Source organism: Nicotiana attenuata, chromosome 6, assembly GCF_001879085.1.
Source record: "Nicotiana attenuata strain UT chromosome 6, NIATTr2, whole genome shotgun sequence".
Lineage (NCBI taxonomy): Eukaryota > Viridiplantae > Streptophyta > Magnoliopsida > Solanales > Solanaceae > Nicotiana > Nicotiana attenuata.
Window position 1 is genome coordinate 93,762,907 of NC_031994.1, and position 71,215 is coordinate 93,834,121.

At 38.6% G+C, this 71,215-nt stretch overlaps 5 protein-coding genes across 9 annotated transcripts; 1 reads left to right on the forward strand and 4 right to left on the reverse strand.

Annotated features, from left to right (window-relative positions):
* Window positions 6,739-10,061, forward strand: LOC109227493 (codeine O-demethylase-like). Its single transcript, XM_019392683.1, has 4 exons — window positions 6,739-7,001; window positions 8,570-8,817; window positions 9,050-9,377; window positions 9,462-10,061. Exons 1-4 carry the CDS (start codon window positions 6,756-6,758, stop codon window positions 9,714-9,716), a joined length of 1,077 nt encoding a protein of 358 aa, XP_019248228.1. The 5' UTR covers window positions 6,739-6,755; the 3' UTR covers window positions 9,717-10,061.
* LOC109227492 (probable serine/threonine-protein kinase WNK4) lies at window positions 10,425-15,189 on the reverse strand. 4 transcript variants are annotated; one of them, XM_019392678.1, is made up of 7 exons: window positions 14,732-15,189; window positions 13,926-14,191; window positions 12,879-13,102; window positions 12,368-12,525; window positions 11,961-12,273; window positions 11,439-11,777; window positions 10,425-11,138 (listed from the first exon to the last, which is right to left on the reverse strand). In XM_019392678.1, exons 1-7 carry the CDS (start codon window positions 14,819-14,821, stop codon window positions 10,627-10,629), a joined length of 1,902 nt encoding a protein of 633 aa, XP_019248223.1. In that variant the 5' UTR covers window positions 14,822-15,189; the 3' UTR covers window positions 10,425-10,626. The 4 variants fall into 4 exon arrangements, with proteins under 4 accessions (XP_019248223.1, XP_019248224.1, XP_019248226.1 ...); XM_019392679.1 differs by having other exon boundaries at window positions 11,496-11,777; window positions 14,732-15,187; XM_019392681.1 differs by having other exon boundaries at window positions 11,496-11,777; window positions 13,926-14,073; window positions 14,732-14,821.
* Window positions 31,499-32,601, reverse strand: LOC109228114. Its single transcript, XM_019393290.1, has 3 exons — window positions 32,305-32,601; window positions 32,153-32,211; window positions 31,499-31,694 (listed from the first exon to the last, which is right to left on the reverse strand). Exons 1-3 carry the CDS (start codon window positions 32,599-32,601, stop codon window positions 31,499-31,501), a joined length of 552 nt encoding a protein of 183 aa, XP_019248835.1.
* LOC109228115 lies at window positions 34,559-35,400 on the reverse strand. Its single transcript, XM_019393291.1, has 2 exons — window positions 35,124-35,400; window positions 34,559-35,052 (listed from the first exon to the last, which is right to left on the reverse strand). Exons 1-2 carry the CDS (start codon window positions 35,398-35,400, stop codon window positions 34,559-34,561), a joined length of 771 nt encoding a protein of 256 aa, XP_019248836.1.
* LOC109227495 lies at window positions 55,521-63,047 on the reverse strand. Of its 2 annotated transcripts, XM_019392684.1 has the most exons (9): window positions 62,301-63,047; window positions 60,147-60,332; window positions 59,683-59,775; window positions 59,014-59,196; window positions 58,827-58,926; window positions 58,317-58,502; window positions 56,663-57,786; window positions 56,069-56,463; window positions 55,521-55,967 (listed from the first exon to the last, which is right to left on the reverse strand). In XM_019392684.1, exons 1-9 carry the CDS (start codon window positions 62,517-62,519, stop codon window positions 55,898-55,900), a joined length of 2,556 nt encoding a protein of 851 aa, XP_019248229.1. In that variant the 5' UTR covers window positions 62,520-63,047; the 3' UTR covers window positions 55,521-55,897. The 2 variants fall into 2 exon arrangements, with proteins under 2 accessions (XP_019248229.1, XP_019248230.1); XM_019392685.1 differs by lacking the exon at window positions 62,301-63,047 and having other exon boundaries at window positions 60,075-60,166.

The following is a 71,215-nucleotide window of genomic DNA, read 5'->3' on the forward strand; positions in this document are numbered from 1 at the left end:
TCTCAAGTTGGATGAGCTAATTGGAAATCTCACTGCCTATGAACTTAGAAGGCAAACCATGAAGATGGATGCACCTAAGAAGGAAAGGAGCCTGGCATTCAGAATCACTGAAGGTGCTGATCTAGATGAGGATGAAATGACCATGATCACAAAGGATTTTAAGAAGTACCTAATAAGAGAAAATGGTCCTTCAAGAAATGGAAGCTACAACAAACCAAGGGTTCCTGAAAAACAAACCAATGAGGGGTGCTACAAGTGTGGGAAGACTGATCACCACATCAAAAATTGCCCTCAATGGGAAATTGAATGGAAGAAGGAAAGAGCTGAACGAAGGAACAGGAAGAAGGAACAGGTTCATCCCAAGAAGAACAAAGGATCAACAAAGGCTATGGTTGCTGCTTGGGGTGAAAGCTCAGATGATGACTCAGAAGACGAAGATGGAGATGAACAAGCACTTATGGCAATTGGGAAATCCGATGAGGAATCTGAGGTAAGTATAATTCATCTCAAAGACAAGATTAAGTTTTTGTCTAAAGAAAGTCTATCTGAATTACTTCTAGATTTCATTGATGAATTTGAAGTTATAAACAATGAAAAGGAACAGCTGTCTAAGGAGTGTGTGATTCTGAAAGCTAAGTGCAAAAACCTGGAACTTAGGGCTAGTGAAAGTGATAGTAAAAATGCTGAGTTGAAGAACCAGGTTCATGAACTTGACACCACAGTCCTAGAGCTTAAATCTGAAAATCTAAAATTGAAATTAGGAACTGGTAAAAAGAAATCTGATCACACACAACTCACTTTAGAAGAAAATGTAGGAAAAATGAAAGATGAGTTGTACAAAAGAGATGAGCAGATAAGAGTCCTTAAGGAGGATCTAAGCAAGGTTAAGCACGAGCTAGACAGAACCTGTAAATGGAATAGGTCCTCCGATGCACTTTCATGGCTACATGAACACCATAGTAGCAATAAGAGAGGACTTGGCTACGGGACCCCTGCACCTAAGTGGGATCCCAAAAGCAAGTACCTCACACTTCCTGAGAACAAAATTTGCACACATTATGGTAAAACTGGTCACTATAAAAGTGAATGTATTGCAAAAGAAAAGGCTAGTCAAAAGAATAAAGAATTTGTTCAAGGGAAAAATAGGCTGCCAGGTTGGGCTAAAAAGAATTTGATTCACCCTTTTGCCTATAGAAAGGGACCCAAACTAGTTTGGGTTCCTAAGACTAACCCCTGATTTCCTTTTGCGGGTCCAAGTGAAGGGGAGCAGCCAAATATGGTACATGGATAGTGGCTGCTCAAAGCATATGACAAGAAGCAAGAACCAGTTCCTTTCACTTGAGGACCTCAAAGGAGGTAATGTCTCCTTTGGAAATTGGAAGAAAGGTGAGATCATTGGGGATAGAAAGGTAGGTAAGACTGATCTCACTCTATTGAGAATGTCTACTTGATAGATGGCCTAAAATACAGCCTAGTCAGTGTATCACAATTGTATGATAGAGGTAACTTGGTAGCATTCACCTCTACCAAATGTTTTGTGATAAATCTTACCACTGACAAGATTGTTTTGCAGGAAAAAGAGTAAACAATATTTACATTGTAGATCTGTCCACACTTTCAGAAAATGAAATCACTTGCTTAAGTGGGTTGGATAATGATCCTCTCCTTTGGCACAAAAGACTTGGACATGCCAGTCTAAGTCAACTCAACAAACTAGTCTCCAAGGACTTGGTGATAGGATTGCCTAACATTAAGTTCAAGGAAGATAAAATTTGTGAGGCTTGTGCAAGGGGGAAGCAGGTAAGATCCTCTTTCAAAAGCAAGAAAATGGTAAGTACCACCAGAACGATGGAACTGGTCAATATGGATCTTTATGGACCAATGAGAACTCTGAGCAGAGGTGGTAAGAGATATGTTATAGTGCTTGTTGATGATTACTCTAGGGTTACTTGGACACTATTTCTGACATCTAAAAATGAAGCATTCGACATGTTCACTTCCTTTGTTAGAAAAACTCAAAAACAACTAGGTAATCAACTTGCATCAAATAGGTCTGATCATGGTACTAAATTGAAAATGCTAAATTTGATGAATTTTGTGATGTGCATGCCATAGATCATAACTTTTCTGCAGCTAGGACTTCACAACAAAATGGTATAGTTGAAAGAAAGAATAGGACATTGGAAGAAATGTCTAGGACTATGCTTCTTTCTAGTAAACTACCTTATAGTTTCTGGGCAGAAGCTGTGAATACTGCATGTTACATCATAAATAGGTGCATGACCAGACCTCTTATTGAGAAGACTCCCTATGAGTTGCTTAAAGGGAGAAATCCAAATATATCACATCTTAGGGCATTTGGATGCAAGTGCTTTGTGCACAATAATGGCAAAGACTCCCTAGGTAAGTTTGATCCCAGAAGTGATGATGGAGTATTCTTGGGATATTCTTCACATACTAAAGCTTATAAGATCTATAACAAAAGAACTATGTGTGTAGAAGAAAGTGTACATGTGGTTTTTGATGAAACTAACATTCCTTCTGAGAGATAGGAACATGAAGATGAAGCAATTGGGCTGGTAAGAAATTTAAATGAAATCACAGGCCAGACTGAAGCTGCACCAGAAGAAGGAACATGTGATGGAACAGGTTCTTCTATTCAGGGCAACCTAACAGGGGGAACTGAACAAAGAGGAACCAAATCTCAAACCTCGATGGAACTTGTCCATGAACCTGTTCCACAGCAACAAAGCATTGAAAGAACATTAAGGGGAAACCAATTGGTTGTGAAATCTTACAAGTATCAAAGTTCTCATCCAATTGGGAATATAATCACTGACCCAACCTTTGGAATCAAAATCAGATCTTTATTAAAGAATCTTTGTGCTTTTGATGCTTTCTTATCTCTTATTCAACCTAAAAATATTGCTGAGGCTTTGCAGGATGCAGACTGGCTAAATGCAATGCAAGATGTACTCAACCAATTCGAAAGGAGTCGAGTTTGACATCTAGTACCAGACCAAGATATATCAGTAATTTGCACAAAATGGGTCTTCTAAAACAAAAAGCTTAAGTAGAGATCACTTTGAGAGGAACAGGTTGAAATTAGGATATTAAGATCACCTAAAAGGACCAGTTCAAAGTTAAACGGAACAATGATAAAAAAAAAATTATTGGTTAGAAAGTCTGTAAATTTTGTATATAATTAGATTAAATCTTGCTCAGTCTCATACTTTCAACAGTATAGTGCCATGTGCTAAAATAACTCATTAATCTCTAATGATATTTTCTCTATTTTGGCAAATTTTGACTTACACAAGAGAATTTCAATGAAGAACCTGGTTCATCAAGATATATAGGTATGTTTTCTACACTCTGCATAAATTGAAATAATTATATTTGGATCATGAGCAGAGTCCTGCCTAATTCCAAACTCCTTTTGGACTTATCCGTTACAAGTGAACCAGTCCCGTTCAAAAGAGTCCCAAACCGAATGGAAGTATCTAAATTCTAGGGATACACTCCAACGTCTCTTCAAAACTGAATTTCAGTTTGATTAGACTTCTAAGAGTCTAAAAAGTTGTAGTTACCCCATCAATATATTCCTCTGTATATTGATCATCTTTAGTGTATTCCTTACTTCATCTCTCTCAAGCCGTCAAAAAATCTCATTCTTCTTTCATCTTCCAAACACAATCTAATTCTGTTCTCTTCCATACCCTAGACCAGATATGTCGAACACCTCTAAAAATCCTTCATCACCATCACAGGAAACCACTTCCATATCTTCTACCACTCCTTCAACCACACCAATCTCTAAGTAGAGTAAATATGATGGCTCGTATGATTGTCGCTGAAGGAGAGCAGATCAAGAAAATAAACAAGCAATTGAAAGCAAGTAGGGAGGAAGAATCCCAGAAATCTGAAGATTCATTTAAGTCTACTACTAAGGGGGAAGAAAGTACTTCTTCCGAAACTGAACATGTATCTTCTGATTCTAAAGCTACTCCTAAGACAATTTTGAAGTTGCTGCAAATTTAGAGAATAGATTTGTACTGGTAGGATCTATAGCAATTGTTGAGACTACAGAATCTGGAGAAGTTAGTGGTAAAAATAAAAAGGAAAAAGAAAAAGAGAGCAAGGTTCTAGGAGTGTGTGGAGGGGAAAGGGTAAAAGAGTGATTGATTCTTCAGCCACTCCTGTTGGTCTAACAAAAGAAACTGGTGCAATGGTTGTTTGGGGAGAGGAATTTACTGAAATAGAAGAAGTGTAAGCAAAACAGGGGGAAGTGGGTCGGGTAAACCTGCTGAGGGGTTGGTTCAACTTGGGAAAAATATAAATAAACCTGTTCCATCTGAACAGGAAACCCTTGCGGACCTACTGATAGGGTTAAAACTCATGTCATTCCCTATGGCTTCATTCTCACAACTGTACTTGCACATTTCAAGGTACCAATGAATAAGTGGGAGATTAGTACAAGCTAGGATAATTTTGGGGTTAATACTCCGCTTGCTTGCTATTATGAAGTCAATGCCACTCCTAAAGAAACTGGTTCATCCAAGAAGGTACCAGTGAATACCAAGGTCAAAGCCTTGGTGCAAGAAAGTGGGCTAAGGATGCTGAGATTGAAAGGTTGAAGAAGAGGTTGGTTGAGGTGAAAACTGAGAGAGATGCTCTCAGAACTGAGCTGGCAAGAGAAAAAGAAAAGAATGATGGCATTCTTTAGGATATGCTAAAACTCCTCCAAGCCAAAAACCAAGCACCTAGTTCTTCCCAGCCTTAAGCCTCCTAGCCTAGTGTAGATCAAACTAGTGAGCCAGCTCGGGACTTTTTGTTTCTTTGCTCATGTTTTCAGTTTTTATTTCTTCTTATGCTTTGTGGTAGAATCTTATCAATCATCAATGAAATTCAATGTTTTTTGCTCTAACTATTTGTTTATATTCTTTGATTTAAAATTCTTAGCTTGATCTATGATGATTAATCCATGATTGCATTTGAAGTAGCCCCAGTGGACATGAGTAAGTTTTAAAATCTGGTTATCTCATATTTATGCAACTTTCGATGATGACCTAAGGGGAAAAAAAGTTGTGCTTTACACGCTTTATACTTTGAACAGTGATGTTTATAACCTAATGAACATAGGTCCTTGATGATAAGTAGATAAAAGAAAAATAGTTTCTAACATTGTGTTGGTGTTGAGCTGAGTTGAAACAGGGCCTAAGCTTATGAAAAAACACAAAGTTTGTCATCATCAAAAAGGGGAAATTTTTTGGCCCAAGTAAAGGTTTGTTTTGAAGATTGACAAAGGAAGCTCAGGCATGAACCAGGTCCATTCCTCCAGGTCCATCCCTCCAGGTCCATCCCTTGTGTGCATAGAAACGGGCAGATTCGGGCATGTGGGATGCACGTGAAGGAGATAAGCTTAACTTGGTATTCTTGATATCTCCTGATCGAAAAAGTTGCATAATTGATAAGGATAAGGACTCCTTAATCAAAGAGAACACTATCCAGGAGTTAGAAGTTGAAATCAACTAGAACTCTTCCACCAAGGAAGAATAGCATTAGAACTCTAGTTATGTCTTCATCTACTAACTCTATAAATTGCAGGATGTTCGCACATTACAGTTGTTACACAAACGCAGAAGTTAAACGTGAATTGAGAGCAAAATAGCAAGGCAATTTTGCAAGCAGTTCGTGTGTGATTCTAGTGTGCAAACCTGAAGCTACATGAACCAGATAGAAGAACCAGTGCTAAGTGTCTGTCTTTTATTCTAGTTCAATTGTAGTAGGTGTTTTCATATTGTACCTTTCAGCTTTATCTAGAGGCAATTGTAATATGTACTCAGAGTATTCAAGTTAGAGTTAACTTGAAGTTGTCGTAACAGTTAGAGGTTGTGTGCTACAACGGGATTCGAGTTAATCCTAGGTTTACAAAAGAGTTTTTGTAAATGCAGTTTTTGGCTCAGTAATTTTAGTGGAGAGTTTGGAAAAATCCTACTGGAAAGTAGGTCGTGGTTTTTTTCACCTTTTGAGCCAGGTATTTTCCACGTAAAATACTTGTGTTCTTTACTTTTCGCATTTACTATTTCTGTAATAGTAGGTTAAGGAACACTTAAAAGAACCAGGTCCTTCCAGAATCAGGTTAAGCGAAAAATCGGTCACTACACAAATCATCCCCCTCCCCTCTTGTGTGGTATTGAAATATAAAACATCAAAAACCAAGATGAAGGAATTTGATTTCTTTTGTTTTTATGACGTATTTTGAATATTTATTGAGTATCTGCTACCTCCTATCACAACAAGTACGAGTGAATCTATCCACCAAAGTTTAGGTAGTTAAAAAAAAATCACCTACTAATATTTTTTTATATTCGCCGCGGGAGATGAAGGAATAAAACTTCTATCCCTTATATTTGTACGGGGGAGGGAGGGGGGAGGGGGAACCAATTGTATTTTCTAACAATATTTCGGGTGTATGAATATAAAAATTGTATTTTCCCTATCAGGAGGATCGCTAGGTCAAATTCACTAGTATCAATATTAATATGGAAACCAAGAAAATAGTGCAGTATCCCATTAAAAAATCCATTTTATGACTAATCGATGACTGTATTTTTCCAGCTACTAAAAAAGTCAAACCACCTCTTCTAGTTCATGTGGTTTTTTCTTGGGAATTACATCAACTGTTAAAAACGAAAAAAAGAAGCAAACAACAAGATCTGCAACTAACCTAGATTTTACTTCTTACAGAAACCATGGCTGAAACTCTTCCTCCTGTTGCAAAGGTAGAAACAGTTTTCAAGTCAGTTCAAGAACTGGCAAACAGCAATCAAATTCCAGAAAAGTATATTCATACACAAGGCTCAATCAATACATTTCCTCCACTGCTGGATGTACCAGAAGTTGATCTTAGTCTTATCATTTCATCATCCCATTCCCCCGCCCGCGAACAAGAGCTCAACAAACTTCAATCCGGTCTCAAGTCTTGTGGCTGTTTCCAGGTCTGACTTTGAGTACTTAAGTATTTATTATTTGATCTATATCCCGACATAAGAAGTCCAACACGAGCATTCCTTGAAATGGCAATCCATTAAAAAAATACTAATATTAAGATCGGCTAGAACAAGGTGATTATCTTGACGTAGGTTTGTCTCTGGTCTAGATCAACTTAGGCTAGAACAAGGTGATTATCTTAACGTAGGTCTGTCTCTGGCTTATATCGACCTAAGTTAAGTGACTGTATCGTTCGGCTTACAAAGTCATTATTTGGGAGTATTACCAAAATGTTCCAAAGGTGGGATTATCTTGACATAGGACTGTCTCTTGCCTGAAATGTGGAACCATATATCAAAATCAAGTGTTTTTTAAGTTCAACTAATTTCATTGTTAGCAGTGTTGTCACAGTTGACCACAATAATTTTTTTTAGGGGTAAGGCTGCATACATCTTACCCTTCCCAGACCCCACTTGTGGGAAACTACTGGGTTTGTTGTTATTGTTGTTTAAGAGCATTTTGTAATCTTGGAAATGTTTTTCTTTCCAATTTTTTTTTCCAAATTTGATAAGATTAGGAATAAAGTTATTCAGGAAAAGGCGAGAGTGGCCTCCGTAGATGATAAGATGCGGGAGGCGAGGCTGAAATGGTTCAGGCATGTGAAGAGGAGAAGCATTGATGCCCCAGTTAGGAGGTGTGAGAGGTTAGCCACAATGGGTATGAGGAGGGGTAGAGGTAGGTCGAATAAGTATTAAGGAGAAGTGATTAGGCAGTACTTGACGCAGCTGGAGCTTAGCGTGACATGTCCCTTATAGGAGGGTGTGGAGGGCGAGGATTAAGGTAGAAGGCTAGTAGGTAGTCGAGCGTGGTGCTCTTTTCTTTCTCAGACCTATAGCATTAGTATTAGTATGATATCCTTTTTACTCGTACACTGCTATCTTTACTTGTTGTTTGATTGGTAGCTTTCGCTTTGGTTTTTTTAGAACAACAACAACAACAACATACCCAGTATTATCTCACAGTATTATCCCACACTGTGAGGTCTGGGAAGGTAGTGTGTACGTAGACCTTTCGCTTTGGTTTTTTTAATATACTTATGTTGTTAGTACTTGTGGCCTATGCTTCTGTTCATCTAATCCTTTGCCGAGGGTCTATCGAAAACAACCTCTCTGTCTTCCCGGGTAGGGGTAAGGTCTGTCTACACACTACCCTCCCCAAACCCCACTTGTGGGAGCTCACTGGGTTTGTTGTTGTTGGAAATGTTTTTTTTTTCCTTGGCTTGTGATTGACAGAAAAGGAAAGTAGAACTCAAACTTCAGAGGATCCCAATAAAAGAAGTGAGTGAAAATGTGGAAAACAAAATTATAGTAAACGTTACTGCATCTAAGATAGTAAAAGAAAAAGATTGTCACAAGGGGATGATATCAAAGTAGTAAAAAGAAGAAGATATGAAAGTGAATGAAAAGAGGGGGTACTTAAATCATTCTATTTGTAAGCTATCTATTTGCTCTCTGCACTATTAGTTGCAATATCCATTTAAGAGTAACATATGTATGGGGTAATATTTGAAATTCAGGTCATAAATCATGGAATAGCAGATTCATTTCTTGACAAAGTGCGTGATATTAGCAAACAGTTCTTTGCACTTCCAACTGAAGAGAAGCTTAAATATGCCAGAACAGTCGATGACATTGAAGGATACGGAAATGATTCAGTTCTTTCAGAAAAGCAAACACTTGATTGGACCGACAGATTGTATCTAAATGTGATGCCTAAAGACATAAGGAAACTCCAATTCTGGCCCCAAAAACCTGAATGTTTTAGGTATGTGTTCTCTCCTTATGGTAAAGTTGTTGCCATGTAATCAGGAGGTCACGGGTTCAAGCCGTGGAAATAGTCTCTTGGAGAAATGCAGGGCTGCATATAATAGACCCTTGTAGTCCGGCCCTTTCCCGGACCCCGCGCATAGCGGGAGCTTAGTGCACTGGGCTGCCCTTTTTACTCTGAAATGAAGAAATTAGAAGCATAGGGCTAATAAGATTACCTTACTTGGCAGGGAAGTTTTTGAAGAATATATCAAGAATATGAAGCTGTTGAGTGAGTCCCTCCTAAAGGCCATAGCTACGTCATTGAACTTGGAGGAGAACTGCTTTCTGGACCAGTGTGGAGAACGAGGAATGATGGTTGCACGATTCAACTTCTATCCTCCATGCCCAAGGCCTGATGTTGTACTCGGAGTCAAACCACATGCTGATGGATCAGCCATTACTCTCCTGTTGCAAGACAAAGAAGTTGAAGGGCTTCAAGTTCTAAAAGATGATCAATGGTTTAGAGTGCCCGTTGTCCCATATGGTATCCTCATTAATGTTGGAGATCAAGTTGAGGTATATCGATCTTTAGGACAGAGTTGTTAAATCTCAAATATTGTACAGCATGTAAAATTCTCAGAATTGTTGTGTTTCTTGCAGATTATGAGCAATGGCATTTTTAAGAGCCCCGTGCACAGGGTGGTGACGAACACAGAAAGAGAAAGAAACACTCTTGCTGTTTTCATTATGCCAGATGTAGATGTTGAGATTGGACCAGTGGAAAAACTTATCAATGAGGAAACGCCGAGAGTGTACAAGAACATTAAGAATTATGGTGAACTCTTCTTCCAAAACTATCAGCGCGGGAGAAGACCTATAGAAGCAGCAATGATATGCAAAGAACTCGATAGCTGATAACAAAAAGCTAAGAGAGCATCAATTTCAGTTCCTTCTTTCTCGATTTGTATTTTAATTCGTAATTTTTTCAACACTGTCTAATTTTTCTTCTGTTTAGTACCACTTTCTTTCAATAATAGAAGTATGAGTTTAAGTTACATACACCTGCAGTATAAAGAAATTTTGCACTATCAGGTCACCGAAAGGATATTTACACGTAAGTCTCCTTAAAATATGGGATTTGTAATCTTGAAAACAAGATAGGTTATTTGCTATAGCATGTAAGGTGACCTGATGGTGTAAAATGTTCTTACACTGACGGTGTATATAACTTAAACTCTAGAAGTATATATTTCTCTCTAAGTCCAACCTGTAGTAGCTCGTTAAAGTAGTTGAATCTTGTTCACCCTGGAAAGTGGAGACACTGCAACTTCCTTTGCCTGAATAGAAGTATCTATTTCTCTCCAACTTCAACCTGCACTGAAATGAAAATAAGAGGAGTTAGAGTAGTTGAATCTTGTTCACCATGGAAATTGGAGAAAGTATGAGTATTTTTCCCTGAATTTAGATACATTACAGACCGAAAGTTTCTGTCCACTTGCTCCCGCAATTTACCTAGAAATTGTGGAATAGCCGAAAGAATCTTGCATAAGGTATAGGTGATGATATCGTACCATGATACCAATAATAATACATACATAAAGCAATTAGATGTAGCACTTCATCTGCTAGGTACCTTTGGAATTCTATTAATGAAACCATATAAGCGCAAGAGGTTGTTTATTCTTACATTGCTATAAGATACAAATGTACAAAATTTGAACAAACACTTTTATTGTCATTTACACCTGCCTAATTCAAAACTCGGATCTGCTTAAAACTAGCATATGTATATATCCTCGTACATTTAAGTACTCAGGAGAAGAAATCAATGTCTTCTTGGTTTGTGACCTTGTCCCTTACTATCACTCAATAATCTCATGGAATAAGTACAATTCATCGATCGAAGACTCCTTGAATCCTCATAAGGTTGTTGAAACCCAATATTTTCCACAGCACCAACCGTCTTGAACAATCGTCTCTTGTGCACTTCCTCCACCAATGTCTTGTGCAGCAACTGGCTGCGCATATCCACTAAGGACTTGTTCCTTGTTAGTCTACGGGCATCAACTTTGCCCTTCTCTTTAGAAGTGGAAGAAGTTCCTTTTAATTCTAGCATATCTTTGCACTGCTTGTAGCACATTCTTGCTAAAGACTGCCCGGTGCTTGAGTTTTCCCCGGGACAAAACCGGGAAGTATGGTGGTTAATTGCAGTAGCTGGCTGACTTTGTTTTGTAGAGGTGGTCACAGGATCATTCTCATCATCAGAGAAGTAATTGAAGTTGGAATAATTTGCAGAGTGCGATGAGCTTTGAGAGCTGGTGCCATCAAACATATCACCTGCAAGAGTAGGCGATGACTTGATCAGATGTAAATCAAACAGTTAAACATTCAATACAAAGAAATAGTTAAACATTCAGTCAAAATAATAAGGCCAAATAAAAGCGATAAACATATAAACAATCACCTCATGGTATTTTAATCAGATCGGAAAATGCAGAAATGCTGCTGGTTCTTTATTATAACTCAACTAAGATAAGTGGTTTATTCAAGTTCATCAAACAAAATCTGCTAACAATAGAGCAAAGACGACGTACGTGGAATTGGTAATATTACACTAGATTAGATAAATCATAATACCATGAAGCCAATGAGGACCATTGGTGTTTGTGTCAATCACTTGAGAGGAGAGCAGACCTGACAATGACACTTGGGAAGATGAGCAAGATGAGAAACCTTGGAACGGGTTATGGTGATCATTATCGTCGTCTTTATAGCTTAGCACATGGTAATCAGCGGATTCAAACTGATTCCATTTCTTCCACTGAGGTACCAGGCCAGATATCTCTCCATCGATCATATTAGCTATTTCATGTGGCTTCCAGTCTGTTATATCTAATTCCTTCACCATTTCATTTGCAACCTCCGTGGGGGTGTCAGTCACAATGTCGAATGGGAAATAAACATTCCTAACATCACCTGCATGGACAGATTGGTTTAAGTTTAGCCTCATTTGTAGCATTAATACTTCAGCTTCATGCATTTGTGTAGAAACTGGACTAATAATATTCGTTTTTCTTTTATAATCCGTCCTAATTCTTCAAGAACAAAGCTGAAGTCATAGGAAACAGAAATTTGTTTAAGATGAAGAGCAGCAAATACCTTCTTTATCCGCAATCTGCACTTTAATTAAAATGGTATCGTCTTCAGGGTTCAGTTTCCCCGTGATGGTCATATTAGTCCTTGGAGCGTCGTCATTCAAGTGGAGGTCCTCGATAGCAATTTTATCATTCAAGAAAGGCTTTGGAAGTTGCATCATTGTTACCGACTTACCATCCACATTATCAAATACAAGGAACGGATCAACCATTAGTTCTTTAGCTGATAATCTTTTTGATGCTGGCTCCAAGCATTTCCTAATAAACCTTTGTGCATCCAAATCTTGGACTTTATAAAATGCCCTAGGCCTCTTACCCTGAGTGAGGCAAAAAAGATAATTATGTAAATTTCTGATTGACTGACAAAAACTTCCGAAAAGATCTTATTAAAAGAGAGAGACAGCATCTTACAGAGGTCACTTTTTTGTATATTTGTGCGGGGTTAACACATTCACTGTATGGATATTCACCAGTAAGCATCTCTAACATGCACATGCCAAATGAATATACATCAACTAGCTCATTGTAGTTCTCCTCGTATAGTTCTGGTGCCATGAACTCAGGTGTCCCTATTGCACATGAACAGAAACAATAAACAGTCAGTAGTAAACGTGGAATGTTTTACAAAACACTAATGCATCTCAGATTTGATTGAATTTTATATAGAGAAAAGTCTCAAAATCAAGGCCAGTCTAGATAAAAATTGACTTTGGAAGACCACAGAGCTTAAGGGTAGCCCGATGCACTAAGCTCCAGCTATGCGCAGGGTCGGGAGAAGGGCCGGACCACAGAGCTTGATTCACCAAAATTCATTTCCATCTACATATTAAGGCGTGATGAGATATTTGGCTACACAGGAGATGAATAACAGATTGACCACAAAGGTTCCAGCAAGGAAAAAGGGAATTGGGAGATGAAGTACCTATAACACTGTGCGCTCGCTGTGATCCACGAAGAATTGCAGCTAAGCCCAGGTCCCCAATCTTCACTTGTCCAAGATGACCATTAACAAATATGTTATCACACTTTAGGTCTCGATGGATAACTGGTGGATCATGTTCGTGTAAATAAACAAGGCCTTCCAGTATTTGGCGTGCCCAATTCTTTATAGCTCGAATGTCTACTTGCTGATACTTCTTTCTGTATCTGCATTCAATGAAATGATCAGTGATTTTCTTATCTTGTAATAGTTTTACCAATAAATCAGAATCAACCAGCAGAAATGGGACATCCATGTATCCCCGTCAGCGAATCCGCCACAGATATTTAGGTCGTGTTAATTAATTTCAATGCTCACCAGAAACTCAAATCTCAAATTCTTTGTTTATTTTTTTCATAAGACATTACAGAAGCAAGGTATCAGATCCTTTGTAGGATTCCCTTAATTCTTTTATTTTCTCTTTCCCTAGCATCTATGCTACAACCTAAAGAGAAAAAAAATCAATTAGTATTTCAACAACTAACCGTACTCGAAATTGGGACCTTTAAGTCCAAGGCCCTCACATGCGGCCTCAAGCCCGCTTTAACAAAATCCCACTAGGTTGCAAATTAGGTGCAACACTAACCAGTAATGGATCTACACTAGACGCAGCGTATTCGACATAACTCAATGCGTCTAGCTTGAACTATATATGTGTGTATGTAAAAAAAAGAAAATTGGCACATATATACAGAGTAGAACCCAAGGGCAGCTCGGTGCACTAAGCTCCCACTATGCGCGGGAATGGACCACAATGGTCTATTGTACACCGCCTTACCCTGCATTTCAACAAGAGGCTGTTTCCACCGCTCGAACCCGTGACCTCCTGGTCACATGGCACTAACTTTACCAATTACGCCAAGGCTCCCCTCCAAAAAGTAGAACCCACATACTCTAAATTTCGTAGTCGTCACTGCATTTAACTTGCCAGATACAGAGCATAAATTTTAACCATTCTTGACAAAACCAGAACAAGGAAGAGAGCATTACCCTCGGAGAGTACCGGAAGTGAACATTTCGGTAATGAAATTGAAGGTCCTGTGTTCAACATCAATCCAAGAAGTATAGAATCTCATGATAGAATGATGATTGAGGGTACTAAGCAGATGAACTTCAGAATAAAGCCTCTCCATATCCTCTGGTGAATGAAGCAAATCATTTAGTTTAATTTGGTTCCATGCCATTTCCATACCTAGCAACTCATCAATTGCTCTATACACTGTTTTCATTGCCCCTTTTCCCAAAACTTCCTCGAACTGTCCGCCCATGCATTAAAACCCAAACATCAAACATAATCAAGAATCACACATAATTTACTCTACTCACACAAAAATAGTAACTTTCTCTGTTCCCATTTATGGAACTCAACAAATCAAGAATTGTACATGCGTAATTGATCAACCAAATCAACAACAACAACAACAACAACAACAAATTCAGTAAGTTCCCACAAGTGGAGTCTGGGAGCAGACCTTACCCCTGCCGGGAGGACAGAGAGGCTGTTTCCGATAGACCCTAGGCTAGAGAAGGCTAGAGAGTAGACGAAAAACCAAATTACTATCATCAAAAGCATTTTAAGGATTATAACATGCAACTAAAAGGCAAAAAGTTTGAAGCTTTAAAGAAAAAATTGAATCAACTTACAATAAATTACAACAAAGATAGTAACTTTAATTGTACATGCATAATTGATCAACCAAATACTGTCATAAAACCAGTTTAAGTTTTATAACATGCAATAAGAAACCAAAAAGATTGAAGCTTTAAAAGAAAAACTAAGGTTAAAAATTACTTACACGTCCATAACGACAAGTAGGATCAATTTCAACATATCTAAGATCATCCTCTGATTCTTTACAATTTTCTGAAAATCTTCCCTTATACATATTGAATTGATTCTTACAAGAATTTCAGTTAATCAAGAAAGTTGGTATAAGTTGAAACTTGAAAAGGGTAGTTAATTACTCTTTCCTTTTTTTTTTTTTTTTTTTTTTTGTGATCTACTTATAAAAGAGTTACGTGGGTAGCTAAAAGTTTTGTAGTTTATGACTAAGTAAAAGAGGTGTTTTGTATTCTGTATATAGTAATTAAATCCCAGGATGTTTCAGAGAAGAAACCAAAGAGAAGACAAAATAGTTTTGAGAAGTAGTAATTGTTGGCAAACATTTGATTGAGAAATGAGACAAATTAATGTGATGAATGAGTGTATTCTGATTTGACAGCAAGAATAGCACAAGTGAAAATGCTGGTACATAAGTTAGAACCAGTAGGGTCAGATTATTTTCTTCTTTTTTTTTTTTGGTTGGAAAATGATAAAAAGGTGAGATTTTTTTGGCCAAGAATTGGAGTTTCTTGAGGAAAAATAGGAAGAAAAAGCATATAATTTAATTAGAGGACAAATTTGGTGACTCTAGGGACCTGGTGAGAGAGAAAAAAGAGTGACAAAAAGGAATATAGGAAAGGCCAAATCTTTAGGTTAGATTTTTATTTTATTTTATTTATGTAATGATAAAATGACTAAGGTGATATTTCAAAAAGATGAAATGACTAAGGTGGTGGACACAAGCCTGAGATAGGTACATTTAAGGATGAGAAAATTAGAGGCAACTGTGAATATGGGAGAAAAAAAGTAGAAGAATTTTAAAATTTATGGGTTACCAAATATTATAAAAAACTTAGAATTGTCGATCTATACTGATATGAGTTATTGCCTTTTGCGTCTTAGAATGGAGAGGAAGCTTCAACCAAGCAGAAGTACACTCGAAATATAAATTGATTCAAGTACTATTTTAATGGCTTTTTTATAATCTTTTCTTTAGGTAAAAGTACTGTGAGCGCTATAATTTTTTTTAAAATGGCTTTCACTTATATGAATACAAGTACACAACATTCATTTTATGGAGTTGGGGCAGGGGAAGTTGGCACTTGACAACTTAACTTCACTAATGTGTTGTTTTATGCATAAGTTGAATAGACTAGTTTTGAAAACATTACTCCAATTTGTAGTAATTAAGAAGACAATTATGAAATTATCAATAAAATGAGATGCAGAAGTAGGTGAGATTGAGGTACACCTTCATTTATTTAATACTCGTGTGGCATCATAGACCAATTAATTGTCAAACTAGATACACTGCATTATGAAATTGCAAAATGCACCAATAAGAGTTGTGGTGGACGGGTAAATACTCCTTCATTCTTAATCAAAAATTTTAGATTCGAGCTCTAGGTATGAAGTTACCTTTGTTAGGGAGCATTTTATCCCCCCCCCCAATATGGAACTTTCCGCCGCTGTACGGGTAAAACCAGGGGAAAAAATTTCTCCGATTCCCCGATGAGAGAACGAAGGGAAAGCCCAGATCGACGTGATTATAATCGAGGCCAGAAACCCCTCATATCGAGACCTAGGCAAAATGAACGATATATCCGACATCGGATATGGTAAAACGACGCATCTTAGACCGAGAGTAACTTCTAGACCTCGGGAGACGCAGTAAACGGTTATGCATGACAGATAGGGGGGTGTAATATTCTCCCTCAATCGGATATTACTGCACGAATCTCGTTCAGTATCGGTTATGGATCAATAATTATTGAAAGAAGAAGATTTTATTTTATTTTTTATAACCGTGGTGTCCAGGCCAGTTTGCGACACACCTCGACTAATTCCATGGGATACCTGCCACCTCGCACCAACAACAAGTACTAGATAAATCTATCTACCAAGGCATGGATAGATGAACGGCACAATATTAAACTATGCCAATTCGAAAAAATAGACAAATCTTTAAGTTAGATTTTTATTTATTTTATGAAGTGATAAAATGACTAAGGTGGTATTTTGAAAAGATGAAATGACTAAGGTGGTGGACTCAACTCAAGCCTGAGATAGGTACATTTAAGGATGAAAAGATTAGAAGCAATTATGAATATGGGAGAAAAAAATACAAGATTTTAAAATTTATGCGTACCAAGTATTATAAAGAACTTAGAATTGTCGATCTCTATTGATATGAGTTATCGCCTTTTGCGTCTTAGAATGGAGAGGAAGCCTCAACCAAGCAAAAGTGCGATATGTCTGGACACTAAAATTATAAATTGATTGAAGTACCATTCTAATGACTTTTTCATAATCTTTTCTTTAAGTAAAATTACTGTGAGCGATATAAACTTAAACTTCATTTTTTTAAATGACTTTCACTTATTGTTACGATACAAAATCTCTCCAAAGTAATTGTAATAGCACCTAGTCTCTAGAACTAGGTAAGCCTAACACATCCTGAAAGGTGAAAGGTAACGATTCTACTAGCAACTATGGAACATGAACCAGAAACTTCTAATAAAACCAATAGTCTCAACATGATACAATATCCCAAAATCGGCAGTACAAGTTATAAGCCCTTTCTAGGAGTAATTGTACATAACAAATACATCACTTCCGGATTAATAGGAAACAATAGAAATAATTACAATAGAATGTGACTTCGGAGCTTGTGAACGTCCAGCAGGTGTACCTTTAAGTCTCCAGCCGCACAAGCATGAATCTCAAAACCAACTAGATCCGAAATACCAGGTTCTGCACAAAAATGTATAGAAGCGTACCATGAGTACACCATAGTGGTACCCAGTAAGTGTCAAGCCTAATATTAGTAGAGTAGTGACGAGGACAGGTCAAGACACCTACCGAACATGTAAACTTGCGCAGAGTATGACATAAAACTAACAAGGAAGGAATATCACGATAACGCCAATAGCAGAAAGAATTCAGGTTACAAACAGTAGTAAAGATGAAGGGAACCCGAATGACAACGAGAGATAACCAAGTAATTCAGCAGCAACATGGTCGGGGTACGGATGTAGTGTAAATGTACTCAAGTAGGAAAACCGATGCCAACTCAACCAATCAAATTATTTCTAATACACAATTTCAACAATCCCACTTCTAGTAATCTCATATCATAAAACACAATTTCCAATCCTTTAACACTCACGGCACCTTGTGCCCACATTTTTCATCTCACTTCGCACAGCAAAATCCACGTGCTACTCGGTACATAATATCCGTGTCAAACACTAATTAGGATGTTCAAGAGATTTTATTTATATATCGTAAAGTAAAATTATAGTTTCTGAAGCAAGTAGAAAATCAATGAGAAAGATGAGTTTATTTTAGAAATCATTTGAGTGAAGAAAAATAATATTTTTAAATAAAATACAGCATCGAATAAGCTACTGAATTTAACATAGAATTTATTAAATTAAAACATAATAACAATCCCTTTCTAAGTAAAGTAAAAACACCAGACAGGGTAAGGAGATTAAGTTGATAAATCAATTAAAGTGAAACATGACAACTATTAGAAATAGTAAGTACCGAATTAAACGGCAAATTATAACTTAAAAGTCACATAAGGTAAGCATGTTATTAATTCTTTTATATAAAATCGCTATATTACTAACAACTCAACAGGATATGAGGTAATGACTCAACGTAGTACATTCATCTTGAAAATTAATTCACCAGGATAATAGTATTAGGAACAGAATTCAGGAAATGATGGCAAGGCGATAAGTCAATGACAATAACTCAATCCTCGGAAACCAAAACAAGAAATACAAATTCTCAGAGTCTCGTACGAAAGAACCGAAGCCAACACAATATAACAGGGAATACAAAACACATAACTGTTACGGCGTGCAACCCGATCCCACCGTGCAATACTATTCACCCTTATTCCACCATGTGAATATCAAAAGTAATAAACAAATATATGTTACGACGTGTAACCCGATTCCACCATATAATCAGAGTCAATATCATAGTTCACCCTTATTCCACCATATCAATTCACCCTTATTTCACCTGATGCGTAGTACAACCCGATCTCACCGTATCAATATCATAATAATAAACAAAATATTTTAATATCAATATCATAATTCGCCCTTATTTCACCATGTCAGTTCACCCTTATTTCACTTGTTGCGGCGCACAACCCGATCCCACCATATTAATATCATAATAATAAACAAAACAATTCAATAACTTGATTTATAATAATGTCTACAATCAAGGTTACGAGTACACGGCAACCAAAGGACCACGTAAAATCAAAAGAATACAACAAGCTTTACCAAAATGACAGGGCAAGTAAGGCACGCGATAACTAAATATGCAATCACAACAATTAGGACATGTAGCAGATAAGCACAGAGTCATAGAAGAAATTCAACAATTAAGGGATAACAAGACAATAAAGAAGACAATAACTTTAGCTAAGGCATATAAGGGCCAATAACGAGTAAGAGATACAATAAGTGCTAACAGCGTCAAATACAACATGTAAGAGTATATTAACAACGAGAAATCACATGTTATGACAATTCAATTAAAGGCATGTGAAGAGACTAGACACTCTGAGCTGTCACTTACCACATATAGACCGTGTACCCACTTGTCACCTTGCGCACACGGATTTCACATAACAAGATAGCACAATTAACCCAATTCCTAAGGGATAGTTTCCCCCACACAAAGTTAGACAAGACACTTACCTCGAAGAAGCTAGACCGATACTCTAAAATGACCTCTCGAGTGAAATAACCTCTGAACGGCTCAAATCTAGCCAAAATAACTTCAATTCATAAATAAAACTCATAGAAAATATTTCTGGATAATAAAGCTTCAATCTTTAATAAGAACTAAAAAGGCATCCCCCCTCCACCCGGGCCCGCACCTCGGAACCCTATAAAATTTACAAAACTCGAACACTCATTCCTATACGAGTTCAACCATACCAAAATTATCAATTTTCGACATCAATTCATCCTTCAAATCATCATTTTACATTTTAAAAGATTTCTTCAAAGATTCCCATTTTTCCTCAACTCACATCACTAATTATAAGATAAAAATAAAGATAGAATCATAGAATATAATAAATTTTGGGTGAAGAACACTTATCCAAATAATTTGCTTGAAAAACCCACGAAGAATCGCTCAAAACCGCACTTTACAACTCCAAAAATGATAAAAATGGCTAACCCTCGAAATAGAATACTTTTATATTCTGCCCAGGTGTTTATACATCGCCGATCGCGGAATTTCAATTGCGATAGCGAAGAGGAAATGATTACTGTCCAAAATTAATGGTACGCGATCGCAAAGAGGGAAAATTCCGATGCCCAAGGAATGCACTATGCGACCACGAAAGAGGGAACACAATCGCGAAAGGGAATCAGAACGTGGACGGTTAAACGCGAACGCGTTGAAGGGAAATGCACACCTACGCGATAGCTGAGAGCAGTGTGTGAACGCCAAGAAAACTTATTCCTGCCTCCAAAATTACACTGTGCGAACGCGGAGGAATTGATGTGAACACGATTAAGAAAACCAGATACCAAGAAAATAGCAGTCCAACATCATGGAGAAATGGGCCATAGCCCATCGAAACACGCCCGAGGCCCCCGGTACCCCCATCGAAACATGCCAACTAGTTCCATAACATAACACAAACTCGCTCGAGGTCTCAAATCACATCAAACAACGTTGAAGCTACGATTTGCACCACGAATCGAACTTATGAACTTTCAAATCTTTCAAACTTTCAAAACTCGTGCCGAAATATACCAAATCAATCTGGAATGATGTCAAATTTTGCATGCAAGTCCTAATGACATAATGAAGCTGATCCAACTCTCGAAATCGAATTCCAACCCCGGTATCACCAAAGTCAACTCTCGGTCAAACCTCTCAATCTTCCAAAACTTCAACTTTCTAATTTTTGTCGAAACGCTTCAAATTATCCTGCGGACCTCCAAATCCAAATTCGGACGCACGCCTAAGTACAAAATCACCATCCGGGCATATCTGAACCATTGAAACTTCAATTCGAAGTCAAATACTCAAAAGTCAAACCTTGGTCAATTCTTTCAACCTCGAGCTTCTCAAATGAGAATCACTCCCTAAAATTCTTTCCGAATCTCTCAAAAATCTGAGCCGATGATGCACGCAAATCATAATACACTCTATGAAGCTACTCGTGACCTGAAACTGCTGAACTGTGTGCAATTTCTAAAAACGACCAGTCGACTCGTTACATATATGAATACAAGTACAAAACATCCATTTCATTGAGTTGGGGCCGGGGAAGTAGGCACTTGACAGCTTGACTTCACTAATGTATAGTTATGCATAAGTTGAATAGACTAGTTTGGAAAACGATACTACACTTTGTAGTAATTAAGAAGACAATTATGATATTATCAATAAAATGAGGTGCAGAAGTAGCTGAGATTGAGGCAGACCTTTATTTATTTAATACTCGCGTGGTATCATTGAGTAATTAATTGTCAAACTAGATACACTCCGTTATGAAATTGCAAAATGTACCTATAAGAATCGCGGTGGAGTGGTAAATACTTCTTCATTCTTAACCAGAGGTCTCGGGTTTGAGCTCCGGATATGGAATCGCCTTTGTTAGGGAGCGTTTTACCCACAATGTATTCCCGCTATGATTCAAAATTTAGTCGAGCCAACCACAATACGGGTACCAAACATCGAATGAAAAACCAAAAAAAAAAAAAATTGCAAAAGGCACGACTAACTACGTGGGAAGGACTCTTAAGGTTTTTTTGGGGTTAAATTTCATAACTCTAATACAAATTTTGAGTAGGTGTCATTACTTGTAAAACTTTATTTTATTTATTACCCATGTTTGATGAAAAAGCTTAAATCTTTGCTATTACAGTTTATTGAAAACAGAATTCACTACTAAAGTAAAAGGTCAAATGAAATATTTGGAAGTTCTCATTAATTTAAGCGATCAATATTTTCTTCAACAATTAGAATATGTAAACATAAATACCTAAACAAGTTTTTAGTAGTACTAATAACCAGTAGAAATATTATATACTTTCGATGAGATATTATCGGTCTTTTTAGATTTTTGCATACCCTTATAAAATCGCATTTAATGGTTTAATCCTACAAGTTTGACTTTGACAAGATAAAGACAAAAGGAAGGTGACTTCTGTTGGGTGTATTTTCATGTAATCAATTAATAATTTGCAGTGCACGACTGCATAACAATCTAACTATTAAACAATAGTTGACCATATCAATAAATAAATGCAATTGATTAACTTAATATATTTATATAATAAAAAAAATAGTTTACTAAAGGTAGTACAATTTATCTCTGTCCCTTTTGCTTCTTGAAAATGTGTAAAGGTTCTTATTTTTTCCTAGTGTCAAGGTTCGGTATCCTACTTCATTTTTTTGTTTCCCAACATTATTTTTGTATGACCAAAAAATATGAACCTTTGGTTAAGCTAATTAATTTAATATATAAAAGGTAAATTCTAGTTAAAGATAATAATTTCAAATTTATAATCAGCCTATAAAGATGAAGTAGAACAGTGTCGGAACAAGTTTAATGTAACGTGCATTTAATGTTTCAAGGTCAATAATAGGATGAGAATATCAAGCATTAAATAACAATAAATGGCACTAAATGTAAATAAGAAGAATGATTCACCCAATATTGAATGAGGTGGATGATTATTCTTTCTGACAATGATGAATGACAAATAACTGTGAGAATATTGGAGGCTTTTCTCGGATCTGATGGGAAAAGTATAGAATAAACAACAAAACGAATCTCTTTAGAAAGATGATGTTCGTATTTATCTAGAGAGTCTGCTTTTCAAAAGAGTTCTTATCAAAGAATATTACATGCCTATCACCTGATCTCTCTTTCTATTTAAAGGGACATACACCTGATTAACCCTAAAAGTACAAACAAAGGGAATATTCCCTCAAAAACCCTGTTACTAAAATAGCCGTTACTGCTCCTTATGACACTTGACCTCAACCACGATCGACTGCTCGGCAATGAGTTCCATTAATCATTAGTCGACCTCGGCCAAATTAATTTTAATAATATCACTTCGTGTCGAATATCCTAAGTCAGATTTTGACCCATACAGTTAGTCCCTCCGCTTATCGAGGTCGTCTCTCAGACGGCCCCGATGAGCGGATTTCGCTAGTCGTAGTTGAGAGATTTAGGTGGGCAGGTCGAGTAATAATGCTCATGGCGAGGTGGGAACGTGGAGCTTCGTGAGCCATAACTTACCGTTATGTCGGTTCAGAATGACGCCATGACATCATGCGTCATTATTATACATTTTCCCGATGGGTTGTGTCGCTTCCCTTGCCTCTGCCGTTTCGATATTTGTGCGTCGATGATTTGTATTCTTGATTAAGGTGCCTGAATTTTTTATAGATAAGGATAGAAAACCCTCTATTTGATCCTTTGTGTTTTCAAGCATTCTAACCTCTATATCTTTCTTTCTTCTTCTCCAGTGTTCTTGCTTTCGTTGTTTCCACCTGTAATCCCTGTTTTTCCTGGTTTCAGCAACTTCTGCTACTCAGACCTCCTTTATACATGCATTTTCTTCTCATATAAACAACCAAAGATGGCTAATACATCTTCTTCTTCCAGGAGGACATCTTATCCAGTTCCACTAGCAGTGAGCACGCCCTTTCATGACGATAGGGCTACCATTATTGCAGAGGAAAAGAGCTTCCCTACGGTGGAGGAAATAATTCCTCATAGGGAGAAAGCTAGGTCTGATTTCTCAAAGTTGCTAGAGGATGACCCCAAAATTTCGGAGTCGTTGATGACAGAGGCGGCTCTCACTGAGTTTAGGGCCAGATTCAAAATTTCTGCCCATATAGACCTGATCCCCGCTGGGCACGACGCGGTGCAAATAAACCGCCCAGGGTACTGCGCCTTCTAAGCATACCCCCTTCCATGTGGGCTACTCTTTTCCTATTCTTCCCCTGGCCGAAGAATTCTGCCACTATTACCGTGTGTGCCCAACCCAACTTTCCCCTATATCTACAAGCTCATCTGCATGGTCTCGATATTCGTGGAATTAGCCGGGGTCGAGGTGACACTCCGCCACCTGATGCATCTTTTCGCCCCAAATTTTCACAGGGAAACGATGTTACACCTCCGCCACCTAGGCAGCAAATGCCTAGTGGTAAAAATGGATGATAAGGCCTACCGCCAGTTCTGGCTCAATTACTTCTACATCAGAACCGAAGACTTAATGATTAATGCAAGCGGGTTCCCTGAGCTTTGAAAACTACGCCCGTAAGTACCCTTTCTTTTCCCTTCATTGTACTTCTTGCTGTTCGACTCTTGTTATATTGACTCTTTTCTTCACGCAGCCGAGGTCGAACCCCCTCCTTTGGTTGAGGACATTCACGACTGGGTTAGTCGGGTCCTTCCTCATACGGTGGTATCCGCGACTGGTCGGTCTTCCGCGAGAAGTTCGAAACTAAGCCCCCCGGTAAGTCTGCTTTCCTCAGGTCTTTGTCGTTGTCTTTTTTATTGTATCTCTGTGGGTACTGATTTTGTTCTCTTGTTTAGTCATTAGCACGGAGAGGTTCGAGGAGGTCGAGGGATCCTACTCCTGCGTTCCGACAAGCGACAACTGCGAAGGGATCTACCTCGACTGAGAGCGCAGCTGGGTCTACCCGGTCATCTGACTCAACTCGGCCTTTGGCCTCAGCTAGAAAAACTCGACCAGCGGCGGCTCCAATATCTAAGAATCCGCCCCTTAATGTGCTGCATTTGGTTGATGAGTCATCTCATAGCGAAGAGCACTTGGTTATGTCACACCTCCTTTTTCACTACACCCCCGGAAGGGCATAATAAAGGGAGTTTTTCCAATTAAAGGACAATCAAAACGGGATTATATTATTAAAAGATTCAGAGTTGCCACTTGGGAGATTTATGGTGTCCCAAGTCACCAGTTTCAAATCCCGAATCGAGAAAAAGGTTGACTCTGTATTACAGTCCGCGAACCAAAAATTCGGGTAAGAAATTCTGTTAACCCGGGAGAAGGTGTTAGACATTCCCGAGTTCTGTGGTTCTAGCACGGTCGCTCAACTGCTATAATTGGCATAATTCTCAGATTTTTTGAATATTTTGAACCTATGTGCATTTTTAACTTTAGAACCGCTTTTATTTATTTTAAAGAAGATTTAACGTCGTCTAAAATATATCTTTGGATCGCGTCACATGAAATGCACCCGCAATCCGAAACACATTTTATTCAACGTTATAAAGATTTGGATTTGGGTCATGAAAATTCGCTAAATGGCACACCTCGATTTCTAAGGATAAACAAGATTAATTAAAGCGAGGGCCGTGCAATTGTGATTTTTGTTCGGCACGGCACACCTCGATTATTTAAAGAAGCTTGGTTGAAGGAAGGAAACCCTAAGAATTCACAAGACGTTTTATCAAAATTCGAACTAAGAAGACGCAATAATTAAACAAACACCCTTTTTCCTTTTAAAACTTAAATCTAACAGCCTACTGTATTTTTCAATTATTGGTGGACTATCAATTTTAGCCAAAAGATCTAAACCAAATCTCAGAAGAAAGCCCAATTCAAAATGGGATGCAAATATCAGAATTAATTTCAGCATTGATGTGAATCCAATTTCCATTTCAAACCTGGGCTCAATAGGAGCCCAAAATCACGATGAGCCCAATAACAGACTGTGGCTAAAGAACCACAATTTTAAAAAAAGGTTTGGGCCAAACCTCAATAGCAGGCCCAATTTGAAAGCATTGAAGCTGAAAAGTGGGACTCAAGATCGAGTCCCTAAAGGAAGCAACATTTCACAAACAAAAATTATCACTGGTTTTAAACACAAAACAGGGCTTCATTTTTTACAATTAAACTATATGCAGCCTCAAATCTTTAAGCCTCAAACGAATTTTAAGCACTGCAATGGAATAGAACTCAACGAATCTAGAAAATTATCTTCAAATTACTAAAGAATCCAATTAACTAATGACTAGCTGCTGAAGTACCAATTAATAGTAGAGTAGCAACAAATTCAAATCGCCTGTCAGGCTTAAACACACTCACATGATACTCAAAACTTAAAGCTTAAACTAACATTTCAAACATGATAACAAACCTTTTAAACACTGAAAAATCCATACTATCCTACAATTAATCTTTCATAGTTTCCATGCTTCAGGAGTGACAAGAGTTCAATTATTACATCATATCCCTAACAAAACTACTACAGGGCAATACCAAACCTGCATCTACAAAAAAAATAGTGGAATCTACATAACTCAGTAATCGAAAAGCCATTCAAACTAGATAAGCTACTACTAGCTCTACTCAACAGGATCCGCATATTGTGCATATTAGATGCATAGAACTTAAGCTAACTTAATGTTCAGCATAACAAGCTAAGCTTTACATAAAGAAGGATTCAAATAACAAGCTTAACATATGAACAGCATACACAACTGAACATCAAAACTCCAAACTTCCATTATTTTTTTACTTTCAACTTGAGCATCACATTATAGGTTTCAGGAGATATGTACCTGGGTGTAGAAGAAACAAAAGGAAAAAAAAGGTAAGGAATCAGCAGCTACAGAGCAGCAATCAACAGCAGTTTAAAACCAATTTCAAGCCCAGAAAGTGAGATCAAATAGTCCAAGAATCAATTCCAAACAAGCAACACCCCAGCCAAACAACAGACCAAGCTTAAGTGACTCGACCTCAAACCATTTTAGTACCCAAAACAATCAGAAAATTGATTCAGGAAATGAAGATTTCAAATTGCAAAGCTGAAACTCAATGGAACAGTATTTTGTCAAAGATTTTCAGCTGTTTTGTTAATTGCAGAATTTTTCCTTCTCTTTGGGTCTCTTAGCTTCTTTGGTCTGCCTTGCAAGGCAAGTTTAGGGTGCCTTTATAGGCAAGGCAAGTAGGGCAGCCTGAAGTTTTCAGTTTTGCATATGGGCCCTTTTCCAATTTTCCTTTTTGCCTAGATACACCTAGTTTATTCTCTTCTTTGCTCAACTACCCTCAATAAAATTACCAAATTAACATAACAACCCCCCACCCCAGCTTCTAGGAAGCTTCCTCAGGTTGCAACTGAAAGATTCCTTGAGTAATCTCCCCGATTTACCTCTTAATCAGCCTATTTTTACCCCTGAACCTCAGACGGGTTATGGGTCAAGTCGACCCTAGACTGACCCATTTTGAAGGCCAGCCCATATCATCAGCCTAAGCGTAAAAGTATGAACCCCCCACCCAGCCCAAGTACAAACAGACTAACTGGGGAGAAACAAAGCAAAACAATTCAAATAATTTCAAAATCGAACTAATGAACTAGAATTAATGATTAACAAACTGAATTAGAGAAAAAGGTTTTCTTAAAACTACAATGCATGTAGACACTCTGAAACTAGGGAAGCAAAAGAGTCCACAAGAAAGGGGGAGAAACAGATGACAACGGAAGGTAAAAAATAAAAATAAAAAAGTAAAGAAGAAAGAAAAACTAACAAAAGAACAACAAGATAAAAAGAAATACCTACAGAGACTCCAACGCATGAAAGAAAGGATAGAAATTTCAACTTCTTTGGATTTTCTGTCCTATTACGACGTTAATCGTGTGTTCTTAATAAGAACACACGAATAAAATCGAAATTGACCCAAATCTTCAAGCAGCATCGAACTTGAGACCTTCTTGGGAATTAGGGCTCATGCTTTGATTTAATATTCGAGCAGTTTGAGGGGTGTTCGAAGGCAGCTAGGTGGATATTTGGGATGGGGAGGTTGGGGTGGTTCTGTGGTGTAATTTTGAAGCGGTTTGGAGGTGGCGCCGCCACCGGAGAAAGTGGGCGGCTATAGGGTTCTGCCTCCGTGGATCTAAGATTTGAAGAGTTCTAGAGGGGTTTGAGGGAAAGCGACCGGAGATTTGGAAAGAGGGGGTCAAGGTGGGTTTGTGGTGTAATTTTGGTTGGGATTGGAGACTCGCCGCCACCGTAGGGCGATTTCCGGCGGCGGCTGGTGGTGGGATTAGGGTTTCGTCTCTGAAAAGGAGGGGGGAACGAGAGAGATGAGTGAGAGGGGGGGTAACGTTTCAGACACTTATATATTAACCCCCCCCCCCCCAGTTCCCATCCGTCGGATCAACGGAAATCAATGGCCAAGATTGGCCGTTATAAAAACGACGCAATTTGGGTTTTAAAGGGATGGACCGGGTTTTGGGGAGACTGGGCTGGGTTGGAACGGGTAAACTTGGGGGGGTTAATGGAGGAAGGATGGTTTGGGCCTGTAGCTAAATTGAATTGGCCAAAACAATTTTATTTTTTATTAAAGACCATTTTTCTTTTCATTTTCTTTTTCTTTTTCTCTTCTTTTTTTTTTCAGATTTTGTTAAATACAAAAATAAAAACCTGATTTAACTCTAAAACAAAATTAATAACTAATTGCACTCTCCAAAATTAACTAAGTCCTAAATTAAAAGAAAACTATAAAATTCGAAAATTAAAAAAAAAGTCAAAATGCGAAAGAGCTATTTTTGATATTTTCTTCATATTTTGCCACAATTAATTAACTAATTAACCTAAAAACAAATATGAAATAGGACCCTAAATGCAAATGCACATATATTTTTGTATTTTTCACTAATTAAAATGCACAGACAAAAATGCAAACAATTAACAGAAAATGCCACAAAAACCACAAAATTGCAAACACTGAAAAGGAATTATTTTGTTTTGAATTTATGGGAGTAATTCATATAAGGCAAAAATCACGTGCTCACAGGTTACGCTCAAGAGGATGGTGGTGGATATCGGCAACGGGGCAGTTAGAGAGGTGGACTCTACAAGGAGCGATAGTGAGCCGGTTGTGGTTGCATCAGAGAGCGACGCAAATCTATGAACGAAACTCCACTGCCAACGGGGGTCGTAGAAGATGTTCCTTTACTCGAGGTTGCGGTTGAAGTTGGAGGGCTATATGAGGCTGCGGATGCCGTGCTGAGAAACGAGCCGTCATCCTCGGGACCGGTCGGTGTTCCTTCGTCGGAAGAGGAGAGAGGAAAGGGCACTGCCAAGGACGGTTATGAAATCGGTTCTGACATTAATCCCGAGGAGGTGCGGATGTTGAGTGAAGGATTTACTCAGGTGGAGGTGAGGTTGGAGGGGTCTACTCATACCATCGTAGTCCCCATGGACCGTGACCTATTGGTGAACACGAAGGACGTGGTCCCCTCCTTGGGTACCCTCTGTTCTAATGCGGAGGGAAGGACCATAGAGACGTTCAATGATGTCGCCCTGTCATCGGGCATAGCCAGCCTCGCCCTGAGGGTAAGCTTTCCGATCTTACGAGTTTCTATGTCTTGCATCTTTCTCTCTCTCTCTCTCTCTCTCTCTCTCTCTCTCTCTCTCTCTCTCTCTCTCTCTCTCTCTCTCTCTCTCTCTCTCTCTCTTTTTAGACAGACTTTCTTTCTCTTTTGCTTTCTTCTTTGTTTTAGACCATTATCTTGGAGATTGAGAGTGGTCACCAAGAGTAGAGGCGTAAAGCCATTTTTAAGAAATAGAGAAGAAGTACTGCATCAAGCATCGTGAGATCTGCATGCGGTTCGGTATGAGTGGTAATTTCCAAGCTATCAGAGACGAGCTAAAGCAGAAAGATGATGAGCTTATGAGAGACATCATTAAATGCAACGAGCTCGAGGGGGTGCTAAGAGATAAAAAGGAAGAGCTCGAAGTAAGCAAGGGAGTTGAGGTTGGGTGTGTGGATCTTCAGACCCAAGTGGTATCTCTGCGGGGCGAGCTCGAGCAGTGTTCAATTAGAGCCAACACTTTGAGTGATGAAGTAGTCGAGAAGATGGCAGATTTGGAGAAGGCTGAGTTGGCTCGGTTGGCCGCTTTGGCAAAGGTGGAGGCATTGGAGGATACGATTCGTGTCCTCCGGTCCGAGTGGGCAAACGATTTAGAGACGGCTATGCTTAGGGAAGCACGACTTGACGAGCAAATTGGGGGGCTAGAAAAAGAGGTCTCGAACCTAGGTGATCAAATCGCTGCTCTCGAGGCCGATAAGACGTAGTTGTTGGCTCAGCCTTCCTCCTCTCACACTTCTGCTTATCCCGATGTTTCGCGGGATTTTTATGAGAAGTGGATCCACGCCGAGACCTAGCTAGACATATTCAGGGATTTGGTGACGGCGGGGAGAGTTCCTGAGGCTATTTTTTAGGATGCTCGTGCTAAGGCGTGTGCAGCTCGGTCGCTAGTGGTTATGACCCTGCTACACCGAGGACTGGTGATGGTGAGGAGTATTTGGATGGGATCGATCATGGTGCCTGGTACGAGGATGCGTACTCTGATGGAGATGACGATAGTGGAGATGGCATTGCTGAGTAGTTATTCCCTTGTAATTTTTGTGGGAGTTTGTTTAGCCCTTGTAAAGGATATATCTAAATCTTCTTTGCTTGGTCTTGTGTGATTCTATCATTTGGTCGCCTTAATCATAATAATTTTGGTTTTGTCCATGGCCGAGGGTGGTAAGTGGAACAAGGTCGAACATAAGTTAATTCGAATGAGGTCGAGTGTCTAGTTAATCCGAATAAGGTCGACTGTGAGTTAATTCGAACGAGGTCGAATGTGAGTTAATTCGAATGAGGTCGAATGTTTAGTTAGTTCGAATGAGGTCGAACGTTTAGTTAATTCGAACGAGGTCGTATGTTTAGTTAATTTGAACGAGGTCGAATGTAAGTCAATTCGAACGAGGTTGAACGTGAGTTAACTTGAACGAGGTCAAATGTGACTTAATTCGAACGAGGTCGAATGTGTTAATTCGAAAGAGGTCGAATGTTTAGTTAATTAGAACGAGGCCGAATATTTAGTTAATTTGAATGAGGTCGAATGTAACTTTTGCTTAATTGATGCATCGTTGTTTTGGCTGAAACATGGGCAAACTTCATGTACTTATGCTTTGCTTATATATATCGGAGAAACTTACTTGTTTTTCGGGCTGGCATCTATCTAGTCCCTTCATTGGTCGACATGGAGAAGTATTGAGAGGTTGGGATATGAACTAATTGGTCTGCGCCCTCATATGTTCGTACTTTATCTTGAAATATCCTCCTTGTTGCCTCATTAAAAACCTTCCCGAGAAAACCCAATTGGGACAAAACTCAGGTGAGGGAAAAAGAGTATGGTTCGGAGAACATTTTTCCTTAGAAGTTAAAGTACTTGAGGTGGGAGATGTTCCAGTTGTTTGGTAATAGTTTTCCTTCCAGTGTTTCTAGTTGAAATGACCTTTGTTTGCTGTTGCCATGATTTTGTATAGGCCGTCCCAATTCGTTCCTAATTTTCCCTCCGGCGGGTCTTTGCTTGCCTGTGTTATGGCCTTGAGTACGTAGTCCCCGACTTTTAGTGGTCTGACCTTGGATTTTTTTTGTAGTAGCGTTTTGCCTGTTGTTTTTGGGCGATCATCCTTATGTAGGCCATATCTCTCTGTTCTTCAGCTTCGTCGAGGTCCTACCTTCTGCTTTCGTTGTTCCTAGACCCGCTCTCATGGGATTATCTCAAACTTGGTTCTCCAAACTCGACTAGTATTATTGCATTAGTCCCATAAACTAATGAGTAGGGTGTCTCTCATGTGCTCATTTTTGGCATTGTGCGATATGCTCATAGCACTTCTGGCAGTAGTTCTGACTATAGTCCCTTGGCGTTCCCGAGTTTTTTCTTCATGATGTTCACTATTGATTTATTGGAGGACTCCGCTTGCCCATTGCCTATGGGATGGTATGGGGTGGAGAGTATTCTTTGGATATGCCACTTCTCGAAGAACTCGACGACATTTTTCCCGGTGAATTGGGGTCCATTGTCACAACTGATTTCTTTGGGAAGGCTGAAGCAGCACACAATATTTTTCCATATGAAGGTGATCACTTCTTGTTCACGTATCTGGGCGAATGCTCCTGCTTCTACCCACTTAGAAAAATAGTCATTTAAAACCAAAAGAAATCGTACGTTACCTCGCCCCACAGGGAGGGGGCCGATGATGTCCATCCCCTACTTGATGAAAGGCCAATGTGAGGTGACCGAGTGGAGGTGCTCGCCCGCTTGGTGGATCATAGGGGCATATTTTTTGCATTTCTCAAATTTTCTTATGAAGTCAGCGGCCTCTTTTTTCATGGTGGGCCAGTAGTATCCTGCTTGTATGAGACATTTGACTAGAGCCCGATTGCCGGAATGGCTCTGCAATGGACTTCTTCTAGAATGTGCCGTGTCTGATTTGGGCCTAAGCATTTTTCTAGGGGGGCGACATACGTCCTTTTGTATAGGTCGTCGTCTATGACGTTGTACCTGGCCGCTTGCATTCGAAGCTTCTTGGGTTCTTTTTTATCATCTGGGAGCAAGCCGTCCTGCAAGTATGTAACAATAGAGTTGCGCCAATCCCAAGTTATGTTTATAGTCCTTACCTCGATTTGATTGATTAATAAGTGGAGGAGGTTGACCATATTTCCTTCTCCGATTATGCTTTTAGTGGTCGCCGCTAGTTTGGCGAGGCCGCCTGCTTTGATATTTTGGGATCGAGGGATCTGGTCGAGCTGGCATTCATCAAATTCGGGCAGCAGCTTGCAGATCTCGGCCTGATACTTTTGTAACCTTTGCTCTTTGATCTGGAAAGTCCATGTGACTTGGTTGACAACGAGTTGAGAGTCGCGGCATAGGACGATCCGCCTCGCTCCGTACTTGAGTGCCAGCCTTAATCCTGCAATCACAGCCTCATACTCGACCTCATTGTTAGTCATGTCCGAGCATCTTATGGACTGGAGAATTAGCTCTCTTGTGGGAACCTCGAGTACGAGTCCCAGTCCGAACCCCGATGCATTAGAGGCACCATCGGTGTACAAAATCAGTAGATCCTGTATTTGAGTAGATTCTATGGCCCATTTGGCCAATCTTCCCGATAGTTCGAGCTTATGCAAAATACTTCTTAAGGAAAAAATCGTGACTACCAAGATGGGGTGGCACTGGAAGTAGGGTCTAAGCTTTCGTGAAGCTGCCAGGGCCAATTTTTCGAGGTGGGGATACCTCGTCTCGGCGTCGACTAAGGTTTTGCTAATGTAATAGACGGGAGATTCCGTACCTTTATTTTCTCAGACCGGGATTGCACTCACCGCCACTTCGGATACGGCGAGGTAGACTATGAGGTATTCTCCAGGCTCCGCTTTGGAAAGTAGTGGCTACGATGATAGGTAAGCCTTTAACTTCTTCAGGGCGTCGACGCACTCGGAGGTCCATTGGAGGTCGTTGTCTTTCTTGAGTACGCCAAAGAACTTGTGGCATCTGTCGAATGACCGCGAGATGAATCTCGATAGGGCAGCTATACGGTCGGTCAGTCTCTGAACCTGTTTTTTGTTGGTTAAGTTCTCCGGTATCCCCTCTATAGCTTTGATTTGGTCGGGGTTGACCTTGATGCCTCTCTATTATACTAGGAAGACCAGGAATTTCCCTGAGGTCATGCCAAATGCGCGCTTCTCAGGATTCAGTTTCATTCCGTATCGCCTGAGTATATTGAAGGCTTCTTTTAGGTGATCGATGTGATCCTCTTTCCTCTTGGAGTTGACCAACATATCGTCTATGTAGACCTCCATGGTTTTGCCGAGTTGGTCTTTGAACATTCTTGTCACCAACCTTTCATACGTCACCCCCGCGTTTTTCAGTTCGAAAGGTATCACCCTGTAGCAATACGTTCCTTGGTTGTTGATTAAGGTGTTCTTCTCCTGGTCTTCCTCCTCCATAAGGATCTGGTTATAGCCCGAGTATGCGTCTAAGAAGCTTAACAGCTCGTGCTCGGCTGTTGCGTCAATAAGATGATCGATATGGGGTAGCGGGAATGAGTCCTTTGGGCATGCTTTGTTTAAATCTGTATAGTCCACGCACATCCGCCATTTTCCATTGTTATTTTTCACTGTGACCACGTTGGCGACCCATTGGGGGTATTTTGATTCTCTAATGGACTCGTTTTCCAGCAGTTTTCAACCTCTTCGCGGATTGCATCATTTATTACAGAATTGAATTTCTGCCTAACTTGCCTTACCAGGGGGTAAAATGGATCGACGTTCAACTTGTAAGTCCCTATCTCCTTCGGGATACTTGGCATGTCTGCATGGGAAAAGGCAAACAAGTTTGCGTTGTTAGTTAAGAAGTGACGAAATTTACCTGGTTCCTGAAGCTTGTGGCCGATGTAGGCTTTCTTGTTGTGGTCGTTATCATCAAGTTGGACGGGGTCGAGGTCTTCTACGGTTGATCCCATGGCCTCTAGGATCTTTGATGACATCCTTCCTTTCATTACCGCTCGACCTCGACCCTATTAATTGCTATGCTTCTTTGGATTTGCCCTTCATTTGTTGGGTGTATGTGCAATCCTGTCGATGCGATAGCATTCTCGGGAAGTGCGTTGTTCTCCTCGGATGCTAAATACTCCCCATGGGGTATGGGGTGGGAAGTTTGATAACTTGGTACAAGCTAGAGGGGATGGCCTTCATGGCGTGTATCCAAGGCCGGCCTATTATGGCATTGTACGTCGTGTCCTGGTCCATGATGTGGAATGTGATTTCCAGAGTGATGTCGCCGGCCAGGAGGGGGAGTGTGATTATTTCGAGATGTTCATTCAACTGCATTGTTAAAACCGGCTAGTGTGATGTAGAGTAGCACTATCTTATCCTCGAGTTTCATTTGTGCAAGTACTCGAGGGTGTATAATTCATGCGCCGTTCCCATCGTCCACCATAGTTCGTCTCACATCTGTACCTAATATGCGTAATGTGAAAACAAGAGCATCATAGTGAGGAAAAACCAAACTGTGGGTATCTGACTTATCAAAGATGATACTTTCTTCGAGTTCGTCGTACCGTTCATGAGTGATCGACCGTTTGAGTTGGTGGGTGGTGGTGAATTTTACGTTGTTGATTGATGCGTCATCACCCCCTCCGATGATCATTTGAATGGCTCGAGTTGGAGAAGGTAGTTTTGGTGGGCCCTGGTGCTGTTCACGTCCTCGAGCAAAATTGGCTCTTCCTCGGTGGCTCAACAGCCCTTTCAAGTGCCCTTGGTGAAGCATGTTCACGACTTCTTTTCTTAGAGCGATACAGTCCTTGGTTTTATGACCTCGTTCCTGGTGGATTCGCAGAGGGCGTTTGACTTCCTGGTGTTCGGGTCGGACCTCATCTTCTGTGGCCACTTCACTTTTGGGCCGAGCTTCTCCAATGCGTAGACTATTTCTAAGGGTGAAACACAAAAATTGTGAGCAGATAGTAATGGAGGCATACCTCTCTCGTTTCGGTGAGTCCCTGTTCTTGGCCTAGATGGGCCTTCGTCGTGGCGGGAAGGCACTATGATAGCGCCTCTGACATATGGTTGATGTCTTTTCCGGTTGGGTCGTGAACCTGATAGATCCCTTCTGTTGTCGTTTCTCCGATCCTTTCTAGACTCGGCTTGTACTGAGGTTAGCTGATGGGTTGGTCCATTTAGGTCATCTTCGTCAGCTTGGACTTCGGCGCAATAGGCATTTTGTATTTCATCCCAATTGGTCGGGCGATATTTCATGAGCCGACTCAGGAACTTTCTAGTCGCCCTTGAACCTCTCTTGTTTAACCCATTCTAGAAAGCTGCTACAGCCATTCCTTCCGATAAATTCGGTAAAGTCATCCTTACACGGTTGAATCGAGTGAGGAAGTCCCTCAGTCCTTCTCCGAGTGATTGTTTGATGGCAAATATTTCATTCATTCTTGCCTCTGCCTTCTTAGCTCCGGCATGGGCCGTTACAAACTTGTCGGCCATCTCTTTGAATGTTTCAATGGAGCGCGCAGGCAGCTGTGTATACCAAGTTAATGCGCCCCCCGGTGAGGGTTTTGCCAAACTTTTTCAATAAGATGGAGGATACTTGCTCTTTGGCAAGGTCATTGCCTTTTACTGCAGCGACATAGTGAGTCACATGATCCTCAGGGTCTATCGTATCATCGTATATTTTCAGGTAGGGCGGCATTTTGAAAGTTTTAGATATGGCATTTGGTGCGGCTTCATCACTGTAAGCTGCTCAAAAAATCGGCCAACGTCTCTTTTTGGTAAGAGTTTTGGGGCGCTCGGTATTTTGTCTACCCTTTCTTGATGCTTTTTCATTCGGTCTCAGAGCATTTTGTTTTCATTCTCCATCTCTTCCACCTTCCTTAAAATGGTTGTGAGGGTGTCGTCACCTGCATTGTTAATATTGTGAGTGATACCTGTTACGCGAGGAGGAGGGTCGTGTTGCTCGACTATTATTGGTGCAATGCAGGTCCTTCCACACTCTCTGATTGCCTTTTGAGCAGGTTTGTCAAGGTTGCTGGTCAACGTATTCGTCAGCCAAGCTTTGAGCAGCATCTTCACCACCGGCGGTGCCTCTTCTATTATGGACATGGAGGCTTCTTTACCGTGGGACGTTGTGATACTACCATGAGGAAGGGTGAGCCACTTTTCCTGGGAAAGGCGTTTGGTGTTACATCCTCACTCTCTGTTGCAGAGACCTCGTTGATGGTGTTTAAGAGGTTGGTGGTGAGATCGTCTACCGCCTTCATCTTTTCTTCTCCGTTACCTGCCATGTTAGATCTGTATGCACAAGAAAGTATAGGGTTTTGTGTTTTTTTTACTAGTTGTAGTCTGGAAGAAACTAAAAATTTGGCTAGGAAATCCCCACAGACGGCTCCAAATTATTTGACCAAAAAATATGAACCTTTGGTTAAACTAATTAATTTAATATATAAGAGGTTAATCCTAGTTAAAGATAATAATTTCAAACCTTTAATCAGCCTAGGGTGGATGGAACAACATCCATTTCGTAAATCCATGGTCTGCCGAGGATCATATTTTTAAGCCATATCCATTTCTATCACTTGAAATTTGATGTCTTTGACTACTCCTTCTGCGAATGTGGTGAGTATTATTTCCCCTTTGGTTACGACGCTCGAGTTATCAAAACCAGACAAGGTTCGTGCCTTGGGTATCAACTTATCATTGGCTTGCATCTCGTTCACCACTCTCAACAGAATGATATTCACAGAACTACCTAGATCAATCAAAACACGTTTTACATTAGTATCATGTACAAGTAAAGATATTACCAGTGCATCATTGTGTGAGGTCAGCACGCCGTTTGCATCTGCATCATCAAATGTTATTCTGTCTTCTTCCAAGACTTGACGGACTCGCTTCCCGTGGGTGACTGTGATTTTTGACACCTTCTTTGCTGCCGTGTATGTTACGCCATTGATCTCTTCTCCTCCACATATGACGTTAACCATTCGTTTTGGTGATGGAGGTTTCGGCGGTTCCTGCCTATTCTTCATATATGCCTGCTTTCCCTTTTCAGTAAACAATTGTATTAAGTACCTTTGCTTTAATAGATGGTCAACTTCACCTTGTAGTAATCTGCAATCCACCGTTTTGTGACCGTGATCATTGTGAAACTCGCACCAAAATTCAGGATTCCTCCTGTTTGGATTCGATCTCATTTCTTTTGGCCATCGGACCTTATCTCCCATACTTCTTAGAACAGCCACCAACTCGGACGTGCTCACGTTAAAACTGTAACCACCAATTTTTGCTTTTGAACCTCTGTCGTCGTCTCGCATGTCCCTCATATTTCCTCTTTTCTGAACCTTGACAACGAACCTGATTCTCTATCCCTTGATCTAGGATAAAACCTTGGGTTTTCCTGTTTTGAACAGGAATCCCTTCCTGCTGCTCCCATATAAGGTTCGTACCTATTTTTATCGGACCTTTTTTCAGTTTCTGCCCGCCTTGAACTTACTCTTTCATCTTTCCGAGACTAAGTAATGGTATCTTCTTCTCTCCGCAGCTTTGTACAATATCTATTATAAACATCATTCCAAGTTGTTGCAGCGAATTCTCGTAAGCTTTCTTTGAGTCTTCTTGTGGCTTCAGAGCTTTTTTCATTAAGATTACTGGCAAAGGCCATAGCCGCCCAATTATCAGGTACGCGTGGCAACATCATCCTTTCCCGCTGGAATCTGTCTACGAATTCTCTAAGCAGCTCCGTATCTCCTTGTTTTATTTTGAAAATGTCCTCCATTCTTTTTTTAACTTTTTGAGCTCCTGAGTGTGCTTTGATAAATGAATCTGCAAGCTCAGCAAAAGAATCAATAGTATTTTCAGGTAAAAGAGAATACCATGTTAACGCTCCCTTCGTGAGTGTTTCTCCAAATTTTTTTACCAAGACTGATTCAATTTCTTGCTTGGTCAAATCGTTGCCCCTTACACCAGTTGTAAATGCAGTCACATGATCCCGTGGGTCAGTTGTTCCATCGTACTTCGGGATATCAGGCATCTTGAATTTCTTTGGAATTGATAAAGGAGCGGCACTTGGCTTCCAAGGTTGTTGAGAGTATTTTTCCATATCTATCCCCTTGATTACGGGCGGTATTCCAGGTATTTTCTCTATGCGATCGCTCTGTTCCTTGAGCTATTTATGCAGAGTTAGTACTAAACTTTGTAAATCAGAATTAACTGGGTTACCTGACCCTCCATCACAAGATTCGCTAGGAGTTCCTCCGCTACCTGAGTTAACGAGTCCTGAGCGTGGGTTCTCTATGGTCACGGTGTTGTTTGGAGATAGAGTTGGTGGTACGGTTGGCAACCTACTAACAAAAGCTTGAAGAGCATTATTGACATGTTCTGCAATTGATTGTTTCGATGCTGCATCGATATCTTGATCGTCCCCACGCTAGTCATTCATATGCGATTCAGATCTATCAGGCGTCCCTTCGCGAGACTGTCGAGGAGAGTTTCGTGGTGAGGAGATTGGAGTTCCATCTCCTTGTTGATTTTGCTTATTCAACTGCTGTTGTTGATTTTGTTGGTTGTTGTCGTTAACGTTCGACATGATTGTTTTGACAAAAGAACTGATTTAGAAAGTAAAAGATTATCAGATTCCCGGTAACTGAACCAATTTGTTTAACCCGAAAATTGGAATTTCGGTCAAAGCGTATTTTTAGAACTCGGGTTACTGATAATCAAATAAAGAAATAATTGTATAGTAAGAAAGGAAAAATAGACTGCGAAATAGTCGAGTAAGCAAAATAAAGCAATGTAATTAACTATATTCCAATAATCATCAATGTGTTTATACAAATGTTATTTCTCTCCCTTTTATAGTTATTTCCAAGTACAACATTTTTTTCTCTTATAATAGAGTCATTATGAGCATTTAATGACATTAATAAGATGTTATAATTGGCAATCGTAACTATTTCGTGAAGATTCTATAACGTTTCCTATCATTTACGCTGATTAGTTGAAGATATTACGAATCTGTACTTTCTGCTGACTTGATTCATTCCATCGGCGCCTCTTCAAATTATCAAGAGGCCCGAGTGACCGTTCTTTCTTTCCTTCGTGATACTTCGCTTGTACCTGTTAAGACTCGCGTCTTTTTAAGTACTCTTTGTCAGCAGTCACTCTTATAATAATCCACGTTTCTTGACATGTCAACCACATAATTAATTCCAAGTGTAATATCGATTTTTCCCCAATACAGATAGTCCCCCCACTTGCCATTTATTCAGCAATTGAATATTTGGGAAGTGGATCTCATTAAAGCGGTAATTTTTGCTGCCGATTCCCACATTCCATTATACCTTTTTCTAAACAGACGCTTCTGTGTGTGACACGTGGTGCCCTTCGATTGGTTCTGTAACTCCTCAGCTCTTTTAGGGCTTTTTTACGGCTGCATCAATCACGAAATGACAGTTTGCATAATGACGTTTCCATAATTAACTTTTTGTTTGACGGTTGCTTCCAAGTATAAATATATCCTTTGTCTTTTCTTTCACAAAAAGGTTTCCCATACTTTGCCATTCAATCTTTTCTTCATCTTTGCGTAACTATGTCTTCTTCACACCCTGATCCTCAGAAGGTTCTTATTGTTGATGGACTTTCCCTCACTCCTACGAGAAGTAGGAGAGGAGGTAGGCTGCATAGTTTAGGATCAGTTTCTGTTCGAGGTTCTCCTTCTCAACCTAGTACTACTCCTCTATCATCTTCTAGAACTAGGCCTTCTCTTTCTCATAGGTCTTTTGCTAGAGGTAGGGATTCTGGTGAGCCAATTCGTGAGCCTACAGTAGACGAAATTATTCCTATTGATCTCTTTTTTTATACCGACAGAGAGTCGATTAGAAACCAGGTCTCCTCTATGTCCTCTCATGATCGTGCCGATGTTTACCCTTCATAGATTACAGAAGGTTTGATCTCTGTTGTTCGTAAAGATTGTCATTGGAAGTTGGATTTCCCAATTCTGATACCTAATGCAAATCAAAGGATCACTTCTTTTAAAGCTGACTTTTCTTTTATGTATACGTACCCCTTTACGTTAGACTTTAGACCCCCTATTGATCCGGTTATTATTGAATTATGCCGCTTCTTTAATGTGTGTTTAGGACAAATTGGCCCTATTGTATGAAGGGTTGTTGCATGCTTAAGGTATTTGGCTCCATTGGCTTTCACCTTTTTTTATCTAATCCATCTCTACTCTCCTAAATTATTCCATCATGGGTTTTTTACTCTGGTGGTGAGGAGTAAGAGAGTTCTAGTCAGCCCTAAGGATGATAAAGATCGTGGCTGATACGCCCGATTTGTTGCTGCTCCTACGAAAGGGTTAGTACGTGAAGAAAATATGCCCTTCCCCGAGAAGTGAAACTTTGCACGTAAGTTTTCTTTACAACTTTATTTTTTTTTAAAAAGAAATTGTACTTCCCGTGATTGTTTTACTTTTCTTTTTCAGCAACCATGGGAATTGTTGAAGAGATTCCCAATTTTCGTGGTTGGGTAGAAAAATTGTTAACAATCACTTGGATGGAAGTATGGTCTTGGAAGTACCTTTCGAACAGGTTTGGTTGGAAGGTTAAGACTCACGGAAAAAATTTTATTTTCTCCTTTATCCTTCATTCATTCTCTCTTTTGAATTTATTAACCCTTCTTTTTATCAGGGTTTCCTATTCGAGGTGTGAGTGTTGAGTCAATCGTAGCTTCTAGACTTTCTTTGGCAAGAGCCTAAGAGATAATCTTGAGTTCTTCATCGAAAAGAAAAGCTGATAGATGACAGGATTTTGAAGACGAAGAGGAGCGAGATGGAAGCTCTTTAGTGCGTAAGCCACGAGCTAGAAGACGTGTCATTTCGGATGACGAAGCTACTCCTCCTCCTCATTCTGTTTCTGTGACCGAGCCTGCTGAGGCCACTTTATTGAGTTCTGATGAAGAGACGCCTGTGGCACCTCGAGACTCTGCTGATCACCTCTTTTCACGTGGGTTTGACAATGAAAGTTTTGACTTGGTTGCTGAGGAAATGCCTCTTGCCTCTTTTCCTGTGTCAGTTCCAATGGAATCCCATGTGCCCGTTCCTACCGTTGTTGTTTCTGCTCTGCCCGAAGCTATTATAACTTCTTTGACCGTTCCTGCTGCCAATACTTCTCGTAATAAAATTGGTTCTTCAAGAAGTAGCAGGGCAATGAAGCAAATTACCATTGAGGTTCCTGCTGATGGTAATCTTCTGAAGAAGTCAAGCCAGGCTGATGTATGTCTAAAATCCTTGATAGGTCCGATGGAAAAGTCAAAACTAGAAAGTCATAGTTCTTTGAATTGGATGAACGACATTGTGCAATCATCATTGAAGGTATAGACTTCTCTTTTTACCTTATGTAATTTTCCTTTTACTAGGATTTTCATCCTTCTTTTCTTTAGTAGATCAATCTCATCGGTACGGAGATGATGAAAAGGGTTTCCCATACGGAGCAGTTGATGCATGACTATTAGACTGAGGCCAATAATTGGAAAGAGCAATATGAAAGTCTTCAGCTTGAGATGGAAGTTTTAGAGGAGAACAAGTGTGCCTTGGAGCAGCAGATAAAAGTCATGGCAGCGGAGCTTGCAGTTGAGAAAGCCTCTTCCAATCAGGCGGACAAGGACAAGCACCTTCTTGAGTCATCTATTGTTGAACAACTCTCTAAGGCTACAGAAGAGATCAGAGGTCTGAAAGCCTTGTTGGATGAGAAAGAAGCTTATGCATGTGAGCTTGTTCAAACGCTCACCCAAGCCCAAGAAGATCTCCGATTGTCTACCGATAAATTTAAGTTTTTGGAGAGTTCACTTGCCCCTTTACACGCTTCTTATGATGCTGCTTTAGCCGAGAAGGAAGAGCTTAAGAGTGAAACTGATCATTGGGAGAGAGACTATGAAGCTCTTGAAGACAAAGATGATGTTGAGGTAAGTTGGGCCATTTTGAACACGCGCCATGACACTCTTATGGAAGTAAGCCAGGTAGGTTTTAACTTGGATGCTGAGATAGCAAAGATTAAAGAAACAATCGAGAATATTCAGCAAAGCCAGAGTTTTTCTTCGCCCATGGCTAATACTTCCGAAGATGTTGAAGCTAATCCTGATGCAATGGTTGTTCAAGCCCCTTCTGATCAAGTTGAACCTTCGGCTGCGGATGATGCTATGTTGAATATCGGTTCAGAACCTGCCCCATAGTGAAAGTTTGATTGTGAAGTTAACTAGTCTTTTTTTATTTTTTGTTTTTGTTGGTAAACGCTTGGTGGTTTTACCCCTGGTCCCATTTAGGGGTAATGTTTTTCGGTAACATGATACCTCCAGTCCTTTTCGGGGTTTTATAATGACAATTAAGTTAAGACTAAGTTCATACTTAGTTTTAACTAAGTTATTTAAGATATCAAAAGTTTGTGCTTAACTTTTGTGATACCTTTGACTTGAGTTTCTGTTCTACTCTTTTTCTGGTTTTTCCTTGCCTTTTTAAGTTTAGGGCTTTGTTTTCATTTCAGTTTTAATATGTGGTTTTTGTTTTACCCTTTTAACTTACGCACTTAAAAATGCTTTATTAATTTCGTGGCTTTTTACATCAAGCACGAACTATAAAAGAGTACCCTTTTATATACGACACTTAATGAAGAAGGCGTTTCAACTTCATAATGGTATAATCATACGAAAGAAGAAATAGGAATACACATGTTTTTTGGAATAACTTTAAGAAAAGTTTTATTTCATTCGAATAATACCTTGCATGTACTTAAGTATCATCAATAACTCTTCCGTAACTGTTTTCTTTGCAATAGATTTGTAAAAAAGAAAATCCAAGGGTTTCTTTATGACCCTTGACTAAATACTACCTTTAACCTAAACATTCGTAAAACTTCAAGATTTACACCCACGAATGTATTCTTCACAGGTTTTTGAATCAGGCGTTTGTGTTTTTGGCTCGTGACTTTTGCTCTGAACTTGATATTTGTTGAGTAGACTTTTAGGCTTGACTTGAAATTTAATTGTTCCAGTCTTCTTTGCCTTCCCTATACATACATTATATTTATGTTATATAGTCCCCCATGTTTTTGAGCTTTGAAGTACGAAATCTCAAGTACTTGATTATTCATTCCATGCGGTCCTTTTTCTGAAGAGGAAAAACATACGAGACTCGGAGGTATAATTTAGATGAAGACTATGTAATCCGCTACTGTGTTAAAACACAAAATTAGAAAACTGTTAGAAGAATAAAAGAAACTGGAAAACAGTAAAGAATAAGAAATATTCCGAGTCCACAATTTGCTTGTGCGTCCTTAAGGAATTTTAACCCCCTCACACGTTGCCAAGGTAATGGATTAAATCCTCCCAGGATGAAACGGAATAAACCTTCCTGCAACAGTGGCAATACAAACTGCAGGATACCAACGAACTCAAAGAACGGAGCAAAATCACACTTACGAATTTGAGAGAGAGAGACTGCGAATTAGAATGCAGTATTTTCAGAAAGAAGGAAGTTTTGTAATTTTTTCAGTCTGTTAAAAACGAAGCCATGCCTCAGAATTTATAGGCAATTATTGGAAGAGGTGTGATGTTTGTTCTGGAAAAGGTGTCTGTTCAATTAGTTGCGCGTCCTGCCGCGGTCCTACCGCGGTTACGCCAGGACCGCAGCCAGAGTGGCCCTCTGAATCTGCAGCAGTGTTCTGGCGCGGTCCTACCGCGGTCACGCCCGGACACCGGCTAACTAACTGATATTTAATTAATTATTAAATAATTAATTAAATAAATTTTATTCAAAAATAATCTTATCGATCGATCATTTGACAAATCCAAATCCAAAGCCGAAGCCAAAGCCGAAGCCGAGCCGAGCGAGCGACGACGACGGCACGAGGGTTCGTTCTCTTCAACTCCTTTTAAGAGCTTTAAGAAGTGATTCTATATATATACACACAAATGTAGTTGTCCCTCACCAATGAGGGACAAAGTTCAAGACAAAAGCTCACTTCATTCAAATTTTCATTTCCCTCCATTTTATTTCCCACCATTTCCAATTCACACTCTTAGACTTTAAAGCCCAATGCTTAAAGTCTTTGAAGCCCAATGCTTTAAAGTCCAACAATCCCCCACATGAATGGGAATGGCTGTAACAAGAATGATCATAGATGAAAGCTATGTGATTTGCAAGTAAGGATTAATTGCATCTGGATAAGTAGGTTTACCTTTTCCGTAGTGAACATATGTCGGATATACTCGGTCAATCGGTAGATTTGATATCTTTGAACCGTCGAACTTTAGTGTATACCTAGACAACCATATGTCACACAACCAATCCTTAACCGTCTTTTGGTTCTCATTGTTGTGTTCGTTTCAGCCATGAACACCGCCTGGTTTCATAAGTGCATAGAGAATTGGCCTTACAGAATTCTCATTGAAGCGGCTTCCACTTCACACTTACATAGGTGATTACTAAACGTGTAATCCTTTAGATTGACACTATTTGATAAATACCACATCAAACTTAAGTAATCATTAAAGAACGTGTAAAGTTCTATCCTTGTTACTGAACATTGTCTTCATCACGAGAAGGGACCAAAGATTTTACTTTGACAATGTTGAACCGGTCAATCACAACTTTGTTTGAGCTCCTTGAACCTAGATCTCGGAACATCCAAAATTCTAGGTAGAGTTACCGCCATGTTGACTTGTCCTCGGCCATAGTCCCATTCCCTTAGATGATTTCTCAACTCCCTCTCTAGTTAAGCCTTTTATAAGCGGATCCGCCACATTATCCTTTGACCTTACATAACCAATAGTGATAATTCCACTAGAAAGTAGTTGTCTAACGGTGTTATATCTTCGTCGTATATGACGAGACTTTCCGTTATACATAACGCTCCCTGCCCGTCCTATTGCAACCTCACTATCGCAATGTATGCAAATAGGAGCCAAAGGTTTTGGCCAGAACGGAATGTCTTCTAAGAAATTTCGAAACCATTCAGCTTCTTCACCGGCTTTATCCAAAGCTATAAACTCTGATTCCATTGTAGAGCGAGCGATGCACGTTTGTTTGGAAGACTTCCAAGATACTGCTCCTCCACCAACAGTAAAAACATATCCACTTGTGGACTTTGTTTCTGTTGAGCCGGTTATCCAATTTGCATCACTATATCCTTCGATAACCGCAGGATATTTATTGTAGTGCAAAGCTTTGTAATTTTTTTAGTTTGTTAAAAACGAAGCCATGTCTCAGAATTTATAGGCAATTATTGGAAAAGGTGTGATGTTTGTTCTGGAAAAGGTGTCTGTTCAGTTAGTTGTGCGTCCTGCCGCGGTCTTACCGCGGTTGCGCCAGGACCGCGGCCAGAGTGGCCCTCTGAATCTGCAGCAGCGTTCTGGCGCGATCCTACCGCGGTCACGCCCGGACAGCGGCTAACTAACTGACATTTAATTAATTATTAAATAATTAATTAAATAAATTTTGTCCAAAAATAATCTTATCAATCGTTTGACAAATCCAAATCCAAATCCAAATCCAAATTCAAAGCCAAAGCCAAAGCCAAAGCCGAAGCCGAGCCGAGCGAGCGACGACGACGGCGCGAGGGTTCATTCTCTTCAACTCCTTTTAAGAGCTTTAAGAAGTGATTCTATATATATACCCACAAATGTAGTTGTCCCCCACCAATGAGGGACAAAGTTCAAGACAAAAGCTCACTTCATTCAAATTTTTATTTCCCTCCATTTTATTTCCCACCATTTCCAATTCACACTCTTAGACTTTAAAGCCCAATGCTTAAAGTCTTTGAAGCCCATGCTTTAAAGTCCAACACACTGCTTAACCCATTACATTTCCATCAGAATAGTTATAACCCTAGACCGGGAATTATGTTTCTTCCGCGTGTCTTTCAGATCTAGTTTCATCATTTGGTGTGTGCTAGCTTTTTGACTATCATCTAAAATTGTTAGTATAAGTTTAATAATTAAAAAACAATAAACGTAAGTAGGGATACCTGACCGTTGGTATTTCCTTCCCTTAGAAATAGTACTTCTTCAGATGAACAGCATTCCAACTCGTGGGTAGACTCATGCCATCCATGGTTTCAAGCTCATATGCACCTTTTCCTGCGATACCACGAATTTTGTAAGGTCCTTTCCAATTTAGACTCAACTTTCCTGCATTGGCTGCTTTTGTGGATAGGAAAACTTTCTTGAGTACGTAGTCCCCAATCTTAAAATATCTGAGATGAGCTTTCCGATTGTAATATCGCTCAATAACTTGTTTTTGTGCCGCCATTCTTATTAATGTTGTTTCTCTCCTTTCTTCAAGCAAATGCAGATTTACCCCCATCTCTTCTTCATTTAACTCTTCAGTAGCTTGAGTATACCTCATACTTGGCTCCCCTATTTCAACTGGAATTAAAGTTTCAGCACCGTACACAAGTGAGAATGGAGTCTCTCCCGTACTTGTTTTTATTGTTGTTCGGTAAGCCCACAGGATCAGGTAGCACCTCTGGCCACTTGCCTTTTGATTCTTCTAGTCTTTTCTTCAAGTTGTTGATAATAACTTTATTTGTTGATTCAGCTTGTCCATTGGCCACTGGATGATAAGGTGTCGAGGTAATCCTTTTAATTTGCCAACTTCGGAAAAATTATGTGATTTGTGCACCTATGAATTGCGAGCCATTATCACACACGATCTCTTTTTGAAACCCAAACCGTCATATGATGTTATGCCAAATGAAGTCTCTGACCTCTTTTTCTCATACATGTTTGAAGGCCCTGCTTCTACCCACTTAGTAAAATAGTTAGTGAGTACTAATAGAAATCGTACCTTGCCTTTGGCTTGTGGTAGTGGACCTACGATATCCATCCCCCACTTCATAAAAGGCCATGGTGCAACAATCGGATGCAATAATTCAGCAGGTCGATGCATGTTGTTACCATATCTTTGGCACTTATCACATTTAGCCACAAAATTTTCCACCTCTTCTTCCATTTTCGGCCAGTAATAGCCTGCTATAGTTTTCACCAGAGATCTTCCTCCAACGTGATTTCCACAATGTCCTTCGTGTATTTCTTCAATCATGTATTCCGTTTGAGAAGGTCCGAGACATCTTGCTAGAGGGCCACCAAACATTTCTCGATATAAATTGCCCCGATCTAGACAATAACGAACAGCCTTTTGACGAAGTTCTTGAGCCTTTTTCTTATCTTCAGGTAGTATTTCGTACTACAAAAAATTAAAAATCTCGTTTCTCCAATCCCAAGTTAGATTATTGTAATTTACCTCGTTTTTATCTTGATCAAGCACTGAATGAAACAAATGTATTACGGAAGCGTTTTCTTCATTTGTTACTTCTGCAGCGGATGCAAGATTAGCCAAAGCGTCCGCCTCGGCATTATCTTCTCTTGGTATCAGCGTAACTTTCCAAGTATGGAATTGTCTAACTAAGTCCCGTGTCTTTTCCAGGTATTGTTGCATCCTCGCCTCCCTAGCTATATAAGTCCCCTGCATTTGGTTAACTACGAGCTGCAAATCGCTTTTGATTACGACCTGCTTTATTCCGTCTCGTGCCAATGCTAAACATGCAATCACAGCTTCATATTTTGCTTCATTATTAGTAATAGGATGGCATTTTATGGCTTGTCGTATAGTTTCTCCCGCAGGTGGTATCAAGACAATGCCTAAACCTGCTCCCTTCACATTTGACGAGCCATCGGTAAATATAGTTCAAGTACCTGGATTAGACTCGTTAAATATCTGCAGTTCTTTTTCTGCCTCTGCTTGTATCCCTGAGCTAAAATCTGCCACAAAATTTGCTAAAACCTGTGACTTTATTGCGGTTCTAGGTTGATATGTGATGTCATATTCACTTAGCTCTATAGCCCATTTGGCCAATATTCCTGATAACTCTTGTTTATGCAATACATTATGCAAGGGGTAGGCAGTTACTACAGAGATAGGATGACATTGAAAATAAGGTCTTAATTTCCTAGATGCCATTATTAATGCTAGTGCAAGTTTTTCTAAATGAGGATATCGAGTTTCAGCATCCAATAAAGACTTGCTAACATAATAAATTGGGGATTGTTTACCTTGGTCCTCTCGAACTAATACGGCACTTACTGCTACTTCCGAAACAGCAAGGTAGATGAGTAATTTTTTCCCATCTCTTGGTTTGGCTAGCAATGGTGGATTTGACAAGTATGCTTTTAAATTTTTAAGCGCTTCTTGACATTCTTCAGACTATTCAAATTGATTTTGCTTCTTTAGGGATGAAAAGAACTTAAAGCATTTTTCTGACGACTTGGAAATAAACCTCCCCAAAGCTGCTATTCTTCCTGTCAACCTCTGTACTTCTTTTTTGCTCATAAGTATATCCGGAATTTCTTCAATAGCCTTAATATGCGTGGGATTTACTTCAATGCCATGGTTAGAAACAAGAAATCCCAAGAACTTACCCGATGACATGCCAAATGCACATTTCTCAAGCTTTAACTTCATGTTAAATTTGCGAAAAATCCGAAACGTATCTGACAGATGTTGAATATGATCCCCTGCTTGTTGTGATTTGACCAGCATATCATCTATATACACCTCCATAGTTTTTCCTAAATGTTCTTGAAACATTTTGGTCACTAGCCTCTGGTACGTGGCCCCAGCATTCTTTAGGCCGAATGGCATAACTTTATAGCAGTAAGTCCCCCTGTCTGTAATAAAGGAAGTGTTTTCCTCATCTAGAGGATCCATTTTGATCTGATTATATCCTGAATAGGCATCTAAAAGCTTAATAATTCATGTAAATGCAGTAGCATCAATTAGTTGATCTATGTGCGGTAATGGAAAAGAATCTTTAGGGCAAGCTTTATTTAGATCAGTATAGTCTACACAAACTCGCCACTCGCCACTTACCATTCTTTTTGGGAACTACTACAGCATTAGCCAACCAATCTGGATACTTTACCTCGCGGATAGACCCGATTTTTAAAAGCTTTTGTACCTCATCCTGAATCACCTGATTCTTGAAGGAACCTTGCTTCCTTTACTTTTGTTTGACAGGTGGGTATGTTGGATCTTCATTCAGTTTGTGGGTCATTACCTCCGGTGATATACCTATCATATCTGAATCCAACCAAGCAAAACAATCTGCGTTAGCTTTTAAAAATTTAATTAACTTACGTTTCATCTCCGGGCTGAGGTTGGTTCCAATGTAGACTTTTCTGTCCGGACTATGTACAAATAATACCACAGCTTCTATTTCCTTGATTGTTTTTTTTGATGTTTTCATTTTCTTCTGGTTCTTGAATAGTATCGGGCCTTGAGTCTACATCTGTTTGCCCGTCCATAGTTGAGGCTTGTGTTGCTGCATCCTCAACTGAATTCTGTAATTGCTATTTTTTGTTGCTTTTTGCGCTTCAGTCTGCCACAGAGTTAATGTTTCGAGAAGCCTATTAGTCACCACGGATTTGTTGTATTCCCCATAGTTAAGGAAACTTGATAACTTGATGTAGGGTGGATGAAACAACATCCATTTCGTGAATCCATGGTCTGCCGAGGATCATATTATAAGCCATATCCATTTATATCACTTGAAATTTGGTGTCTTTGACTACTCTTTCTACGAATGTGGTGAGTATCATTTCCCCTTTGGTTACGATGCTCGAGTTATCAAAACCAGACAAGGTTCGTGCCTTGGGTATCAACTTATTATTTGCTAGCATCCGTTCACCACTCTCAACAGAATGATATTCACAGAACTACCTAGATCAATCAAAACTCGTTTTACATTAGTATCATGTACAAGTAAAGATACTACAAGTGCATCATTGTGTGGGGTTAGCACGTCGTTTGCATCTGCATCATCAAATGTTATATTGTCTTCTTCCAAGACTTAACGGACTCGCTTCCCATGGGTGACTGTGATTTTTGACACCTTCTTTGGTGCCGTGTATGTTACGCTATTGATCTCCTCTCCTCCACTTATGATATTAACCATTCGTATTGGATGGAGGTTTCGGCGGTTCCTGCCTATTCTTCATGTATGCTTGCTTTCCCTTTTCACTAAATAATTCTGTTAAGTACCCTTGCTTTAATAGATGTTCAACTTGACCTTAAAATAATCTGCAATCCGCCATTTTGTGACCGTGATCGTTGTGAAACTCGCACCAAAATTCGGGATTCCTCCTGTTTGGATTCGATCTCATTTCTTTTGGCCACCGTACCTTATCTCTCATGCTTCTTAGAACAGCCACCAACTCGAACGTGCTCGCATTAAAACTGTAACCACCAATTTTTGCTTTTGAACCTCTATCGTCGTCTCGCATGTCCCTCATGTTTCGCTCTTTTCCGAACCTTGACGACGAACCTGATTCTCTATCCCTTGATCTAGGATCAAACCTTGGGTTTTCCTGTTTTGAACGGGAAGCCCTTCTTGCTGGTCCCATATAAGGTTCGTACCTATTTTTACCGGACTTTTTTTTAGTTTCTGCCCGCCTTGAACTTACTCTTTCATCTTTCCGAGGCTAAGTAATGGTATCTTCTTCTCTCTGCAACTTTGTACTATATCTATTATAAACATCATTCCAAATTGTTGCAGGGAATTCTCATAAGCTTTCTTTGAGTCTTCTTGTGGCTTCAGAGCTTTTTTCATTCAGATTACTGGCAAAGGCCATAGCCGCCCAGTTATTAGGTACGCGTGGCAACATCATCCTTTCACGCTGGAATCTGTCTACGAATTCTCTAAGCAGCTCCGTATCTCCTTGTTTTATTTTAAAAATGTCCTCCATTCTTTTTTCAACTTTTTGAGCTCCCGAGTGTGCTTTGATAAATGAATCTGCAAGCTCAGCAAAAGTATCAATAGAAATTTTTAGCTAAAAGAGAATACCATGTTAACGCTCCCTTCATTGAGTGTTTCTCCAAATTTTTTGACCAACACTGATTCAATTTCTTGCTTGGTCAAATCGTTGCCCTTTACACCAGTTGTAAATGCAATCACATGATCCCGTGGGTCAGTTGTTCCATCGTACTTCGGGATATCAGGCATCTTGAATTTCTTTGGAATTGGTAAAGGATCGGCACTTGGCTTCCAAGGTTGTTGAGAGTATTTTTCCATATCTATCCCCTTGATTACGGGCGGTACTCCAGGTATTTGCTCTATGCGATCGCTCTGTTCCTTGAGCTGTTTCTGCAGAGTTAGTACTAAACTTTGTAAATAATTAACTGGGTTACCTGACCCTCCATCACGAGATTCGCTGGAAGTTCCTCCGCTGCCTGAGTTAACGAGTCCCGAGCGCGGGTTCTCTATGGTCAGGGTGTTGTTTGGAGGTGGAGTTGGTGGTACGGTTGGCAACCTACTAACAAAAGCTTGAAGAGCGTTGTTGACCTGTTCTGCAATTGATTGTTTCGATGCTGCATCGATATCTTGATCGTCCCCATGCTGGTCAATCATATGCGATTCAGATCTGTCAGGCGTCCCTTCGCGAGACTGTCGAGGAGAGTTTCGTGGTGAGGAGATTGGAGTTCCATCTCCTTGTTGATTTTGCTGATTCAACTATTGTTGTTGATTTTGTTGGTTGTTGTCGTTAACGTTCGATATGATTGTTTTGACAAAATAACTGATTTAGAAAGTAAAAGATTATCAGATTCCCGGTAACAGAACCAATTTGTTCAACCCGAAAACTGGAATTTCGGTCAAAGCGAATTTTTAGAACTCGGGTTACTGATAATCAAATAAAGAAATAATTGTATAGTAAGAAAGGAAAATTAGACTGTGAAATAGTCGAGTAAGCAAATTAAAGCAATGTAATCAAGTATATTCCAATAATCATCAGTGTGTTTATACAAATGTTATTTCTCTCCCTTTTATAGCTATTTCCAAGTACAACGTTTCTTTTCTCTCATAATAGAGTCATTATGAGCATTTAATGACATTAATAAGACGTTATAATTGGCAATCGTAACTGTTTCGTGAAGATTCTATAACGTTGCCTATCATTTGCGCTCATTAATTGAAGATTTTACGAATCTGTACTTTCTGCTGACTTGATTCATTCCACCGGTGCCTCTTCAAATTATCAAGAGGCCCGAGTGACCGTTCTTTCTTGCCTTCATGGCACTTCGCTCGTACCTGTTAAGACTCGCGTCTCTTTAAGTACTCTTTGTCAGCTATCACTCTTATAATATTCCACGTGTCTTGACATGTCAGCCACATAATTAATTCCAAGTGTAATATCGATTTTTCCCCAATACACAAGTAAAATAGCGATTAGCTGAATTCTTATATTATTACTTGAAGCGTTAAATAGTTTTTTTTTAAATTCTAATATTGAGTCTTCTCGAACGTTTTATGTACTTTTTCTTTACGTAGTTCTTAAAAATCTAATATTAATAAGTTGATGTTGATGTATGAATTTATGCTGTAATTTGAACAGCATTGTTTTCTGTTGTACGTTATATTCATGAGTTGTTTAATTTGTACATTGAATAATGACTAGAGGGAGCAACTCCAGACCCACCATGTTGATATGGATGAAACGTACATTGAATATAATTAGCTAAGAAGGGTCCTGTCTATTTCAAATGAAAAATAAAATAAAACAAGAAAGAAGAAAATAAAAAGAAAAAATAGCACACCAAGAGTATCGTCTACGTCCCGATCAATAAAGATGGATGAAAATAGAGATCAGAGTTTTAATTCCATAAAGACAAAAAATAATATTTGATGATTTCTTCTTATCTTCTTAAGCTTTAGATAAAATTAGTCGGCATTGATGCTAGTTAGAAATGGCTACTATAAAAAGAAAAACTTAAATTAGTTACGAATTTCATCGTTAATATGTCGCTAAATACTCGTAGCTAACATAATTTTTTGATAATTTATCGCTAATCCGCTGCTAAATAAGATTAGCGACAAATTTTCCTGTTTAGCTATAAAATTTGTCTGTCTCTAATTTTTATTTTTTAGTAACGAGAAATACTTAAAATAATAATAAATTGCGCATAAACTAACTCGAACATCCACCCTTATTTTTAAAAAATAGGGAAAATCAAATAAAGATAAAAGATGAGAAGTCTTGTATAAATTCTCCATCAAGGAGTGAGTTGACTAAAAACATTTTGAGTAGCAAATATCATGTGGAGCAAAAAGCATTAAGAAATGTGGGGTTATTTATTTCATATACCACCAATACTTAGTTTTATTCTTGTCCATAAACCTTTATTTGGAGGCAAACGGCATCTCTTTGTGGGCACCCAAATTCTTCTCTAAATCAAATCCCATATGATTGTATACACAATATTCGTCTCATCTCATCTCATCTAATAATTGAGAGAGAACCTATATTTTACAATTAAATATATACAAAACTTACAATTTGCACGTGTTCATTCCACCTTGAAACAAAATAATAACTATACTTTTTTTTTCTTTCTTATTATTCTTTTTAAACGAATCAGAGCGACAAAGGACTGAAGCTCAATGGATACTTACAATACCCCATCGCATATTAAGTTGTCTGCAAAAGATATTCTACCAGCCGCTCAATGGAAATTGTAGTTCAATGCGGTCACTGCGGCTGTTCCGCCGCGATGACTTAGCCGACGACACGTGCCCCTACTGCGGGTTGGCAAGAGGACAACAGTACATGCATTGCTTCTAACCCGGATTTTGACTTAGAGGCATTCATTTATAATCCAGCACACGGTAGCTTCGTGCCACTGGCTTTTCAGCCAAGCGCAATGACCGATTGTGTGAATCAACCGTTTCTCTCGTACTAGGTTAAATTACTATTGCAATACTGTTATCAGTAGAGTAAAACTATAATTTTGTTGATCTTTTGAGTTTTTGAAAATTTTGAGATTCTTAGGTTTAAGCCATGATCAATATCCCATATTCACAAGCATAAGAGAATGGGTTGTTAGGACTGTAATTTATGAATATTAAAACATATGACTAAAAGGTTATAATTTAACTAGATGATTCATAGCAATACTAATTGATGTTTGTTGGAATATTAGGTGTAAGATATAAGAAAATTAAGCACTTTAAGGTTTTACGTTTAACCTCAAAACTAAGAAGCAAAGCTCTTTTATCTGCATATATATCCACAAAATATGATTTTATGCTACTGTTTAATGGAGCAAATGATCTCTTATATATCCACTTATAATATATAATACTCCCTCCATTCCAGTTTATGTGACCCTATTTCCTTTTTGGTCCGTTCAAAAAAGAATGATCCCTTTCTAAATTTGGAAATAATTTAGCTTAAATTCCAATTCTACCCTTAATAAGAAGCTTTTATAGCCACACAAATGTTCTAGACCCCATTTTGACTTGTTTAGGACCACAAATTCAAAAAGTCTTCATTTTTTCTTAAACTCCGTGTCCAATCAAACAGGTTCACATAAATTGGAATGGATGAAGTAATATAAATAGAAAAAAATGACCAAATAAAAACAATAGAGACGTGCAAAGCACAAATCTAAGACATCTTAGCTTTATGAGTTAAAAGAGGTCTGAATTGACGATAGGCCATCTTTTAAAATACCAATACGGCAAATACCAAAGAGCAGATTCAGCAGAAATTGAAATTAGGGCAATTTTCAGTGACGCCCCTTAAAGTTTTTACTTATACACTTACATCCCTTTGGGGGAAATTAACTTTGGGAACTTTCGGTTTGAACTCATCAAAATTCTTTCTAGAGCTAGCAGTCCTCCGCCCTGCTTAGCCGCGAATGGCATAAATATTTGTCCAATATTTCGAATGTGCACCACACAAAGGGCTCATTTGGTACGAGGGAATGGATAATTAATCCCGTAATTAAATCTGAGAAGAGTTTATCCCACATTCAGTTGGGAGAAAATCGTGGTATAACTAATCCCGGAATTAGTTATCCCGCGATTGTAGTATTATTTTGATCCCTATGGGAGGGTGAGATAACTTGTTTCCCAACCAAATGACTCCTTAAGATATCGTTAGTATTGGACTAACGAAGGAAAGGACTTCCTGTGGGCGCAAGGGTCTATTGTTGGTTGAGAGAGAGAGAGTGCGTGTGTATGTGCACGTGAGAGAGAGAGAGAGCGCGCGCTCAATATCAACGCAATTATACGCAATGAAGCAGTCACATTAACATGATCCTCAAATAAAAAGCTTAGGTTACCTCCCCTTGTGGTTGTCAGTGACATGCAATGCCACAATATTTAACAGCTATTCAGTAAAACGACAACAGGCTGAGATATGTAGTAGTAAAACCAAAAGTCATGTTAAAACAGTCATTTCTTTTAAGGGAAAGAAGACTACTAGATATTATCATCAGACATAAAAAATATGCAGACAAATCTACAGAAGGGAACAAAGACTATAGTCAATCAGAGAGCAAAGATGAAGTAAAACAGATGAAAACAAAAGTCAGTCAACAGAACCAAAGTTGTTAGACTCTATCAGGAACTAAGTTTATAATGCTGGTACCGCTAATGCAGCAACTCTATGCTGCCAAAGGTACTATACAATGTAGCATGTCTATTTTACACTAGCCAACCTGAACTAGATTGGAACTGAGCTGTAGTTGTTGTATTCTCTCACTACCAAAAAGATGCTAAATAATGCAAAGAAAGGTAAAAAAACATACTCTGTTTTAGTTTCTGTAATTCTCTCTTTTTTATCTGATATCTGCCTAAAAGTATCTGCTTTTGTTAGCTTTTACTGTAAAAATTCCCTTGAAGTCTTCATAAGTAGAAAGTCAGTCCTAACCCTTCGACAAAGACAGAGGAGGGAACTCATCTTCATTCTTAAGGCGCAATGAATATTCTGCAGCCCTGAAAGCAAAATTAGATTGGCTTAATTATCGTATGATAACAAACAAAGACTACACTGCTACTCCACAGTCCAAAAATAGTAAAACAGGAACTTCTCGTACCTTTCTTGTTTGCTACATACAGATTCTGGAAGCTGCACCTTTTGCGGGACACTTGGAATCAGGAGCACGTCATGAGAAGTGCATGAAAGCGCATCTTCAGAAAGATTCCCCAGAGATCCAAACTCAATTGTACATGATGAATGCGAGAAATCATTGGCATGAAAATCTTTGAGGAGCTTATCAGATTCGCTAGCTACAGAAAACTTTCCACCACCTTGAACAGAAGATTGCATAGCTGAAATCTCTTCTGTACACTTTTCTGAACGATTTGCATCGGAAAGAGCAGGAACCCACTTATTACTATGAGTGCCACTATGCATATGCAACTGACCATGATTTCTTGGTGCCTTAATCCTAGTCCTTCCTTTACACCGTATCTCCTGGAAAGAATAATTCTGCAAGACACCAAAGTATGAGTCTTCATAAGGGGGTTGCTTTTCAAATCTTAATGACATGGTCAGATATTCCTGAAAGGAAAAAGGGGGGTGATACAAAAAAGGCATCTAGCTTACAAAAAGGGAGACTTATCTGAATAAACTGAGATATAATAAAGATGGGAAATAAAGAACTGCACAGACTGTAAGAGCAAACTACCGAATTCGGGAAGTAGGTGCCAATTCCTTGTGCTGTTTCTTTCTTCTCAGAACCTAAAGTAGCAGTAGATGGTAGAGAATTATTAGGACGGTGAACGGCTGGTCCTACAAGCATACCATTCACATTTGTTTGCCAAAATGAGTTCTGTCTAAGAGGCATCGATTGCCGCACAGTATCCCAAAAGTGCTTGTTCTGACATTGAGATGGTGATGATGGAGTTGGACTATTGAGTACGGGTGCTGACAGAGCAAAACCATAGCAACACTGGCCATAGAGCAAACTCCGTATATGGCAGTCATAGTCCCCACTTAAGTCCACCAAAGGATTCAAAGCTTCAACATCTCCGGCTGTGCTTGCCAAGTCCCTTTCCGCTATATCAAGAGATAAACTTTCTAGAATACTGGTCTTTGGACTCGAGATTACTGAACCACCAGACCAGACGCTCTCGCTATAATCTGTACCTGATTGGTATATGCTGCTGCACTCCAGAGCGCACTCTCTGGTTTCTACCCACAAACCAGAATCAGATAGGTCACTTTGGCACAGATTCTCAGGCCCAGAGTTTCCATTTTCAACACATGATTTATTGAAATGAAACGGAGGAGCATGGTAATGCTTCCTTGAAAGAAAATTCATGGAGTTTCCATTAAAACAACAGTCATATGTTCCATTTGCAACATCAAGATTTAGAGGATCAGAAGCTGAATGATCACTTGCATCAGTAGATAGACAGAATCCTGACAATGCTGCATCATCTGGAAAGGAGCCACTTTCTGATACCAGATCTGAAGAAACTCCATTCATCAAGTTACTCGACAACTCATTTGATATTGATTTAAATACCTTTTTCAGACTATCATTCTCAAAATCACAATCGGATGATTTCAGAAGCATTCTATTGTCAGCATATGATTCAGCAGGGGATAATGAAGAACATGTGTCTTCATCACCAAATATTAGGCCGGAATCTTGTAAATCAGCCAAAAGATTGTGTCTACGCCTCTCAATAGTGTTTGCGAAGAACTTCTTGATCTCATCGGCAACTCTATCAGATGGTAACGAAAGAATGTTCCCAAGCTTGCGAGCCCCATACCTAAAAGCTCTTTGTATTCGGCAGAAACTACCTGGAGGGAATCAAAGCATAACTTACACATGAGATAAAGTAACACACACCACCTAAACACCAACTCGAAGCACCAAAAGCATGCTCTTTCCCGAAATAACATGACAAGCACATATTCTTTTTCCAAAATTTCTCTTGTACAGTCATAATAACTCTTAAATGACTTTATCTACTCTTCTGTAGGCAATCATAAAACATATCGCTCATATCTAACTAGAGGTGGTACTAGTTGTTAAGCCAATAGAACTGCATGGTCACTTAGCAACATTTTAGTACTTTTGGTTGCTATGGGAAAAACAGAATGCAAAGATAAATATAAAGACCTAGCTGAAAGCATCCAAAGCAAATTTGGTAATAATCTCTTTTGTGGCCAAAACAACAGAATCAGATCATTAGGCTCCTATTCCTCATATACTCTTTGAGTCACCAAAGTACCAGAGAAGGGAAACAAAAAAACAAAGAAACAAAAGGACGCTGCATTTCCTATGTGATAATCTTGTAAACCACATAAAGAAATCATTTAAGTTGTACCTCTGTTGACACTACGGCCAAGGTTGTTATTTTCCTTCAAGGGGTCAACTATATTTAGATACTTTTGTTGAAATACTCGTGTGTCCCCCTCAAGACCCCTGGATGGAACTGAGAACATTTCCACACAGTTCCTTAGAAACTCTTCACTAAGCAACAGATTGTTGCTTATATGATCTGGCATCTCAACTGCAGACAGAAAAGGGGCGACCGTGAGCAAAAATTCAAAATGAAGAAAGATCAAATCTTCACTCATCTGAATCATTTCCACCCCCCCACCCCCACCCCCNTTAAACCCGTGCTTCCTCGCATCATCATGTAGGACATTTATGAGGATCGATATTTCATCATCTGTCCATTTATCAGCAGAGAGAGAGAGAGAGAGAGAGAGAGAGAGAGAGAAATCTCTTTGAAAGCTCACGCATGACTGCCAAAAAGTAATCTATACAAGGCTGTAGACATCGGAAAGTGATTGCAGGCAACACCAAAGATGAAAGGAAGGGCATTGCCTACCTAATATGTCAGGAGATGATTTGCATACTGGACCATTCAAACTGATACAATAGTTGTCCCAATCAAATTTGCTGTAGTAATCCAAAAATCTATAGAGAACCTAAAAGCAAGCATAAACAGGATATCCAATAAACTTATGCACAAAGCATCATGCACAAAGTCAAAATGCACCAAAACAAGTAATTACCGCTAGTGGACCATTTAACGAAGAATGGAACAGATGGAATATAAATAAGACCAGTGTTTCCAAAGCATATGTGGAAATCAGACCATGATGTGCACCAAGAATACGACTTTCATAATAGCACCAAGCCTTTATCAAAATAATGCTACGTTTGAAGAGATGATTTTTCCCAACAAGGCGATCTACCTGCGATCAAGAAACAAAGAAGCCAACAAGAAGAAAAATCAGCTGCTCATTGCCTCGATCAGCATGAAAACAGAAGAATAAAAAATATCAACTGAAATAAAACGGGAGATATTTGGTTCTCCAAGTTTTTGCAGGGAATAGAAGGATAATTAGCAAAAACTCCAGACAGTTTAAAAAGACATTAAGCTGACAGGACAAATAAACAACTAAAGGCTATCAGATATTTTTGTTTAGAAAGCAAAAACATAGTTCATTTTAAGCACAAATTGGATAGTACTGCAGAAAGGAAGGATATATGGATGTCAGCACCCACCATTTTCCAGTTACAGATGCTTCAGCTTAACCAAGACATGCTAAAATTTTGCACATAATAGTCTACGTAACAAAAAATAAAGCACAATGGCAATCTTACATTGACACCTGCAACCAAGCACCTATAATATAATGATAAGAATTTGATTGTTAACAGTCAACGTTGTAAATTACCTGCTCAAGGAAACAAAGTGTGCAAAGTCCTCCTAACTGATTAAAGGATATATCTATCACAGTATTTTGTACAAGACATTTCACCAGCTTAACCTGCCATGAGAAATTCCAAACTTCTCAATACTAAACAGATAAAAAATTATCAGTTAAGCATAAAAATAGTGAACTACTATTGATAGCCAAACCAATAGACAGTATTACAGACTCTACAAAACAACCTTCAAATACAATAAACATTCTTCAAGCAACTAAAAGCACAAGCCTCCCCCCACCCCTAAAAATTACTAGGCTGGAAAAAAAAAACTTTGCTTATGCTCAACTATCCTTAGGCTGCAGGATATCAAAATAAAAACTCTTCGAACTATTTGAAACAGCAAAGAACAGTGAAATACTTCATCCAATTCAGTTCGTTTTACAGATTCTGAAGGTTTGAATACACTTGTCATTATTAGTCAGGAAAGAACCTCAGCATCAATAAATTGGGTATCCTTGACATCATACTCAGCATCTTCTTTTTGCTCTTCTTCCTGCAGAACAGCAAGAACATCACGGCCCAATGTTTCTTCTGCAATAGAACTGCTAAAAACAGTCAAATCAATGTCACCATCAGGAAGGTAGGTCTTCAGTGGCACTGATCCATATGGGAAGACCTGTATGACAAACAAGTACCATCAGTAAAACTCAATTAAGATAATGAAACGCAAGATATAACTTACAAACTATTTCAGTTTAAGGTCTGAAACAACACCATTCAAGCTTCATCAGTTAGTAAACTTGAACAGAAATCACATAGTTCAAGCACAACATGTGATCTTATATAAGCTTAGCTTTCAAGTTCAAGCACACCAGACTAGGCAATATTGAAGCTGATGCAGCTAAGGTAGCAGGACGTAATTTAAAGAGAAAAAGATGTTCAACCATTCTGTGAACAAATAAAGCAAGAGAAGACTTGAATACTTCAAATGTATAGACTTACTCAATTTAGCGGCTGGAACGATCAGATTCATTATTGACTAAGCTATGCATCTAATAGCATTTGGCTTATGAAAATGTAGAATTCCTAAGAACTTAGAAAAGAAAAGATAAAAAATGAGTCATGCATTTCAGTTCAAGTCATATGTGTTTGATTAAAAGCAGAAATTAGCTTCCTGAAGTTGAATTGATCGAAGTACAAAGAATGCTTTTAAAAAAAAAAAAAGGCAGCCCGGTGCACTAAGCTCCCGCTATGCGCAGGGCCCGGGGAAGGGCCGGACCACAAGGGTCTATTGTACAAAGAATGCTTAAAGGAACAAAAATCACTTGACATAAAATGAAAGAAAGTAGATACAAAAGTGAATATTGCCAGCCCCTCCCATAAAGAAACAGCTTACTGCTATTTATTACTACTAGCTCTCTAGATCAACTACTAAAACATCACTTCTAACGCAGTGCGATAGGTCAAGACCTGGTGCTCTTAGCCAAAAAGTGTTTACACTTTTATAAGTGAAAATTATTACAATGCAATTCAAAGTAGTTACACTATTTGTAGTAATCATGACAATGAAACCTTTAACTACCATTCTTCTTCTTCTAACTTGATTTACCGAAAGTACATGAACTTAAGTAAGGAGTAAAGCTGCCAGAACCAAATTTTGGGCTTAACACTACAATCGACAATAGTACTTGTAATAATTCTAGAACTGAGGGGATTCCCTCGAGGTTGAAGAGCTGGAGAAAACCTTGGGAACCAAGGTTCCAATCCTAGCAAAGTGGACACTAAGTAAATTCTTCTCATCTGCCTAAACACGGTGACTCGGTACCTGTGCTGGTGAGAGACAGCAGATACCTGGTGGATTAGTCAAGGTCGGCACAAGTTGACAAAAACACCAATAACACCTCAGCCCCATACAGGCTGGGATCGACTATATGAATCCTCATTTATTTCTTTAAGCTCAACTCATATCATTATCATATCAAATACAAAAAGGTGGCACATAAGTTGACGCAAACACCATTGTTATTAAAAGATAAAAGCTTTTAATACTTTATTAGAACTGTAGCAATTATGCTAAAAAGAAGAAAAAGAAAATCTTCATTCATACCATCATAAGATTGGTAGAATATAATCTGAGATTGTAAACAACATTAAATCGACCCTTATCTGTTCAGCCGATATGAAGAAAACATCAAATAAAAGGTAAAAATGTCATTTTCTGACCTCCTGCAGGTTGACCAAGCCCCTACCCCACCCCCACAAGCACACCCACATTATTTTCAAAAAGATGGTATCAATAGAAAGCTAAAAAGGTTGAACCCAAGGGTGTTGCGAGTGGTCAATGGAGTGGGAGGAGAACCATGAAGTCTCAGATTCAAACCTTGCGCAAGGAAAAAAAACACTTAGGTGGTGACGCGGAGTTACTCTAACTCGATAGAATAGTAGAGGTGCGCGCAAGCTGGTACGGACACCACCATCAAAAAAATAGAAAGCATAACAAGTCGTGATAGAACATTGAGATAGCAATGGAACAAAAAATCTATAGATACGGGAAAGGCCTCGCGAAGAAAAATTATGAGATATCACTTAAAATTAGCTGCATAAAATTTAAGTTGTACAGATAACCTAGACATTCAAAATTCACCTCGCATCCAAGAGAGAATTTGATGAGTCTCTGGACGTAATCAATAACGTCTTTCCTCTTTTCCTCAGTGTCAAGTGTTGGATGAACACAATTCACCACTTCTTCTGTAGCTTCTTCAGCAACAGCCCAACAATTCTCAGTAACTGTTAAAGGATCAGAACTCAAAAAACTCCAACCGTTCTCCATTTCAACCCGGTTTCCGTTTCCACAAGAACCCATAACAGAAAAAAAAAATCCGATTATACCCAAGCAAAACGTAGGGTTTTAGAGGTCATTGACGACATGGAATGTTCTAGACAAAGTGAGAAAAAAAAGGGGTAATGTGGAAAAGGTGCTATATATAGAATTTTTTTGTATGTTTTGGATATCTGTAATCTGCTTTGTATTGTATTAATATCAACCCAATATCAAAGAAGAAGGAAAAAATGGAACGTAAAATTCGGGAGAAGGAGACAATACTCAATTGCCCCCACCTCCCCCTTTGTATCTCTCTGTTGTTGTTTTCTTCCTCAAAATCAAAAACTTCCTTCTGCCTGCAACTACGTGTATATTTCGTATATAGGGACGTATACGTATACGTATATTTTTTGGGCTTTTTCGTTGGGAAATTCTGTTATTGTGTCAGACAATCACGTCTGCCGCCGGGGTGAAGGTTGCGGCGCAACCCGACGCCGCGAAAGAGGGTGGCGCAATTGTTCAAATGCCGTTATTGGAAAACTATATCATAACTTATGTAATTTTGTCACTTCAATTTTGGACTCGAAGTCTATATATATTTATGTGTCAAAAATAATTATAATACTCACATTTTTCAATTTAATATCCATTGACTTGCATCAATTATTTAGGGTTGTTTGGTTGGGAAGCAAGTTATTTCATGATTAATTATCTCAGAATTAGTTATTCTAGGATTAGTTATCTTACCCTATAAAAATTTTACAATCTCGGGATAACTAATTCCATGATTAGTTACACCACGATGAGATAATTATCCCAACCAAACATGGGATAAACTTATCTCAATTTAATCCCGGGATTAATTATCTCTTATCCCTCAACCAAATGAGCCCTTAAAGTTTGAGAATAGATTAACATATTGTCCTCAAAGGTACTCCCTCGGATCCACATTAAGTGACTTTTAAGCTTTTGGCACACCTTTTAAGAAAATACGAACTCCTAGAGAAATTTTTTTTTTTACTAAATTACGCTTAATTAATTGTTACCTTTACACATTGAATATGTAAATAAGGCAAATTTTGAAAAAATAAAAATTAATTTCTTGATTATGTAAAAGGACACTTATTTTAGACAAAAATAAAATTAGCATTTACTAAATTTTGGTTCCAAGAAAAAAAAAAGAATTTAAAAAATTATGTAAACTAATTTGCAAGAGTCATTTCAGTTATCTTTCGTCCATGTATCTAAGTTCTACGAAATCCATAGAAATATTTACTTACTAATTTTGGTTCAAATGATATAGTAACAATTAAACAATAAAAAATATTATGTGAAATAATTTTCAAATTTGAAATTTGCCTCCATCTTACCCACGCACCCTCTCAAAAGAATCCCACACTCTTGTTTTGGTAAATTCCTATAACAAAAGAGACAAAATCCGGAACTCGTATTCCTAGATTTTATTCCAATGACAAATTAGCTAAGAGAATTATGAATTTAACTTTATTGTTGAGGATAAAGAAGAAAATAAAATAAATGTATTTAATTTAGTTTTCTTATTTAATATTTCCACTTTTTCTGAAAACCAGACAATACGAGGTTCTATCATATGTATAACGTAACCGGTTGATTTTTTTTTTTCTTTCTAATACGACAAAGTTATATCATCTAGAATGATTATTTATTAGAAAAATGATATTGTGTGGTCGTTGTAAATATAATAGCCAAATATATATATATATAGTTATATATATATATATATTATATATATATTATATATTATATATAATAATATATATATATATATATATATATTTATTATATATATAAACAAAAATTATATAAATTTTACACACTTTTTCGGCAATCAGATATAAATAATTTTTAGTGCGGGTTAAAAGTGATAATACCCCTTATTTATTTATATGCGTATTCTATGTGATTTTATTCAATTGAGTCAAATATAGTTGAACAATTGGTCCTTTTAACATTTTTGGTCCTAATATAAATCATTAATAATCTACAAATAGCAAAATTAGCAAATTTCACCTTTTTTATTTCGTATCATATGACAAAACAAAGATAAGATTCAAAATTCTTACTTTCTGGTGGACCGCTAGGGGTGGACCATCTTAATATTTAGTACTTGAAACGTTTTTCATATGCATTACATTTTAATAAAAGGACGAAAATGAGACAAACTTTTGGCATCTATTATTATTTCCTTACAAGATTTAACAATTTGTGACAGTAAAAAGTACCAAAGCAAGATAAGAAAACTAGAATAAAACAAGCATAGTACAAAGGTTTCCAAGTTTAGGGGAAAATTTTATCCTTACCCACATTTAAAATTTAACCTTAAAAGTTACAAATTAAAGTAACAAGATATATCACGTAACCACGCTTGCAACGGTAAAGTTGTGTCTGTGTGACCTATAGGTCACATATTCGAGCAGTGAAAGCAGCCACTGATGCTTGCATTAGGGTACATTATCTACATCACATCTCTTAGGGTGCGACCCTTGATCACGTCCAACTATGCCTTATAAACAGGACTAAGCGGTCGTTGCAAATATAATCCGGTTTACAAGTCCGGAGTCGAATCCCACAGAGAACTAAGGCTTAGCTACAGTTGTTCACTATCACCAAGAATACAAGCTTGAACAATTCCTAACTTATAGATATTAAGATTCTTGTGTTTAACTAACTAACTAACAAATTAAAATAATAAATTAACACTAAGGATACTACAGGTTGGAGAAAAGATTAAGGAGGTCTAGAGTTATGATTTCCCCAATTGTCGGAATCCTTCCCGCTATGTCTTCTATTGTGTCTCTGCCTCCTTAGGTCGAATCTGTGTCAAAAATATGTCCAACCCCCAAAAATACCATTTTTCCATGTATATATACCAAGTAGGGTCAGGCCCAAACTATTATACCTTCTCCTACACGAAAAAGGACAATTTTTCACGTCTGAACAGCCGCGGTAAACCGCGGTACGACCGCGGTATACTGCAGGTATACTGCCTCAGCCCACCTCAGGTCCGCGGTCGCGGTTTCGACCGCGTTTTTCACCCTGTTCCGTTTGGAATTTGGAAAAACGTAAAACATTAGAGTTGTATCCCTTTGAGTTAGCTTTCCAACCATATATTGTGGAGCCCAAATGGAGTTTTGAGCAAAAAGTTATGTGCATTTTACTGGACAGTGCGCAATATGCCTACTCGATTCTTCGTTTTGTTGCTCTATCATCCGTTGATCCCCGAATACGATCCCGGCTTAATTCCTTGAACTTTTACTCAGACTTCGAAGCTCCAAATCACTTGAATTCATTCCATAACATCTATATAGCTCGAAATCACTCCTACAAGGCATAAAACACATCGTTAGTGCAAAACACTAGCGATTAAAGCGCAAACTCAACTAAAGTGCAGTAAATTAGAGTGTAATAATCGACTAAAATGCGCAATTATAGCCTATCATCAACACCCCACACTTAAACCATTGCTCGTTCTCGAGCAATCAAACTACACTTTGTTATAGACACGACCTTTTTAAACAATTCTCCTAACTCATCACACCAAGAGTATTTAAAATAGACTAAGCACAAAAGCGTAACATCTTCACCTCAAGATTTGACTCACAAGTACCACGCATTATTCACAACTCACCTACTTACTCTAACATAGAGGTCACTGACATTACCTTTCCTTCATGAATCAAGTGCCCTCACACAACAAAAGAGAGTAGTTCCACACAATAAAATTTAAGAACACTTAGGAACTCAAGATAGAAAGAATTCACTCACTCTCAGAAATAATATTCATATGCCACAAAAGATGCACCATAAGCTTGCCCGTAGTGTACTACTCCACTAATCGAGCTCATTCAATCTAGGATCAATTAGGACTTTATTTGGTTGTAATGTAGGCTACGGGACGGGTAGGATACATTTAGATATAAGAGTGACTACACCTCCCTAAGCACTTTAATACATATACTTTAACATTCAAATCCAATACTTATGTCAAACCAAAACTCCACCTTCACATCAATGTATATTACCCCATTCTTCTTTAAGCACACTTACATCAAGAGCCACCACTTATCAAGGAATTTTTTTTTTTCACAACAATCCAACTATTTTTTTTCTTTTTTTTTTCCAATTCAAGTGGCTCTTACTTTTTCCAAAACAGTGCACCTTTCTCCTTATTTCATTAGTTCCACTCAAAAATCAAACAAACCACCCCACACTTTAACTTTTACATAGTTCATAATAATTCAAGTGCTCATGAGAGGTTAAAAGGTTCAAATAGATGATTAATTCAAACAAATGGGTAAGGCTTGTAATATGGTTGCCAAAAAAATAAGATTACAGGCTCAAAGGGGTTAACTACGATATATAACAATTAGGTGAGTAAAATATACATATCTGGCTCAACAAAGAAACGCCTATATCACTTAGAAGACTGAACAAAACTACTATTTCGCTTTGCAAACACACAGGGCAAGTTCTAGGCATCAAATGCAATGCACAGAATATAACACATCCTTACACACACATGGCATATAACTCACTCAGGATTGGTTTCATCAAGACACTCTAGTCAAACAGTTAAGCAAATTTAAGATCATAAAATTTAAGGTACTTATACAAGAGTCAACAACTGAGCCTAAGCGTCACAACCAAAATACTCACTATTCTCAAGGCATAACAAAGTCAAGAGATATTGCTTCATTTCAAAATACAACACAATGACTCCTATTCCTAAAAAAAAACTAACTACACCCGGTTCAAATAAAACCCTTGGAAAAGAACCACGGCACAAAGAAAAACCAAGGGGGAATTATTACACTACCTACAAAGAAAATCTTTATATTTTATTTTTTAGACTTAAATCCCTCAAGAAAATTATCTAATATATTCATCGTGCGAAAAAGTCCAAACTTTTTTTTTTCGTTTTTCTAAAAAAATAGCCAAAAAATATTCAATTAAACTAACACAACTAAAATATAGCATAGAAAGTCACCCAGACAATCTCCTCACCCCACACTTAAAATTGTGCATTGTCCCCAATGCACACCATAACTAATAAAAGGGTAAAAGAGACTCCCTGATAGACCAAAGGCCGAAGCACTAACAACTCATGGGGTACTCAGACTTCTCCCAAGCTTGGTCCTTCGTGCGGGTACCTCACACTTAGTTCCAACCGCTTGGTTTGTTGTTGCATCCTTCCAATAGCTTTGCTTTCCATGCTCCTAGAAAATAAAAAATCGACACTACAAGAATAATACAATAAATAAATAAATAAATAAACTAAATAAAAAAAATAAAGCTGGGTTGCATCCCAACAAGCGCTTGATTTAACGTCGCGACACGACGTGAATCACTTTTTGCCTCCACCTCGAGCTTATGAATTGAACCCCAAGTTTTGATTCAAGCTTATGATTATGGTCATGGGGTGGTGAAACGAATCTAACTGGCCCAAGGAAATAATGTATTATTCTGCACTCCTTGGCCTTTGTATGAGGTATGTAATCCTGACTTTCTAGCAAGAAGAATTCCAGAATATATGCACCTTGACCTTATTCCTTGACTCTTCAATTGGCTCGGATGACTCTATTTCCATATCATCATCCAAACATAATGTGGAAAAATGCTTAGAGTGTGGACCAATGCACTTAAACACATGAACTTCACGACTTGCAACATCCTCAACATCATTCACACTAGAGTCAACTAAATTTGTATCTTCAATGTCCCTGGTTGACTCTAGTATTACTTCTTCAACATCGGTATCCTCAAATTCTAGCTGGATAGGTTGTTGGTATTCTACTCTGACCTCCTCCTCTAGCTCATCCTCGTATTTTTTTAAATCCTCCAGTATAATGGCAATTTCTGCAGCCAATTATACTCATATTGGCTACTATCCACAATGTCAACTTGTTGCGCTTTATACGGTTCAATTAATTTATTCGCTTGAGCCTCCAAGTTGTGAATAGTTGCCCCTTGCCTTTGTGCCCGCAGTTGTATCTCATCATATTGTTCCACAAGGCACTTTAGCATATCCTCGATCTCTTTTAGGTCCTCATACCTGGGTTCTTTGTTCCTATTAACATCACAAGAAAAAGAAGAACCATCAAAGTAAGGGGTTGGGGGAAGATAAGAAATATAAGCACAACCATGAAAGTGACAATCTTGACCACCACACATATAGCACACATTCCACACATAAGATTGAGTTGGTGCACATAACTCGCTCTCGAAAATATTTTGATAATTTTGCCCAGGGTGGTTTCCTCCACTAAACGCATAAGAAGGATCAAAAGTAGAATTACCAACATCAAAACTCTCATAATTCCAATATGCCATGTTGCTCAAATTAATAAGTAAAACAAAAAAAAATCAAATACAGAAAATAAAAATAAAAGTTCAAACTTGAAACCTAGCAATATGTACAGCTACAACTACACCGTTAGTTCCCCGACAACGGCGCCAAAATTTGATCACGCCCAACTATGCCTTATAAAAAGGACTAAGCGGTCGTTGCAAATATAATCCGATTTACAAGTCCGGAGTCGAATTCCACAGAGAACTAAGGCTTAGCTACAGTTGTTCACTATCACCAAGAATACAAGCTTGAACAATTTCTAACTTATAGATATTAAGATTCTTGTGTTTAACTAACTAACTAACAAATTAAAATAATAAATTAACACTAAGGATACTACAGGTTGGAGAAAAGATTAAGGAGTTCTAGAGTTATGATTTCCCCAATTATCGGAATCCTTCCCGCTATGTCTTCTATTGTGTCTCTGCCTCCTTAGGTCGAATTTGTGTCAAAAATATGTCCAACCCCCCAAAATACTATTTTTCCCTGTATATATACCAAGTAGGGTCAGGACCAAACTATTATACCTTCTCCTACGCGAAAAAGGATAATTTTTTCACGTCTGGACAGCCGCGGCCGCGGTAAACCGCGGTACGACCGCGGTATACAGCAGGTATACTGCCTCAGCCCGCCTAAGGTCCGCGGTTGCAGTTTCGGCCGCGTCCTTCACCCTGTTCCATTTGGAATTTGGAAAAACCTAAAAGATGAAAGTTGTAGACCTTTGAGTTAGCTTTTCAACCATATATTGTGGAGCCCAAATGGAGTTCTGAGCAAAAAGTTATGTGTATTTTACTAGACAGTGCGCAATATGCCTACTCGATTTTTCGTTTTGTTGCTCTATCATCCGTTGATCCCCGAATACGATCCCGGCTTAATTCCTTGAACTTTTACTCAGACTTCGAAGCTCCAAATCACTTGAATTCATTCCATAACATCTATATAGCTCGGAATCACTCCTACAAGGCATAAAACACACCGTTAGTGCAAACACTAGCGATTAAAGCGCAAACTCAACTAAAGTGCAGTAAATTAGAGTGTAATAATCGACTAAAATACGCAATTATAGCCTATCATCAATCCTTCTCCGGACCCTGCGTGAACGCGGGATACCTTGTGCACCGAGCATGATTCATGGTTAAGCAAATAATGCCATTTTATATAATATACAAATGATTTATATTCACTGATTTTGTGTAAATAAATAAACTTTTTACATTATTAAAGTAATGAAAAATATATATAATTTATTACCTTAGTTCAATATCAAGATAACATGTCAAGTGGTACCATGTGAAGACCAACTTGCTTGTCGAAAAAGGAGTTTTGATCTCTCTCTCTATGTTGAAAAAAGAAAAGAAATATTGGAGAAATATGTTATAGAGTGAGCGAAAATTATAGGCTTTCCCACTGCACATATAACCTAAAACTTGTTGTATCAATGTCGTATTAATTTATGTGACTATCTCAACGATATCAACAAAAAATCCAGTATAGTCTCGCAGGTGGCATTTGAGGGGTAATATGCATGCAGACTTTATTCCTACCATGTAAAGGTAGAGAAGTTGTTTTTGATAAATTCTCGGCTCAAAAAAACATAAATTGTGTGACTATCTCGTTTAAAAAAGTTTTTACTAACTCATATTTTGACCAATTATTGTTCTAGGAAGTAACAGTGAATACTGAATAGAGATATTTGGACTTAAACCTATTCGTCTTGATTTTAGCATAGGAGGAAAATCCATTTCGTATTTTCAGAATTCTGTTGCTCAGCGGGCCACACAACTGACACAAATCTAAGGATTATGTCACATCTCTCTCCATCTCTACACTTATATAATTTTATTTTATTTTTAAAAAACATCCGGTGCACTAAGCTCCCACTATGCACGGGGTTCGGGGAAGGGTCGAACCATAGGGGTCTATTGTATACAGTCTCATTCTGCTTTTCTGCAAGAGGCTGTTTCCACGGCTCGAACACGTAACCTCCTGGTCACATGACAGTAACTTTACTAGTTACGCCAAGGCTCCCCTTCTGTCTCTACACTTATATGCCAGACCATAATTCTTGTTTTAAAAGATCCTATTCTTTGTTTGTACATTATCTAAGCTAGTTACTAAAAGGTTTTAAATTATGTAGACAGACAATGCTAATGTTTTTGTCAGCGTAGTTCTACCCGCTATTATAAGTCATTTATTTATATATGTCAGTTATCCATGCTTGAGATAGAAAATAATATGATCCGGTTCTTCTCCGAACCCCGTGCATAATGGGAGCTTAGTGCATCGAACACCCTTATTTAGTGTATCTCTTACTAAAAAGAATCGTTTTCTAAGATTAATGCCGTAAAGC

Excerpts from the sequence above, each read along its gene's own strand:
- LOC109228114 (XM_019393290.1), bottom strand. The coding sequence starts at position 32,601 with ATGACTAACAATGAGGTCGAGTATGAGGCTGTGATTGCAGGATTAAGG. Across the intron at positions 32,212-32,304 it reads TAATCGGAGAAGGAAATATG|GACGGCTTGCTCCCAGATGA; the intron begins GTCAACCTCCTC and ends ACATACTTGCAG. Across the intron at positions 31,695-32,152 it reads CTTCGAATGCAAGCGGCCAG|CCTTCCCAAAGAAATCAGTT; the intron begins GTACAACGTCAT and ends GTGCTGCTTCAG.
- LOC109227493 (XM_019392683.1), top strand. The coding sequence starts at position 6,756 with ATGGCTGAAACTCTTCCTCCTGTTGCAAAGGTAGAAACAGTTTTCAAG. Across the intron at positions 8,818-9,049 it reads CAAAAACCTGAATGTTTTAG|GGAAGTTTTTGAAGAATATA; the intron begins GTATGTGTTCTC and ends CTTACTTGGCAG. Across the intron at positions 9,378-9,461 it reads ATGTTGGAGATCAAGTTGAG|ATTATGAGCAATGGCATTTT; the intron begins GTATATCGATCT and ends TGTTTCTTGCAG.
- LOC109227495 (XM_019392684.1), bottom strand. The coding sequence starts at position 62,519 with ATGGGTTCTTGTGGAAACGGAAACCGGGTTGAAATGGAGAACGGTTGG. Across the intron at positions 59,776-60,146 it reads CCCAATTTATTGATGCTGAG|GTTAAGCTGGTGAAATGTCT; the intron begins GTTCTTTCCTGA and ends TTCTCATGGCAG. Across the intron at positions 58,503-58,826 it reads ATCATCTCCTGACATATTAG|TTGAGATGCCAGATCATATA; the intron begins GTAGGCAATGCC and ends TTCTGTCTGCAG.
- LOC109228115 (XM_019393291.1), bottom strand. The coding sequence starts at position 35,400 with ATGAAATATCGCCCGACCAATTGGGATGAAATACAAAATGCCTATTGC. Across the intron at positions 35,053-35,123 it reads GACTCACCGAAACGAGAGAG|CTCGGCCCAAAAGTGAAGTG; the intron begins GTATGCCTCCAT and ends GCATTGGAGAAG.
- LOC109227492 (XM_019392678.1), bottom strand. The coding sequence starts at position 14,821 with ATGTATAAGGGAAGATTTTCAGAAAATTGTAAAGAATCAGAGGATGAT. Across the intron at positions 13,103-13,925 it reads ACTTCCGGTACTCTCCGAGG|ATACAGAAAGAAGTATCAGC; the intron begins GTAATGCTCTCT and ends CATTGAATGCAG. Across the intron at positions 11,139-11,438 it reads TGGTCCTCATTGGCTTCATG|GTGATATGTTTGATGGCACC; the intron begins GTATTATGATTT and ends CTACTCTTGCAG.